This window comes from Heterocephalus glaber, unplaced genomic scaffold (genome assembly GCF_053883595.1).
Source record: "Heterocephalus glaber isolate CG9 unplaced genomic scaffold, H.glaber_assembly_v1.0 deba00001504, whole genome shotgun sequence".
Classification (NCBI taxonomy): domain Eukaryota; kingdom Metazoa; phylum Chordata; class Mammalia; order Rodentia; family Bathyergidae; genus Heterocephalus; species Heterocephalus glaber.
In genome coordinates this window covers 49,844,289-49,916,377 of record NW_028258324.1, presented here as the reverse complement: position 1 = coordinate 49,916,377, position 72,089 = coordinate 49,844,289, and the positions used below count along the sequence as shown (strand labels likewise).

Here is a 72,089-nt window from a genome sequence, read left to right as displayed (position 1 = left end):
AGTGTTGCTATTCAGTTTTCTAACTTAAAACAGCCTATGATAACTGGCAGCGAAAAAGGTCCTTGCAATAGACTGCCTCTGCTTGAGAACTTATGATGTAATTATTGCATGCTGCTAATATACCATCTAAACATTAAAGATACTCCTAAAAGATTTGATGGCAGACTATGATTAAGACATTACACTACAAAAAAACCTTATGCAGAAGGAAATCCTAAACTGATGTGCTTCTGCTTTAAATATTGTGAAAACATTACAGCTGAATGAATTTTCGCAGTGGCTAGGTCAAATGCAGTTACATCATAGCAATAGTATGTTTTGCGCAATTTAAGGCTTTGGCTGGTTCTTTAGTCAGCTTCTTCCTCTGATTCTTCTTCTTCAGCAGTTTCTAGCCAAGTCAGCCACTGATTCACCTGGAACAAAGCCTTGCCTTTTCCTGGAAACTCTTGGGTTATATCTTCTTTCCAAGCCAAGAAAGCTTCCTCTTCAATAATTTCCATGTCATAGAAGTGAACAAAAAAGCAGAATAACATGACTTTTGGGAAGTTGCTGTTATAACAGTGCACCTGCAGAGCATACAGGACACTGACCTGTAGATCAACATGATCATGAAGGAATTTCTGCATCACTGGCTTGAAAGAAAGCAGCAGTTGTTTTTCCTGCTCTAACTGTTCTTCGGAAGGAGCAGAGGAAGAATCCATTTCATCGCTGGGTGGGCTTACTTCACTAGAAATATACTGTAAGAAGCTAGTCATTAAGATGTTCACAAATCATTTATCTACATGAAGTTTGGGAGATATGTTATCTTTTATCCATTTATATATGGTTTGAGGAGATGGGTCCAACTTTATTCGCTTCAACAGTTCCTTCTCCAATTTGAGGAGTGGGAATAAGAAACTCAGTCCCTTTCCTTCCAAAATCTCCAACATACATACAATCCTTATTCTGATCAATTTCTGGAAGCATTTTCTGCATATTGACCTTGCTTTGTTGGAAAAGTTCTGTTAGCCATTCTTGATCTTGTAATTTAGCTAATTGCTGAAGACACAGTAAGAAGAGAGGAAAATGGGTACCACTTGCCAATGGTTGATCTAGTTCAGAAATGTTCACCAGCTCTGAAATGATTTTTCATTCAGTTATATTGCAAGTTCTACCTTTTACCTAGGGACTATGTCCTCTCTTTGGTCATATTGTAGAAGGAAGAAGGCATTGCTAAGAATTTATCTACATTATGACTTTAGATCTCTTTGTAAAAGTATGCTGATTTGATGAAGACATAATTCATTTTTGTGTCCGTCTGAGCATCTACAATTGACTTCCATTATCAGGCTAAACAGCTGCATACATGGGTCTAGGAAAAGATAAGCTCATGAGCACTTTTGTGCAATGTACCCCAAACAAATAGGGTTAAGTATTCACAGACATTGACTAAAACTAATGCAGCACTCTGAGAGAGGAGAACGCAGAAGAAAAATCACTTTCTAGTGGTTAGCCTGACCTTTATTTTCCTGAAAAATTCAACTTTCTTGAAAAATTCTCATATACTCATTCAGCAAAATAAAAACTTTTTGGCTATCTTCCTCTGAGGCACTTTATTGATTATCTGTGGCCACTCAAGCATACCTCTCGAATTCTCACCTTAAGTTCTAAATGGCTCATCCAAATATTTTCGTATGTTTGTATTCTCCCTGTACGAGACCAGTATGAGAAATATAATTTTGTCTATTTCATAATATTTCAGGCACCTGAGAAGTACTTCCATCTTTGGTGTGCCTGTCTCAGTTAGATAGCTGGCAACATTTGATGGTGTCCATTCAGTTGGTGCCTTCTCTGTCCTCTCTGTTGACTTCACTGTGCTGTGTTGTTAGGAGAATACAGCCCCAAGCACACCACTCTGCACACATGTCTATGACACATACATAGTCATCTACAGGGCTCCTAGTTTAATCTAGGAAATATCATTTACTCTTCAGCATTCAGGGTTGTGATTTAGGAGGCATAAAATAAACATAAAGCCTGTTTACGGCCTTCAATATATAGTCCATCATGTGTACCCATCTAAAAATAAATTATTTTGAGGAAATTTATTTTTCAAAGTACCAATGAGCACATTTTAAATTCACCATATGCTAGAATATGTTTGGAACTTCTAGGTCTCAAAGGAACAAGAGTTTTTCCACCTACTTGTATATAAGAAAGAGAGAATATTAGTGGCAATGAAATGGCTTGCTAGAGGAAAAAAGACCATATAACCAACAATTTTATTTGTCCCTCTTCAGTTTATTTACATAAGAGAGAAAGACAATACTAAAAAAAAAAAAACTGAAATAGCACTAAGGCCTTTGATTCATTGGTTTTTTTAGATGCTTGTTTTTGTAGATGCTGTGCCATTTCATTGTAATTAAGTGGGCTGCCTGTGACTGATCTTTTGATGGGCCGATTTTGAGATGAAAATTTTGGAGGAATCACATCAAATGCTAGAGTGTGCACACATTTAGTATAAAAGAATTGTAATTAAACTTCACTCATCCTCTTCTATGAAGAACATTGAATTAGAGTCAAAATTGGTTTCTGTTATGTTTCAGTCTAGCAGAGGCACTGGGGAAAGATCATTAAGATGCTAGAGTGAAATGAAATCTGTGGGCAAATGTTCTATTTATTATAAAGTGTGGGTGACTTCAAAGCTAGCCCTACCTAAGGTGATGCCAATGGCAGCCACCTGTAAGATGCAAATGCTATCTGCTATGATTCTAGTGGCATAACCTTGCCACCAGAGGAGGGGTTGTGAACATTTACCTAAGAAACTCATTCAGCATGCCCTATTTGTTCCATAGAAAATTCAATGGAGAATGAAGAATAAAAGGTGGCCCTGGATTTGAACTTAAGATTCATCTATCTTTCTCCTTTTTTTCTACTCCCAGTCAGATTGTTATCACTCCCTCCCCAAAATCCATACCAAAAACAACAACAACAACAAAAACACCTTCTCTTTGTGTCCTCTCTAAAACAGTTTCTTTGGGAACAGAAAGAAACCTGCCCCTCTGGGCTGTTACCAGGACTGTGTGTTGTCAGGCAGAACCAAAGGATGTCTTTGACTTTTTCCCTCTTCACACAGAGTTTTGCTTTGATCTTTCATGACTTCTATTCTTCTCCAAGGATTACTATGCTTATTTTAGTATAACATATTTTACCATGATGTATTCTATATACATCAATTATACCAGACTAGGAGCACAATGAAGAATTGATACAGTGCCCAATACCAATAATAAAACAGCATTTCTTGTCTTTTTTTTTTTTGTACCAAGGATTGAACTCGGGACCTTTTGCTTGTGAGGCAGGCACCGGAACCACTGAGCTAAATCCCTGGCCCAGCATTTCTTGTCTTTACGCACGCATGCACACACATACCCTACCTTGCCCCACAAACAAAAGTTGAGAGATCTCAGTTCTTATTTATTTATTCATTTATTTTTGTACTGGGGACCAAACTCAGAACCTTGCACTTGTGAAGCAGGCAGCAGAACCACTGAGCTAAATCCCCAGCCCCGTCTTGTTTATTTTTTATTTATTTATTTTTTAATAATGCAAATCTTTATTTTTAAGGAACTAAAATAAACTAGTAGTATCAATAAAACCAATTAGCATATATATTGAAATATTTTTAATGAAATTTATAATTTGAGGAAGTATTTGAGCTTCTCCTTACTTCCTGTTTGCTACAGGAATCACAAGCATAGCTGGCTGGATTGCCAAGAACCCTCTCCTGATATGCTGAACCGATGTCAACTGTTGCAAGCCCCTGTAACTAAAGTTCTCTTTGTTTCAAAAAAAGTTACTTGTACTTCTCTCTTCAGCCTATAAATTTCCCTTTACCTTTGCTTTCACAGATATGCATGTCTTCACTTCTCTGTGGTGCACCTGGCTCCCTGTATTAGAATCCTTCAGCTTATACCCAGATAAATTCATCATGGAGAGTATCTCTGGGTTATTTAGGCCGGTAATAGCTAATGCCTTGAGAGCTCATTTATATGCAGACTAACTCCAAGGTTATCTAGTTGACTGTTTTTCTGGAATCAGATGCTTCGTTCAAATTAGTTTGACACATAATTTTGGCAGATTAAAGTTTAAAAAATTGAGCAGATTTTCTGAAATAGGTATTACTGCCTATATTATTATTTATTTTTAACAGTACTGGGGATTGAACTCAAGGGCTTCACAGGGGGAGCTTTTTATTTTTTATTTTGAGACAGGTTTTCTCTAAGCTGCTAAGCTGCTCAGACTAAGCTTCAGCTTTTGATTCTCCTGCCTCAGCCTCCCAGGGTGATGGAATTACAGGAACAGGACACTACACCTGGCTAAGACACTAGTTTTTTCTATCTAAGGGATCCCTACCTTTTGTACATAGTCCCACTTTCTCAGTCATTATTACCTTTTGTTTTCTCACTCAAATGGTAATTTTCAACACACTATATAAAAGCACTGTGCAAAAGATTATGAATTAGTAACATTCACTTTTTTAAAAGAGGGTGTAATGCAATAAAGAACAACTTCACAAAAACTGAAACAATGTGATAAGGATTATGAAAGAGAAGTACCAGGAACAATACCATAGAAGAAGGACATTTCCCCAGATTGGCTAAGATAGAGGATACAGAGAAGGAGAAACATCTGTCATGGCCAAGTCCTATTTAAGGGCTAATAGGAGTTTGTTAGGCAAAAATGAGGAGAAGCAAGAGGAGCAGGAGGAAGAGGAGGAAGGTAAAGAAAGAGAAGCAACAAGTAGCTCTATTAAATAACTTGAATTTTAGAGACCCTAGTTCCTTTCCCCAAGAAAACTAGATAATAACCAGGGTACACCAACATCTAAACTTTTGGTGTGCATTTAAAATTATGCATGAGCATGTGTGTGTGTGCATATGACTAGTGTCCATTTTGATTGGCACTTTCTCTCCTCCTCATATAACTTTATTATGCTAAGAGGAAGATCACTGAGGAAGTATATGTGAACAGAAAAAGTAATTGAGAAAGATGCTGAAGGTATAAAGGAACAGAAGAGCAAGAAAACTGACGTGTTGAACTTCAACTGTGTCCAGCATGAAACTAAGTACTTAGGTACATATTCTTAATTTCATAGTCCCAAAAAGCCCAATCCATGAAAATATGTTATCATTTTTTCAAATGAGAAAACTCAGAAAAGTTAAATATTTTCCCACAGCAAAACAGCTAGTAAGTGGAGAATCCAGAATTTAAAGCTAGTTCTTTCTGAGTTCAAGTTCTAACTCTTTATAACTCTATATGGCAAATAACAAATATTCTGGGAGTAGTTGTCTTTAGTCTAGAATCACACTTGAACTTCTTTAATTCCTTCTGAAAATTACACTTAAACTTGAAGTCTGGTCCACAACCAGTCAAGGGATGAAGCAAGAGTAGAAATCTCTGAACTCCATCACCATGGAATGGGGGTGGGGTGGTACTGAGGCCTTCTCTTGCCAGCCAGCCATCTACACATAACATTCTTTTCCCCACTACAAAACAAGAAAAGCAGATGAAGAAAAAAGCAAATTCCAAGGCATAGAAAATCATGTGAGAAGGGCCAAGGATGTAACAGAGCAGCACAGCACCTGCCTGGCAAGAGTGAGGCTCTGAGTTTGATTCCTGGTACCAAAAAAAAAGGGACACAGAAAAATCATGTGAGAGACTAATGCCTAGGGTCACCTCTTATAATCAACACTATGCACTTAGAGATTACTGTGTGTTTAGCTCTAGAGAAATGTCATCTGATGAAGTAGAAAGGGTAGAGAGGACATCAAAGAGGAACGAGACCAAAGCACAGAGCTAAGAACAACTAGGTTATACCTGGGAAATTTTAGAGTTCAAATAAGTTGGAAAGCAGTTCATGGAACTGTAGGCATCAGCCTGTCTTCCAGACATCTCTCAATTCCCCATCCACTCCCACTTCTGTCACTACAGTAAGTGCCAGAACTCTCAGTAGCCTGTCCTTATTCTCTCTTCCTTTCATTTCTCACCGACATCTGAGTAATTTTTGTAATATAAATCTGTTAATTTTATCCTTCTGTTTACAAATATTTCAGTTTTTCAAAATATTTTCAGTACTGTAAAAAAGCTGAACACTCAGTCATCTAACATTCTCAAAATCCATTACCTTATACTTTCCCACACTGGATGGAAAATGTTAAACTAAGATTTAAGAAGTCCCATGAAGCACAAGAAGGAAAAATACAAAGAAAATCATACCAAGCCATACCAAAATGAAACTACCCAATTTTTATTTCTCGTAGTTCTATGTACTTTGGGTACCATAGGCACATTTACATTCTGATACAACTATTGGCTCTGAACTTCATTATTATAATGAAAATGGGTAGTTGTATTATTATTTAAAGCAATTCTTACATGATAGTGATAGAAATAAATTAATAATACCCAAAGAGACAGAATCTAACTAAGCACAAACTAAAGACAACCTCAATCCAACTTGTCCACCAATGACTGCCTAGATAACTAGGGAAAATGTGATGCATGGAAAGTTAGTATGGAAAAAAATTGGTGTTCTTAAGTGCTTGTATTTAAGCTCTTATTTTTTTAAAACTTTACAAAAATATTTAACCATTTCATATATTACTAGGACTTCCCCTGAACCTTATATGAAGTTAAAATGTGAGGATCCCTGATGGCTAGGTTTCAATGGTTTTATGTTAATCAGCCTTTGGGAGACAAAGTTCATCAGGAAAGAACAAAAAAAGAGATGATAAACTACAGCACCAGCTCATGCCAAATCAGAAATAACTACAGGACAAACACTGTTCCCTAAATGGCAAGAAATAAATATAACTGAAAATTTACATAAACAGGCTAAACTTTATTCTGGAAATGAAGAAAATTACGTTACTCTAAATTAGCAAAATTAAATTTCCATCATCGGTAAAACAGCTTGTTCAAATTTATGTGCGTTCTAATCAAATTTGAAAGTCATATCTTTGTTCAAAAAATCTAAATGTATAGGGTTGAAAAACTGGAGAAAAATTATCCACAGAAAGGATAATAATAAATTAGAGAGAGAGAGAGCAGTCAGGCATGGAAAGGAAGAGAAGGAGAGGGGGAAAGAAGGAAGGGAGGGAAGGAGAAAAGAGAAAAAAGAAAGAAAGAAATAGATAGAGAAAGAAGAGAGGGAAGGAAAGAAAAAAGAAAAGGAGCAAGGGAGGGAGGGAAACTTTCTAGACAATAAAGACACATAAAAAAATAGAAAATCTGTAAAATTCTAAAAGTTCTTTACTTTCCTTTATAATCCCTCCAATAAGTAAAGCTATTAAAGGAAATGCAATTACACATATGTCAAAGGATAATATTATTTCCCCATAATTGGATTTCTCAAATTTTTTACAAAATTGGTGAATTCAGTACTTATAAGTATCATGCATATTATCTGAAAGCCACAAATAAAACAAAAAACATATGTTACTATCTTTGCATTATGTTATAAATATACATAAAACTGCTCTCTTGCATCATTATTCACATATGGATATTTTAATAATAAGATACAATTTTATTTACTTTTTACTATCAAGAAAAGCTACTAATACTTTAGGCATGTGATTAGCAAATAAAATAAGCTCACAGTGACTGACTCATATTAATTGCAAAAGTCATCATTTAACCAACATTTAAAACTAGTTGTGAAAATAAAGACAAAAATATAACTGAAGAATGATTTAATGTCAGTGTTATACCATACATAACAGTGTATAACTTTAGTTGTCTTTGGTGGAAGTAAGAAAATATTTTGAAAAACTTAGTGGAGAAAACAGAATTGTAGAGCCAACTAACTTCATAATTATGAACTTTTGCCTTCATGTAGACATGGCTCTAAATTTTCTTATCTATATTAAAATGGATAAAACAAAGTATGTTTGTCTCACATCCTAACTTGTGTCAAAGAACTTAATTCACAGATGAAACTACTTGAAAAGATTTTTGTTCTGGAAGTTGTCATGATGTCACTAAATGACTGTTATCCTATCCAACACTTCACCCGTTCCCCCATCCTCAGTCATAAACACTCTAAAACCAATTTTTCATGTTTACTTTACAAAACATATTGTAGCTGGTGCGTGAAGGTATTTTGTCAGACAATAGTTTCCATGGTGATATATCCTTAGGTTAAGTAGTAAAATAAATTTAACTCATAATATACCAGAATTATAGAATAAGTTATCAAAAGCATATTCTGTGCGTGTTAGTCAACTTTGTGATTTTTGTGTCACTGTGATCAAAATACTCAGCACACACAATGCAAAGGAAGAAAGGTTTATGTTAGCTCACAGTTTCAAAGGTGCATGGTCAGATGGTTCCGCTGCTTTTAGAACTTTGGTAAAGCAGAAACATCACAGCAGAAGGGAGTGGCAGAGGAAAGCAGTTCATCTCATAGTGGCTAGGATACAGAGGGCAAGGGACAGAACCAGGAAAATTTAAACCCTTCAAAGGCATACTCCAAAGACCTGCTTCCTTCAGGTAGGCCCTACCTCCTAATATAGCCCACTCATCTACCAACACTTCCATGAGTTAGTCCAATCAGTCTGACAACTAAGACTAGCCATCACACCATGTTTAATAAGAATATGCTGGAAACCATAGTTAATCGATTTTTTAAGAAATATCAGGAATGCACTCTGTGTTTCCTAAAGCAGAATAGGACATTTCCCTTCTAACTCCAACTCTCCTGACCTGGTAATTAGAACAGAGAATCTTTGAACATGAAGCTGATGCAGTAACTATGAGAGTCAGAGTGGGTAAAGAAAATTGGGAAGAGACCGTGGCTAAGAACTGAGGGCCACTGGTATTACAGCATCTTGCAAATTCCTCAGTATCAATTTGCCAAGCATTTTTTTTTTGGTTGTTCTTGTAGTCCCAAGGATAGAACAGGCTACAAGGTTTCTGACAGTATTACCTTTGTTATCTAATGTGGATTTATTCCCTGTGGAGTCTGCTCAGAAACTGAGTAATTTAGTTTTTCATCTTTCTTTCTGTTTAACTTTTCCTCAAATATAGTAAACCCAAAAGGACTTTCAAAGGTGTTTGTTGTCTTAGAGTTTTATCTGCTTAAGTCGATTTTTATTGCAACTTATAATAAGGAAACTTTATGGTTTGAATACGATTTGTATATCCCAAAAGATCCTTTTCGATTGAAAGTTGTGTTAGGAGAGTGGCACTGTTGGGACATGGTGGGACTATTCGGAGGTGGGACCTAGGGAGAAATCCTTAGGTCATTGAAGATATCAGATAGTTTGCTTTCAACCCTTTGGTAGTTCTTCATATGACCTCTTGGGTTCTTCCAAAAGAGTTGTTAGAAAAGGTCCCACCCATAAGCCTGGGACACCCATCCTTTCCGTCAGTTCTTGTTCATTATATGGCTCCTAGCTGTGACACACATTATTCCTATTGCTATCTACCTCGCTGTGATACAGCCACATGCTATGGTTTAGGTCTGGGTTGTTCCCCAAGAGCTTCATGTGCTCACTAGCAGAGATTGTGGACAGTGGGGTCTGGCCAGCAGAGTTAGGTCACTGGGGGTGTGGCCTAGAAGGGTGTATCACTCCTCCCAGCTGCTTGCTTCTCTCTCTGCTTCCTGTCTGCCAAGGTATGAGCAGCCTTCCTCCACCCAGGCCCTTCTACCATGCCTTCCTGCCTTGGAGCAGGCCAGCTGTGGACTAAAAACATGAACCGAAAGAAACCTCTTCTTCCTTAAATTGTGAGTGCAGGGTATTTTGTCACAGTGACAAGGAAAGTGACTAAGACATCAAGCATTGAACACCAAGCACCATACCCTTGATCCTTGAAACTGTGATCTAAATGATTTTTGATTTTTATAAAGATAGCTGCCTTTATAAAGATATCTATTTCATTGTAGAACTGTGACACTAAACTATACAGAAAAGACATAAAATACCCTGTTATGAGCCTCTCAGATTTTTCCTTCTTATGTGGACTTTGTTTTATTCTTTCATTGTGTTGTGAGTTTGTCAGCATTGGCTATAAGTGATAGAGTAAGTACTTTTGACTTATAATTATAAATGTTTTAAAATAATTTTAAAAATACATTATAATAGGTTTAAAGTTAGTCTTATAATGGATACTCTTCCTTGCATTCTAATGTGCTTATATAAAGTGGGAAAGGAAATGATTGCCTAGTCTATCAATGCAAACATGACTCATATTTCTTGAGTTATGAAATGTAAAAACACTAAGAAATATCTCTGCAAAGAAATATTTTTAGTGGGGTTGGAGTCTGGCAATGTTGCCCATGCTGGCCTGAAATTCTTGGACTCAAGTGATCCTCCTGTAGCACTTCCAGAATAGCTGGGATTATAGGTACACCTGGCTAAAAGATGGAATTTTTATAGACAGAAAAGATTAAGAAAAACATTTTCTAACTGTCCAATAGATATGCCATGTTCCCTGTTTTCCTGTGCTTGGTCAGATACCTTGGGGTAGTCTAAGCGAAGGCACTAATTAGTATATGCTCGGTCTCAGCACTAGGGTAAAGATGAGAAAGAGATGGAGAAGTATGTCTTAGTCTTTTGTCATTTCATTCTAAAATCCTGCCTCTTAGAACCATATCTTAGATAATATCAGGAGTAAAAGGAAAAGCTTTGTCCATCAGTTTCAAAGTACAAGTAAAGAGTGAGATCAGTTTATAAAGTAAATTATAGACAAGGAGAACACTAGGAATGGAAACATAAAACAAAGTTAAAGAATTTTTCCTATTTTTTTATGAATATGGGAAGGATATAAAATTAGAACCTTCCTTTTTATTGCGTTCCATATTCGAGTTAACTTGTAGTCAGTGGGAATATAGTATAATGCACAGGCCAGCCAACTTTTTCTGCAAAAAAGCCAGACAATAAATATTTTAAGCTTTAGTGGCCATATGGACTGTGTTGCATCTACTCAACTCTGCTGTTGAAACAAGAAAGCAGTCTGAGATAATATGTAAGTGAATGGGTGTGATTGGTTACAATCAGACTTTACTTGCAAAAAACCAAACAAAAACAAAAAAGCAATGGGCCTGATTTAGCCTGAGGGCCTCTACTTTGCTGACTTCTGCTATAATAAATAAAGCATTGGATTTATTTTAGTTATCAACTAATATATTCTTTAATCTGAATAAATTTGCTTTACACTTCAAGATCTTGTTTCTTCCAAATATGTTTAAATAAGCTTTACAGTAATATAAATGTACATATATATACATTTATAGAATGCACATGATAAATTTACACTGTAGACATCAAGTAAATATTGCAGCTATTGTAACAGGAAACCCAGGACTCTCAGTGACATAAAAAAAATCAATGTTTATTTCTCACTCACGTGAACCCCAACATTGATGTTCCTGGTGGGTGGTTCTCTGAGGCAGTGCCATCTAAGCACGAGATGTGTTTCAAGGACCCCCAGATCCCACTGTTTGGCTCCACCATTACACATCAATGTCGTCCAGTCATCAGCCCTGAGGCACTGCTGACTCATGTGCCTCATGCTTCCACATCTCTTGCTGGAGATGCTACACCCTTTCATTGGTCACAGAGAATACCTGCATCCGAGAGAGAAAGCCTTGGAAACAAAGTCTCTAGAAGGACAGCTGACATCCAATAAAAGTTCACGCTATGGATGATGGAATCATCAGATTTTTAGTGGTCAGCTCACAGTACATGTCAGTTATAAATGCAAAATATTTTTAAATGTGTATTTATGTACCCTACAAAAATAGTCATTAAATGTCCAAAAATTTTAAATCCGGCCCCTGTGGAAAGTCAACTAGAGTATATATATATACACTTAGTTTTTAAGGAAGTGATAAGTAACATAAAAAACTTGACCAATTACTTAATTTTTCTATAGTAGACCAATAGTAAAGTTGATGTTCAAATGTAAGGGCTGAAACCATGGATTCCAAGTCTTGTTTATTCTGTTATAAAATCGTGTGTATAATGAATTGGAATTTCCACAAGCAGCTGGTGTTCACACCTACAAATGTATAAAAATAGCTGCTTCCTCCTCAAGTCCAAATGTAATTCTCGTTAGGCAAAAAACGTTTCAGTCTGTAGATGAGCCAAAGTGAAAGAATTAAGCATACTTAAGCAGATTTTCAAACATAGAAAGCAGTTGAAATCTTTCTCAGGGATTCAAAATTATAAGGAGATCATTAGGAGAAGATTTAAAACAGGATTGCTGCCTTGTCTTTGATGCTGTAAAACCGTATCTTTGATGTTTATGCTACCCCTTACCCTCAGTCACCACAATTAGTTTTAAGTACTATTAAAAACCAGGGGAAGCTTTTTATTCAATTTTTTACTCTTTCTGAGTACTGAACATACTTCTTTTGTAACAAAGTAAGTATGTAAGAGATCATCATCAGGGAAGACTATCAAATACAACAACTCTTTGAACAGAATGAATTTATTCAACATACATTGATTCAATGTTTCTGTGGAACAAGAATAATATTGGGATAGCATATGCAACAGCACTGAAATCAGTAACTATAATCCTTGCCCTCACAGAGCTTAGAGTATGGTTGGGAAGAGAAAATAACATGAGGTGACAATATACTACAATTTCAAACTTACTAAGCATATGGAAGAAATAGATAGGTTACACCACATAGGAAGATGATCCACTTACAAAGGATTATACAGGGCTGAACTAAAATGACATGTGCCCTGAGACATAAGGAAAAGAAAAAATAAGACCCAGTGTAATAGACTATCGGGAAAAGAAGGAAAACAGCAAGTGAAGCAGTTTTATCGCAGAAAAAAGCCAGCCATGCATGAAAAACAGAAAGGAAACCCTCTGTTCTCACCTGGTGACCCAATGGACAGAGGCCTTGGTAAATATTCACAAACTGGGCTGTGGAAGTTCTGCAGGCTCGAGCATTACCTTGGAATTTTACTCTAACCTGCACTGGAGAAGATATTTCCTTAAATTTCTGAGTTTCCTAAAACTGGGGAACAGAAATGCTGCTTTAGTGTCAAGTTTGTTTCACAAGCAAGAACTCAAAAACCAGTAACAATTATGAAATTATCTGCAGAAAACATTACAGAAAGTTTCCGGAACATTGCTGACATCCCAATGGGTCTTGTAATTGTTAACAAGCCCAGAGGGGACCAGGTTAAAGAGGCAATTACCCAAAATCTGTTCAAGTCCAACATCCAGCCTTTCTCCCAAGGCCTAGTTATTAAAATAATGAAGGAGATGGCAATCTTTTCAATTTGCTATGACCTTTGTGGAAAGAGTAAGGAATAAATAAATAACATATATACATATATATGATATGTTTGATTTATAAATGGGCAATTACTTTGTAGATCTTTACAATCAAGGAAAAACAAAGTGCTTTCAAAAACACCAAATCTGATAGTTTCATAAAGGTTTAAGTGATTACAACTTCATATATTAAATATTTGATTGGCTTGGTAATAAAAAGTAAATATACTTCTTCAAGATAATTTAAAATCATCAAGATTATTTTATATACAAAAAATAGATTTGGACTCTACTATAAGATCTTGCTATGAGTAAGTGTAATTATCACAGTAGAAATTTTAATTCTTTGTGATATAAAGCATAGCAAATCTTGTATTACATAAAATAAACAATTACTTCGGCCTTCTATTATCTTCAGGCACATTTATTTTTCTGAAGATATAGCAGGACCAGGTTATTTTCCAGTACTCTGTCTAGCTTTGTATTCATTTTATGAGACCATTCCTCTTTTTATTCATTTAGCAAACATTTATTAAGTTCTAGTTTTATACTCCTATGCTGCTTCATGTTGTTGATAAAGTGCAAATAAAATATAGTTACTACCCTTAAAGAGCTTAGAATCTAATGGTGAAGTCAGAAGCTTTACAAGATGTTTTATAACATTTTTATGTATCATATCTCTCCACTTGGTGCATTCTTCCATGCTTATCTGAAATGTAGCCATAGATACATGTGGATGGGGAAGATCCTTCTAATTGACCTGAAGTTTGCTAAACTAGCTGAGCCAGGAGCTCAGTCATCTTTTGGGGCTATTATTATTTGCTATTCCTTCCTGGAATAACATCTATTATATAAAACTGTGATAATCCCTACATTTTGTATCCCATTCCCATTTATATTGCAGAAATCATCTTCTTTTTCCATGATTTTATACCAAATATTTGGAGACTAGATATGGTTTTCAACTATCCATACATAGATATCTAAAATTAGAATTGACTATGATGGCTGATACATCACCCAGGGATCTTGAATTTAGCAGTAGATAAGACTTTATTTATCTCTTTGTTTGGATAATGAGGACATTTAATGTACACATGAACATTTGAGAGCATGGATTAGACATTGGGATATGAATAATGAATACAGATCAACCAAATGGTCATATAGTAATGGAAACATATTGTTTTCATACACCAAAAATCTTTCTCTATTTTATCTCTGTTGCTTTCCTTATTCTCTTTCTTGAGACAACTCTGTCCCTCTATGTATTGGAACACATCCTTCAGTTCTTACCCAACTAGGACATCAAATTTGCTTAATGCTTATGATTGAGTGAACATGTAAACTAACTGAAGGCTAACAAGAAGCCAGAAAAACAGGAGACAGCTGAACGAGATCTTGAAGGTATTGAATGACAATAACTGTCAACCTACAATTTTATATGTAGGGGAATATCTAAAGGATTCATTTAAGAATAAAATGAAATTGAATTAAAGCTAAATTAAATAAAGAAAAATGAGCAAAAGTTGTTTGAATTGTACAAATGCACACAAAATTGACTTAATGAAACAATAATAACTTTAATTAGTTTAAAGCTAATAAAGAAACATTGAACTAAACTATGGCAGCAATAATGTCAAAGACGGAAAGAAAACAGAAATGAAGCATTCTAGCGATATTAGACACAGATACAGGTGATTAATTTAGAGTGCATGAAGTTCCTACTACATGCACATTAAAGCTTGAAGGACAGACATTAAAAACTATAAACACAGTATCCTGTACAGTAAGTAAGTAGAATGAGAATAAAACAAACTTGAAGTAGTGAAAGATAAACAAACCACAGAGAAAATAAGATAAATAGAAAAGCCACAATATATCAAGATTTATATAACATTCAGAAACTGCAAAATCAGATTTTAAGAATGAAATTGCCTACAAGATATGCACGTATGCATGTAAAACATAATGGCACATCAACTGCAATTATAATGTCCAAAATTTTATGTAAGGAAATTACTTGTTAAAATTAAGGTAGTGCAGCTTTATAGATGTCAGACCAAGCAGACTTAGGTCAAAATCCTTTCTGAGAATAAAAATACTTACTCTGTAATTTTAAAAGTACCATTTCTTGGATAATCTATTATAATTACAAATAGGTATGTGATTTGTATTTCTCAAAACATTTAATTCAGGGGCCAGGGATTTCGCTCAGTAGTTCCACCACCTGCAGCGCAAGCACGAGGTCCTGAGTTCGATCCTGGTACAAAAAAAAAATTAATAAAAAACTGGACAGAATTTTACAAAATCAAATCCATAATCATGTGTGAAAATTTAATATACTTCTTTTTGGTAACTAAAAATGCCACAAATAAATAAATATATATATATGTATAATTTTAAAATGCAAGCAATCAATAAGCTGAGCTACCATAGCAAATTATTACAGGCTGGGTAAATTAAAAAGCAAAATTTATTTCTCACAGTATTGCAGACTGTAAAGCACAAGTCAGTGTGCCAGATCTTTCATTCTGAGGTCTTCTTTTGGCTGACAAAGTGTCACTGTTTTGCCATCTGCTCAATAACCTCTTTCTATGTTCACATGAGGGGATAGATCTCTCTTTTCCTCTTCTTACAAGTTCACTTGTCCCATTCAATTAGGGTCTCACATTTATGGCCTTATTTGGCCTAAATGATATCTTAAAGACACTGTCCCCAAATATAGTCACACTAGAGGTTAATCATTTGTCGGGGGAGGGTGGCAGGGACCTCATCCAGTTTGCAGCAATATATACAACCTGAAATCTAGCCAGTAAAGAATGCAGGTTATACACAAGGACACAAGACACAGTGATAAAGATTCTCCTATGCATTATACCACTGAACAAGGCAAATTATTTTTAATAGATCATTAGAATTCAAAGGGCATTGTGTTGTCAGAGATCAAATGTTTGAAGTAAATAATAAAATGGAGTTAAAATTTATGTATTTTTTTCTGTTGTGCTAGAGCTTAAACCTAGAAATTTGCACATGCTGTACCCCTGAACTACACCCTCAGATCCCAAAATTATGTAATTTTTGAAATAACATTACATTTTTTGGGTGTCAAAGAAAATTGGAAAATTTTGTACCTTAAAGATAATTAAAATACAGATATTCTGGACGTAATACAATACAGACATCTCCTATAAAGCTTTGAGTTATACAAAATCATCCACTAAAACAAAAGATGGGTCTGAAAGTCCAAAGTCTACTATCTACCAAATTAACTAAAGCACTAATAAAAATAAAAATAGTCTTAATAAAACAGTAGTACAGTTAAAAACCATGTTTATTCTGTAATAATTTCTATAGTAGATATAAAATTTTATTTTTTAAAATAAGTCAAACATGCCAGGCATTGTGGGTCATGCCTGTTGTCTCAGCTACACAGGGGAATGAGGCAGGAGGATTGCAAGGTGAAGGCCAGCTTGCTTAACTTACCAAGACTGTCTCAAAACATTTTTTTAAAGGATGGGATGTAGTTCAGTGGTAGAACACCCCTGGGTTCAATCTCCAGTCTCAATAAACAAATAAATAAATAAATAAATAAATATGAATAATTAGGCCAAACATAAGAAAAGTATATTAAAGAAGCATAGAGGGAGCTGAATTATAGCAAGGGTGAAATATATGAGAAAAATGTCAGACAAAAAGTAATTTCAAGAGAAAGCACATGACTAAGCCAAGCCAAGGAGAAGAATACAGAATAACAAGGTATCAGCGACTGTACTGTATTCACACAGAGCTGACAGCATTTATCAATATGCATTCACATTCTGTTCTAGTATACTTTGTTTTACTACTATTACATTTGTTGTGATAAAATATTAACATATTGGTTTTCAAAAATGTATGAAGCAAAGAAATGCATGCATTATGCTGTCATTATTCTCTTATTTATCAATCTGACATGAGCTAATTTCTGTTACAGAAATAGTGGCTGTAGTGGAAGATTCTTATCATATATAAAAATTTATTCCAAAAGGGAATTTTCTTAAACGTCTTTTATTAGAAAACATGCTGAAGTTGAACTTATATTTTCATAGGGTAAGCCCAATCAAGAGAAGGAAATTAAGAGAAGTTTGATGTCATTTCGTTATGAACAATTATTGGCTGTGATTGGAGAATTACTTAAAAATAGAAAGAGAACCCTAAAGCAGATCTATCGAAGTCCCAAGGAAGATTGTCCAAGGAAGGATAATCTTAAAAAGATGGCTCAAACTTTGCCAAAGCATTTGTGATTACACTCAATTAGATAATGAATAAGTCTGCTAGACTGCCAAGCCAGAATTGGTTCACAGTTGCCAGGCGGAATATCCTTCCAGAGTGCCAACAAATTAAAGCTGATGGGAAGGTTGGAGTTGGAGATTCACTGTGCATGTGAGGAGTTGAGCACTGTGTTTGCATGAGGAAAGTTAGAAATAAACCTCTGGGATGCAGGAAAACTGGTTTACATGTAGACACTGGGTGTTTGTAGAGAGGATGGGGGCTGGAGCAGTGCAGGTGAAGGGAGAGAGGCAATGGGAAAGTGAACAATACAGGTGAGGGATGGCGGGAGGCTGCTATAGGTGCTACTGAAACCCAAAACAGAAGTCTCCCTCTGTAGGACACAGCATTCTTCTCACATGCAGCTTGGGTAGAGTGGTTCTGAGTCAGATGCTAAGGTTGAATGTTGGGTAGCAGTACCACTAGAAAACTAACTCAATGGAGTCTCAAGCATGCTTGGGACTGAGGGAATGCCGTTGGGGTGGGCAGGGATCTTAGCCAGGCACTGGTCAGTGCTGTCTAGGAATTTGGGCTATGATGTTGCTACTCAGTGTCATAGTCTCAAAAATCATACAAAAGCCAAACTCTGGATAAAATTGATCTCCATCAACACCTAATATTAGATAATACTGTACAAGTCAAGCAGTGAATGAAATATACATTCTCCAGGATCCTGGTGAGACTGCCACTCAGATGCAGGAAGGGAAATTCCTTTCCCTGCTAGTGCTCTATAAAATCTTACTGGCAGACAACTGAGAAATATTTATAATCTGCATATTTTCTTTAAAAATATCATAAATTTAGAACTGAAAGGCACTAAATCAGTGATTAGCACAGCGTTCGTCTTGAGAAGCTAGAAAAATAAACAATGTACCCAAAGAACATTGAAGGAGAAAAATATTGAAGCAAGAAAGTAAATTCAAAGAAATGAAAAATACAATAAAAGAATCAATAAATTAAAAACACTGGCTCTTGGAAAAATAACTAAAAGAGACAATGCTGTGGCATAATTGATCAAGAGAGTGTGAATACTCTTCAAAACTTGAGATTGAGAAGGGGAATAGAAGTGGAATTACAGTAGAGACAAATAACATTATAAATAAAATGTCAATAGATTTGAAAACTTGGACAAAAGATTATTTTCTAGAAAAATATAACATACCACAGTAATTTAAGATGGAAGAGAACATTCTTAAACTATCTGTGATCATTTATAAAAGCCAAGAAATTTATTCAGTAAGTACAAATTTACCTTCCAAATGACACAAACACAGAGAAAAATACCAAAAGGACATACCTGAGTAGGTTATCAGCAATTGATACCATATTTTCAAAAATTGAGAGAAAAAAAAAGAAAAACAAATGAAGTACTTATGCACGGTTAACATAAATTTGAGTCAAAGTCAGAAAAGAACCTGATAAGAAACAATTGTAAGTTGATTTCATTTTGATATAGAGTAGAAGCTATATCTGAGAGGTCTGCTCCAAATTCACCACATGAGAGGAGCCTGCATCACAAGATTGCTTCTGCTTATGCATTATGAAATAGTGGGATCATATCAGCATTCAAGAGTCAATCTACTCTTATACACAACAATTCCTTTCTGCACTAAAATGATATATTTTTGTGTCACTACTGCATTGTATTTCTAATGCATTGGGGGAGATTTGTGGTAAGGCTATTAAAATATACACAAAACTCCTCCACAGATATATCTAAAAATGAAATCTGAAAGCTATTTAAAAATAAATTATAAACAGGTTGGGTATACCCTAGAAGTTAGGGATGATACAATATCAAAAGCTCTAGTAATGTAAAATAAACATTGATAGATTAAAAGACAAAACATAGTTTTGGTACATGCAAAAATGACCACATTCTACAAGATTAGTTTCAGTACAAGATTCAGAAAATTTAAAAATGTAATCAAACTATGAATAGGAGAGAATTTCCTTAACTCAAAAGCAGTGAACTGTAAAGATTTAATAGTTTGATTAATCTAATAATTTATTACTCTTTTGTAAATTTTTTTCCTTTATTGTAAAGCAGGAAAATTCTGTGTGCATTTCTTGAAAGTGTTGCTGAGTAGCTACTCACTGCACCCATTTTGAGAGGATGAGAAAAGATCGACACCTAGACTTGTTTTGCATGAAAATCACTAGACTCTTGTCATACTTTCTGTAAACTGCAACGAAATATTCATAAGAGATACTGTGTACCTAACAAAAATGTTGAATTTCTAGCATCATTGCCTTTAAAACTTAAAATCATCACATTGTCTGCCATTCATTATTGCTTTCATTTTTCAACAACTGAATATTCTTTTCAGATTCTGAAGGAAAGCTACAAGCAAAAACTATTACAGAAAAATTGCACTATTCCTAAAATAATGAAGAATCATAAAGTTAAATTATCATAATTAAGAAAAACTTAAGCAAGCATGCTAGATATAAAATTAATATACAAAACCCAATGGAATGTTCATACACCAATAACAGTAAATATGGTTGTTTAAGATTAGCAACAAGACCTTTGTTTTCAACTCTGGTAGAGTAACATAGTTTAGACAACATTTTTTTCAATACATTCCTCATGGGGCATTTATACATGTACATAACACATCTCCATTGTTTTTTCATTCCCTTCCCCATCTCTTCCTCCCCCTGTCTCCATCTCTTGATCCTCTTTCCATTCTTACACATAAAACTTTTGACAAGACAACTGGACAAAATACTTCAAATGTATGTTTTCAGACATTGAAAAATATGCAGTATCTTTGTAATGTGATCCCTCAAAAATAGAAATAAGTAAAATGACCCTACTAGTACTATGACTCTCCTGGAGGAAAAAATCTGGGTCATGGCAGAAGGAGGAGGATTACAATAGCAGGGAATGGTGGCCTCACTGGGTAAAATATTTTCATTCGGAGAATATGAGATAGAAGCTCCAAAATTGAGTTACGATAAGAAAGAAACTATGCAAAAAATATTCTAGGAAGCTCCATATGAGGCACATGAGTCTACTGGTAAATATTAAATTGTATATACATTAAAAATCGCATGAGGCTGAACAGACAATAAAAGGAGTTTGGTAAATGACATAATTCCCAGGAGAAGTTATACCACTGGTGACCAACTAGAGTGAAAATATTTGAAGATCACCAGAACAGTCAGTAGAGACCCTAGTGAGCTATACCTTTGCAAGAGAACTAAGTTATTCCTGGAGTAAACACTAAACAATAGCTATCATTGAAAGTTTAAAAATAAGCCTTTGAAAGACCAAGCAGATTCATGATAATTAAGCTTCTTTTTCCAGAAAAAAATCCAACAATCTTTAATGAAGATCACAAAATCCAAACATTCAGCAACATAAAATTATTATGTCCAACAGCTAATCAAAAATAGCCCAGGAAGCAAAACTTTAGGGCCTACAAGCAAAATAACCAGTCTCATAAATTCTTAGGAAACTAAGATTGGAAAGAGTTAAAATAATTAAGATCATAAAGTAATTTTATAAACGTGGTATCTGTGAAATACTGAAAGTGATAGCTAATTCATGTTGAAAAACTAAATGTTTCCCTCAAACTGCGAAAGAAGGTAAGGTTATTGGCTCTCACCATTTTATTGAACACTAAATGAAAAGGTATGCGTTTTGGAATAAAAGAGATGATTTTGTCTTTATTTGCAGATGGTGTGGTCATGTGTCTAATAAATTCTAATGAATCTTCTTAAAAACTATTCACAATTCAAAACTACTCACAATTGTAAGTGAGTTTAATAAACTTGCAGGATAAAACATCAACATACAAATATCTACCATGTTATATTCTAACACAAACAATTGAAATTTGAAATGTAGAAATATCATGCAAACCTTTTAAATATTTAGGATTATATTTAACAAGATATGTGCAGAAAATGCATTATAAATTAACAGCCTAAATAGAGAGATATAGCACATTTAATGGAGTGAAAGTCTCAATAATATTAATGTTATTCCAAACCCCAAGTTCTTTGAAAAATTCACAAGCTGATTCTAATATATAAAAAATGCAAATGGCATAGAATAGCCAATAAAATAAAAAATAAAAGCAAAATTGGAAACTTTACATAACCTGAATTTAAATTTTACTTTAATGGTATAATAATTGATATGTAAAATTGGCATTTTGATAAACATACAGAATTATAGCAAAGATTAGAAAGTCTAGAAATAAATCTACACATACATGGTTAACTTTTGACAAATGTATGAGAAAGATTCAGTGCAGAAAATAGTCACTTTATCAAGTGGACTAAAAAAGATTAAAATTTTATATGAAAATGAGGAACATTGATCCTTATCCCATTCCAAACCCAAAAATTGGCTTGAAATGGTTAATAGATGTTGTTCCAGAACAACCCAGCCCTACTGTAAAAAAAAAAATACCGTCTCCAGGTGTCTTGAGACCCAAAGAAAAAGAAGCAGACAGATATAGGAGTCTCAGAGAGTAAGTTATTATGGGACTTACTGACAAAACATGATTCTGGGCAGGAGCGAGAGGAGATGGATCTTTGTAGTTTAGTCAAAAAGGAGAGCAAATATAAGTTGGGATAGAAGTGAGTTCATCCTAGCAGAAATGTACCTGGTTTATTTTAAGCTAATTACCCAGAGTCAGGAACATTTGTGGAGCAAGGATCTAGCTGCAAAGCTGCACATACAACTCTAATAGTTTTGTCAATTTGTAGTTTGCCAGGAAAGTACTGCTTATCACTCAAGATGGCTGTAGCCATGTCACATTGAGTCCATACAGACATAAATATTAGATTTAAAACTAAAAATATTCCCCAAACTGATATAAAAACAAAACAACACTTTTTTTTTCCTATAACAAAGTTGGGAATAAAATATTTGTGACTTTGAGGTAGGCAAAACTATTTTAGGGAACAAAAAGCAAAAACTTAAAGTTAAAAATTTATTGAAGTTTAATAAAGTTAAAAACAGGCCAAAAAGCATTCAAGAAAATCCAAAGGTAGGCCATAGGCTTAGGAAAAAAAAATCTGTAATTTACATATCCATACAAAACGGTTTCATCCACAATGCATCAAGTTCTCTTAGAACTCAAAAATAGTTCTAAACAAACAACCCAATGTTTTAAAAGGTGAAAAAAGTTTTACAAGCATTCCACAAAACAATGTATATACAGAGCCAATGAAAATATGCTTAAGATCATTAGACACTGGAAAAATGCAAATTAAATACATAATTTGGTAAAACAATAAAAACTTTACAGATAGCTAAAATTGAGAAAAAAAAACCCTGATCTTAGTCATTTTCCTCTTTACTAGGACAAAATACACAACACTTTCAACTTAAAAGAGGCGACATTTATTATTTATTTATTTATTTATTTATTTATTTATTTATTTATTTTAGTTAACAGTTTCAGAGTTTTCCATCCAGGATTGGCAGGCTCAAATGGAAGAAACAGCATGATAGAAGGGCCTGCCATGGAGGAATACTGCTCATCCCATGGCATCCAGGAAGCAGAGAGAGAAGGGAGGAACTGATGAGGGAGATGCACCCTTCTAGGTCACTCCCCTAGTAACCTACCTCCAACCAGGCACCACCTCCCAACAGCAAATCAGCCACAAATTAATTCTTTCTTTCAGAATTGCTGGAAACTCCAAGTCCAAAGTCTTTTCTGAGACTTGAAACTCTTAGCTGAAAACCCTTGTAAAAATCAAAAGGAAAGTTAAACACTGCCAACATACAATGGCATAGGATAAACATTCCCATTCTGAGAGGGAGAAGTGGGATAAAAAGTAGTCAGATCAATGCCAGCTGGAAGTGCAGCAAGGCAAACATTAAATCCCATAAACTCTATGTCCAGCACCTGAAGCAAGTTTTGCAAAATATAAACTCTAAAGGATTTGGACAGCTCCACCTCTATGATATTGACAGTTGCAGCCCCTACAGCCTCTCTTTGGGGATGGCTTTTCTCACTGTCTGCAGCTTTCCTCAACAGATATTCCATGTACCTAGCTGCTGCAACTTCTAGGGTTCTCTACGGTACTTTCAGCTTCAGTTTCACAACTTTACCCACTGGCCTCTTGGGGGCTCACTGACTGATCTCTCAGCCTTCTCCTGAAATCTGGGTGGAAGCTTTCTGACCCCACAACTCACACATTCTGCCTTCTGTTAAGGCCAGCACCATATGGATGATGCCAAGGCTTACTGCCTGCTCCAGTAGTATCCAGGTCCCCTTGGATTATGGCTGCAGAGGTCTCTGAGTGTCTAGATGGCTGAGCACTATGAAAGGAATCCAGGGTAATCATTTCCCTGTTCAGCCTCTCTGTAATAGTGCACCCCTGGGGCTCTCTTCTCCAAGCAAACTCTTTTTAAGGAGTTCATTTTTAACACCAACCCTCTTGCTTTGACTCTGGAGATTGAACCCAGGGCCCTGTGCATGCTAAGCTAATGCTCTATCAATGAGCTATACCCACAATCCCTTCCTTTACTCTTTTACCACCTTGAGCTTTTGAAGCATGGTGCCTTGCTGATTTCTAAGATGTCCTCAAGGCATCTTTCATATTATCCTGATGTAAAGTAGTTGGTTTCTTTTTAATACTAGTCTTTTTAGCAACCAAGCTCTCCTGGACTCTAATTTTATAAGTGCTTCCTTTCTGGAAAAACTCCAAGCTTTCCAAATGGGCTTTTTGTTTCTGGTTCTGTTCCAAGCCTGTACACAGTCAAAAGTACCCATGCCACAACCTGAACATTGGACCACCTTAAGATTTCCTTTGCCAGATTAATTAGTTCATTGGCTTTAATGTCAGTTTTCTGCAAATCTCTGGACATGGGAAAAATGTAAACAAAATTTTCTGCCACAGCATAATGTACGTGGCCTTGAGTTCACCTTCCCATGAAGTTCTTGTTTCCAACTAAAACTTCCTAAGCCTGGTCATAACATCTGTATTTCTTTCAGTCTTCTGGTCTTCTGTGCTCTGATCAGGATTTTCCATCAAGGTGGGCTTACAGCACTCTAGGGCTTCTCTGGTTAGCATCTCCAACCTTTCTAAATTTCTCCTGCAAAGAAATTCCCTAGACTTCTAAATTACTTGCTCAGGTATAGTCACAGCAATGCAAAATCTGTCCTAGTCAACTTCCTCATCATTGGAACAAAATATTCAACCCCTAAAATTTAAATAAGAAGTTTAGTTTGGGTCACAGTTTCAGAACTTTTAGTCTATGGTTAGCAGGCTCAAATACAGAAGCAGCATGGTAGAAGGGCCTTCCATGGAGGAAAGTTCCTCCATGATGTCTGCCAGGAATCAGAAAGGGAAGGAAAGAGCCAGCAAGGGAGATAAATCCTTCCAAGTTCCAAGTTTCCCTGTCACCTCCCTTTAACCAGGCCCTACAGCTCAATGGTATGTCCGCCACGAATTGATCAGCAGATGAATCCACCCATGAGTATAGCCTCCCTGATCTAAAAATCACCTTCTAAAGTCCCATGTTTGAGTGTATGAAAGTTTTGTGGGGCACTGCAGACCCAAACCACAACAACTGACTACTCCACAAGTTGGTAAAGAAAGATGTAGCATGCATATTTTGTTCATGGGAATAAAAGGTGCTATAACCACTTGAGAAAAAATTTGGAAGTTTCTTATACTGAACATACACTTCACATGTCACATTGACTATTCTATTATTAGGTGTTATTTATCTAAGAGAAATGAAAACGTAATTAATCCAAAGATACATGCAAAGTGTTCACAGCAATTGTTTTGTTTTGTTTTGTTTTGTTTTGTTTTGTTTTAAGTGAAAGCCCAAACCTGGGAAAAATCAGTGTTTAGACCAGGATTATTTATAGTAAACCCATACAATCTAATATCACTTGAGAAGAACTAATATCAAATTACTGACATACACAAAATCATAACTGAACTTTAAGGACATTACACTATATAACATAAGCCAAGCATAAACAATATACACCATATAATATTAAAAATTTATTTTAAAAAATAGAAAAAAACAAACCTGACTTAGAGTGATGGAAGCCAGACTATAGACTGCCTGTATCCAGAAGTAATGATGGGTTGGGCTGGGAAAAGCACAAGAGAATACATTGGAGTAATAAAAATATTATTTATTTTGGCTGTGGTAGTGATTACATAAATGATACATTTTCCAAAATTCATGAAATTATTCACATGCAATAAACTTGGTATATATTGAAGACCCTTGCAGTGGGTCTTGATCTCTTACAGGCAGTACAACACAAGCTAACAAGAACAAAAGACAAGAAAGAACTTAGAAAGCTGGGTCTTGGCTGGTCCAAACTGCTCTGGGCAACAAAGATCAAGAAGCACCAAGAACATCTAGTGTTTATTCACTACAAGTTTGAGAAGAAGGGGAGCAGAGTATGCTTTGGGATATCTGGTGATAGTGGGTATCACAGGCACAGCTGTAAAAGGGAGGCATTAGCATAACTTGCTGAAGAGAAAAAATGGGTAATTCAGAGGAAAATAATTTAGTTGGGGTCAAGCTGACTTTGGCTGGAATTCAACAAGGCCCTGCCACTTCACAGGCCAGGAATTAGGTCTTGGTAGCAGCCATTAATGGAGAAGCTATAATCGCCCAACTCTGCTATCTGATATGCCCATTTGAGTCATGTAAAGCTTCAGTGAGACCCCTAAAATAACACAGCCAAATTATGATGAGGCAAGAAGATTGTGCCACTTATAGCCTACCAATAATGGGTGGGGATGTCTGCTACAGGAACACATTATGTTAATTCTACATCATTAAAATTGTCTTTAGAGAATTTGAATAGGTGTGAAAGTGTAGAACACCTAGCAATAAAATGAACTACACAATTAACTCACCTAGGAAAATCAGTTATCCACAATGAAAAAAAATTGTGCTCATCTTATATTGTATACAACATATATTCTTGTTGTATTAAAAACTAAAATGGAAAAGGTAAAAATTTAAACCTTTTATGAGACTGTCCTAATAATTCTGAGTTTTGAAGCATTTTACCCCATCATGTCACCTCTTCATGCAATCCCTCTAGCATAAGTTTCTCTCTGGTTGCTCAGGGTTCTCAAACACTAATGTGAACTCTGTGAAGGCATCTTGAGACACAGGCCCAGAACTCACACAGCTTCTTCTTTGGTACATTTTACTGCAAGTGACACAGCATGGATACACAAAATGTAGGGACTATACAGGGCAAAAACAAGTCATGGAATACTGGTGACTGCCAATGTAACATACTGTCACTCATGTTATGGCTTGGATCAAAAAATTCCCCCCAAAGGCCTCATCCACTCAGGCAAGACTTTTGGAAGGTGACTGAATCATGGGAGCAATATAGATGACTTGATATTGGGAGGTGAGGGCTGATCAGAAGAGGTGAGTCACTGTGGGCATGACCTAGAAAGAAATATCTTCCTCCCTGGCCCATCACTTTGATTTCTACTTCTTGATCAAACTGACTTGGGCAGCTTTCCTCTGCAAGACCATTCTACCATGCTGTTTCTGGGTTTAACCCTGTTGAACAAGGACTAAAAATTCTGAAATTGCCAAAATTAACTTCTCCTCATTTAAGTCATGGATCCCAGGTATTTTGTCCCAGCAACCAGGGAAGTAACAGTTATGTTTTATATTTGGATGCCCTTCCCCAAGCCTCATGTGCTCATAGATGGGGTTTTGAAAGGTGGTTGCATCACTAAGGCAATAAGCTGACTTGCTGTTAGGAAGTGGCACCTGATCATAAGAGGTAGGTGATTGGAATTGTGACCTGGTAGGGTGCATCTCCCTCCCCAGTTCCTCCCTTCCTTCCCCCTGGCTGCAAGGAGGTAAGCAGCTTTCTTTCACCATGCCTTCCTGCCTGCAGCTGGCTAAGTATGGACTAAAAATGTGAGCCAAAATAAACCTCCACATTCTAAAGTTGTGGATGTGGGGTATTTTGTCTCAGCAAAGGGAAAGTGACTAAGTGGAAGAAAAGCCTCAGATTGTAAAAGATTTTTTTCTAGAATGAACAAAGTTTTAATAGTCAGATTCTATGAAGAGCTCTTAAAAATCAACAAAAAAAGAAAAAGAATCCAATAAAAATATGCGTTCTGACAACTTACAAAAGAAATTCAACTTTCCTATTAGTTATAATAATTAAAATTAAAATTAATAATTAATATACTACATGCCATTGAGCCTGGTAAAAAGTAAAAAGTCTACTATGTGTTAGTGATGATTTAGAGTAACATAAATTATGACAAACTTCTGGTAGAAGTACAAATTGATAACAAGAAATTTTGGAGGACTAGTTGCTAAGATTTTATAAAACTTTAAAGCCACATAGTTACCAAAAAAAAATTTCTCAGTTATCGAGTACAATCCATAAAACTCTTGCAAACATGAACTAGCAAAGAAGTATAAAATTTTTTGTAATAGCTTTGTTTGAAACAACAAAAACTTGAAAACAATATAAATCTATCAATATGAGAATGGACAAATAAATTGTAGGGAAGTCATGCGATGTAATATAGAGTAATGAAAAAGAATGATCTTAAAACATTGATAGAAAAAAAGAGAAACAATATTGATAAAAGAAGTTGCCAGGTTAAAATATAGAATGTGATACTGAAACTTGCAAAATGATGCTTTACTTTTTTTAAGAATACACACAAATATGGTGAAACTGTGAATAATGTAGAAGATTAAAAAAACAAACAGGATAGCAGTTAGCTTGAGGCATGATCTTATGCAACGACATGCAGCTATATAGAAAAGCACTTCACGGGTGTTTGTAATGCATTCTTTATTAAGCTTCATAGCAGATACAAGAGAGAATAGTATGTTTGTATTTTTCTAAGTGTGAAGTATATCATTGTATAAATAAGTAGGCAAAATAAGCAAAACGCTGTTAAACTATCCAGCCAGATAGAGCGAAAATGTATTGAGCATCATGGCCTGTAGTGATTGTGTGCTCTTAGAGCATAGAAATACAGAGCTTAGAGGGATCAATAAAGTCTTTCAAGAATAAGTGAGGAATGTGTTGGTCACTATTCATGAGGTTTTACCTAGTCTTCCTAACCTGCCAGAGGCTCTTCTCTGATGAAGATAACCAAATAGCTTGTTAAAAGAGATATTATTCTTCTAGATTTCTAATTATAATAATTGCTTTCTTTTATCCATTATGAAATTAGCAAACTTAAGCCTTCTGTATTCCATCTTAGATCAACCTGTTTTACAGCAATATGCCTACTTACAAAATAATTATCTCAGGCTGGGAGATAATTATGGTAGAGCACTTACCTAGCATGTGTGAGGCCCTGGGTTATATCCCCCGCACAACAAAAAATGTGTCTCTTTATCAGACAAGACAATGTATGTGCTAGAACACTGATTATCTTCTCTCCAAAACTACAAAACAGAAAAACTTTCAAGCTAGAATATAAGGTTATTCCTCCCCAGCAGGGATTCCATGAATTAAATATGCATTCATTTCCTTCATTTTACTTAAGAATATTTAGAGCAGAGATGAGTCTGCCACAATAATGAAGAAATGTCTAAAAGCAAATGCAAACTATAACCAATAGAATTGCCTCCTTTTTGTGTAGCATTTTAAAAATGTGTATATTTTGTGTTTATATAAAAAAGTGTAAAAGAGATATGTAATTAAAAAGGAAATCTTAGCTGCACCAAGGTGATGATCTAATACATAAATCCTACCATCTATTCTCCCACATACACAGACGTCATATAGTTTTCACTATAAAGCAACAAATCAGATAGGCCACATATTAAAATAAGTTTGTGTATATTAGAAGGAAAAAAAGAAGAAACATGAACAATCTTCTTGGATCCAACCTACAGAATTGTGCATAACTGAATAATTTCAGAATTTTTATTTCATTCTTCCTAAAACTGCCTAGGAGATGAATGATCTAAAAACAATCTAAACAGTTAATTCCTACTCATTCTTCAAAACAAAGTGCAAGTACAATTTCTCTTGGAAAGCTTGCCCTGGTACCTCCTTTTTTTCACCAAGTGAGTTAGGCACTTCTCAGCAATTTCATTGTCACCAAGCATTCCACAGTTGTGATACTGACACTGGTTCTCTGGACCAACCTTCATGTGCCTGACTTCCCCTAGGGCAGGAGCACACGAGGTCAAGGGGTCAGATCTCTTTTACTGTCTTTGACTTAACTTTGTGCCTGGCACTTAGTATTCACTCAACAAGTGTTTGTTAACCAAACCTTTGTGGAATAGATATTCTAGGTCTACATCCTCGTATCAATCTAATAAAGACCTTACCCTAGTCTGGAAAAAAATGTTTCCAGGTATGTATGAGAAAAAATGATACCACTTTTCCAACAACATGCTAGTACTTTGTTTTCCATTCCTTGTCTTCCTGCTTCTCTAGCAGAGGAGCTCCCTGTGGCATAACAACATTCTCCTAATAGAAACAGCACTTACATTCTTACTTCCAGAACACTGTGCTTAAAACATACTCTAAATCAAGTTGCTAAAAGATGCCAATGATATAAGACTACTTAAATATATATCTTAGCAACAGAGAAACTACTTCATTCAACCTGCATTAAAATTTCACTTTGGATAATATTTGATATAATTTTCATAATATACCTGGATTCTTGTCACAGTATCTGAAGATATATTCAAGAACTTTCCATCTCAAAAAATAGAATAAGGGATACATTGAATTATGTATTGTACAAAAAGAAGTGACAGATGGTATTGTAGAGCATGTTGAAACACTGGTATTTATACAATAAGCATTAAATACATACATTTCTCTAGATAAATGAGGTTATTTGCAGGTATGACGCACCTAACCCTGAAATAATGGTTTATTTTAGGTTCGAGTGCATAACACAGGTTATTTTAAAGGCTGCATCTGTCAGAATGAAACTGATGTGATGCAGAAATTCAAAAGATATCTCAAAAAAAAATCCCTTCAGTACACCTAAAATGTGGAAATACAAAGAGAACATAAAACTAAAGCATGCATTTCCTTAGTGATGGAAGAGGGATAAAATGAAATTTGAACATTAAAGGTAATTGAGGAAAAAGAATTTGAAGTCATGGATGTAAACTACTTTTAAAATATCCCTTTGATAAAGAACTTCACCCAAGTACATGAAGACTAAATGACAATTATAAATTTACATTAATCCATGAAATCAATTAATTTACTTTAATCATTAGATATCAAAGTAAATCCTTTGAGGACAGAGATGATTAATTCTACATACAAATTGCCAGATAACTTCTTCTTTGGTGTTTTACTTTGAAAATCCATTTTTTAAAAAAGCTTATGTAGGTAAATCTTTTCATTATAAATTTTATTATTCAATCCTTCTCACTTCTGCTTGTATTTTTTCTCTTCATGAACAAACTCAATTCTTACATCTTTAAAAATAGTTTTTACTCAACACCTAGCAGTGAAAAGGATTACCAATGAATAATCTGTATTTTTCTTAAATTACCAAGATTTTATTTGAGAATTCATAGTTTATTCGCATTGACAAAAAACAGTACATTAGAAAGAAATATCATCTTTTTATCACATTCTGTAGAATTTATGGGTTTTAGAAACAGTCTTCTTCAAAGGAAGGCTCATTTTGAGATCTGGTCTGGTATTCGTCCACGGGCCTTTTCTACAGCTCTTCCTAAGCCGAAGTTCAGCTGGCCTTTCTTTTTCTCAAGTTTCACGTCAGTGGATTCAAACAACACCTACTACTGAAATATTTTTAAATATGTATTGAATATGTACTGACATTTTTCTTGTTATTTTTCCTAAATAATATAGTATAACAACTATCTATACAATATTTACATTGTACTAAGTTTTATGAGTAATCTAGAGACGATTTAAAGTATGTGGGAGAACATGCACAGGTTATCTGCCATTTTTGCCGAAAGTATTTGAGCACTCACCCATTTTGGTATCATGGGGGTTCTACAACCAATCTCTCACAACCAAAGAAACATAACTCTATAGAGTGGCAAAGTGATATTCATCAGCCACTCTGGTATATAAAAGTTACCTACCATTTTTAAAAATCAAAGTAAAATACTAAATTGAAAATAAATGTGCATATTTTTGTATTTGTGAAAATTTTGGTAACAGATTTACAAGTACCACTATTTTCTTGGAAATATTCATTTATGTTTTAGGAAATATGTTTTCAAGTGCATGGATGATGAATATCTTCAGGACAAAACAATTATATGAATATCAACTTATACATTGTCAAAGAAAACCAACAAAAACTATTTCATATTTTTTCTCCTGGTTATCCTACTTATATATATACATATCATACTCCCCCTGGAAACCACAAATCTAAAGTAAGAAAGGCATGGTAAAATAACAAACATGTAATAAAGTCTATTTATATTCAACTTCAAACAAAGATTATTAATGCACTGATCAAGCTTCCTCATTTAACATGTTTATAATCTTGCTGATGATTACCCACATAAATACCTGAAAAATCATAGCTAAATGCATGTTCAATTATTTCCCTCTTTCTACTATGTGCCATTTTCTTCTCTGAATAAACATGAAGCATTAACTTCACTGAGCAAAAATCTACACTGCCGAATCTTTTTCTCTCTATTTAAAAACCATTATGTGTTTTAAAAAGAGAAACAAAAAGCATGTTGTGTGAAAACAGTGCATGCTGAAGACCTGGAAAATTTTTATTAGAAGCCTACTAGAATAATGGACATGGTGCCAATTACACAACTGAAGTGATGATCACAAAACAATTGAATGTGGGAAGAATTATTTTGGAGGAGTTTTTCTATAGTAATATATACTGTAGCAGAACTAAGTGTCAGGAAGGTTACAAAACTCAAATCACAATTTTACATTAGATATTGTCCTCAGATATGACTGATTTGGATTATTCAATGATTTTAAAAATTGGATATTTTGCATTTTCATTGCTGTTCTAAAATCAGAATCCCATAGTATCTCCATTCTCTATTGCAGTGATTCTCAAGGTATAGTCCCTGTACCAGCAGCATAAGTTTTTCTAGGGAACTTGTTATAAATGAAGAGCCTTTGACTTTTTTCCAGATTTACCAGATCAGAAATACTGGGAGAGGGCTGCGAAATCCATATTTTAAGAAGAACTGCAGAAGTGTTGGATGAATGCTAAAGTTTTAGAACCATGAACTGATGTCAGTGAAAGACTTTTGTTTCCTCTCTTATGAAAAAAGGTATTGGATTTTATAAAATCTTTTAATTTTTCTGCATTTATTGATATGACTGTATGATTCTTCTTTAGTCTCATAATAAAATGAACTATATTGATACTGGGATTTATAATAAAATATATATAATCTCTATTTCCTGGCACAGAGTGTCCAAAACTTTTGGAACCTATACTATTCATTTGCTACTGAGATGACCAATAACCAGGGGCTCTTGGGTAGACTCAGAATAGGCACTGGTTGTGAAGGAACCAACCATGTGATTAAAGGGTTGAGACTGTCAACCTTACCCCCAGCCTGTGGAGAGGAGAGGGCCTGAAGTTTGAGTAGATCATCAGTGACCAATGATATAGTCAAGCATGCCTGTGTAATGGAACCTCCATAAAACCCCCTGAGGAATGTTTGGAAAGGTTCCAGAAGGCTGAACATGCAGAGGTGGGTCTGGAGAGTGCCATATCAAGAGAAGGCAGGGAAGTTTAACATCCCTTCCCAAATGCCTTGCTCTAGGCATCACTTTCATCTGGCTGCTCATCCATATATTTTATTATGTCATTTATTAATAAGCCAGTAATCATAAGTAAAGTATCTCCATGAGTTCTGTGAGCTTCTCCAGCAAATTAATTAAACCCAAAGAGGGGATCAGAGGAACCTCAATTTACAGCTAGCCAGTCAGAGGCACAGCTCACCAGCCTGGGACTTACTATTGGCATCTAACATCGAAACAGTGTTACGGGACCAAGCCCTTAACATGGGTGATCTGACACTAACTGTAGTTCAATAAGTATCAGAATCTCAATGAATTATAGGACACCCAGTAGGTGTTTTCTGGAGAATTGCGTGATGTGTGTGGAAAAACCTTCACACCTGGTAATAGAAGCCTTTTCATGCCATATTGAGTGACTCTGTAAAAGTAGGAAAAACATTGTTTTTTTACTATTATTCTTCCAGACTGCTTTATCATTCTCTGCTATTAAACTGATTTTTTACAGTATACTGTCATGGTTTGAATGTTCTTCAAAACTCCATACTTGGAAACATAATCTCCACATTCATATGTCAACAGAATTTGAGAATGAGATGTTAAAGAGGTAATTATCATTATGAAATATCCAAAATAATTATTAACTTTCTAAGAAAAGGAACAGAACTGAGGTAGCACACTTGGTTGTCTGCAATGTCCTCTGCCATATTATAATGCAGCAAGATGCAGGTATCGTGCTTTTGGATATCTCAGCCTCCAAATAAATAAATAAACTTATTTACTGAGCTAAATAAACTTATTTTCTTTATAAAATCACCTAGTCAATGCTTTTTGTTATAGTAACAGGAAATAGACTAGGACAGAAAAATCAGCACAGAAAACAAGGCAGTTGCTACACAGATACTGTACCTAGAAATGTGGAAATGACTTTGGAACTTAGAAAAGCATGGAACTCTTTCAAAGTGAATTCTTTAAAGAGTCTGTATCACCTGAATGGAGTGGTAAGGGTAATTCTGGTGAGGGCTCAGAAGAGAAAAATAAGCAGTGTGGATCTTCGAAATTTCTTAAGTAGTCATGATCAGAATGCCAGTAAAAATATTGGCAATAAAGGCTATTTTGATGGGTTCTAAGATAGATATATTTGGATACTGAAATAAGTGCCAATTCTCCTACAAAAAAACAAATAAATTGGTTGCACTCTGTCCATACCCTTGGGCTTTGTGGAAGACTGAACTTAAATGTGATTAACAAGGATATATAGAGAAAGGAATAAATATCTTAGGTAATAAAACACCCAAGAAGTTGCGAGGTTACTTTCAGTTGCATTACAGTGAGATAAAAGGGATTATTTAAAGACAGAATTTTAATTAAAAGGGAAGCAGAGGGAAGTAAAATTTTGGAAAAATCATAGCCTGGCCATATAAAGAGTAAAAAAGAGTGCAAGAATATATCCAAGCAACAATTTGCTAAAGAGATTAAGTCAGACAGAAGAGTACCATTCATCAGGAGTGTGGGAGAAAGCCTTTGAGAGCTGGAAGAGATGTTTGAGGCTGCCACTTCAATGACAGGCCCAAAAATTTACAACAGATTGAACTGGAGGGACAGGCAAAAGGCACCTTCCATAGGCTCACCCTACAGATCTGCACCAGGCAGGCCACTGATCCTCACATGGTTTCAAGTGTGAGTCAAGCAGCCACAGGTGGTACTGGACCCACTGCTCCAGAAGGGCCAAGTAGTAAAGTTTGACAGCATGCACATGGTATTCATCCTGTAGGAATGCAGAATGTAAGAGCTGCAGATGCAGGCTTTTCCCCTCATCCTACTTTGAAAGTAGATTATTTGTCTTGGCTTCACAGACTTACAGATGAAACTTTGGACTTTAGAAGTTGGTGCTGAAACAAGTTAACACTTTCAGGCCTATTGTGACAATATGAATCATGAGAGGCACAAGTAAAATATTATTATTTGACTGTGTCTTCCAGAAACCATGTGTTGGGAAATTTGTCACTCATGCAGCAGAATTGAGAAGTGTAAGAGGGATTAATGCCTGCCTCATGGAATTGACTTAGATATCCCAAGTGCATTTTGTCACAAAGTAAATCTATCCCTTCCACTTTTTCTCTTTCATGCATCTCCAGTTGGCCCTCTGCTTTTCCATGTTTTGATGCATCACCAGGCCCTAACCAGATGCCAGGAAGATGCTGTACCATACTTTTGAACTTCCTATTCTCCAGAATTTTGAGCCAAATAAACTTTTTTCATTTATAAATTACCCAGACTCAGGTATTCTATTATAGCAATTGAAAATAGAGTAAGACAAATCCTTTTCTGTCTTGTATGGTATTACTCAAATTTATTAAATCATTTTTTCTTACATAAGTTTAAAAGTTATAAATTATGGTATTTTTATTGCTACACTTGTAATTCAAGATATATTTTATCTTTTTAAAAAATATGGCAGCATAATATTTAAATACAATGGTAAATTGTAATGTACTGTTTATTCAACCATGCCCTAATTGTTACATTTTAGGCGTTTCTGTTTATACTTATTAGTAGTGTAAGGATGGGGTCTATAGACAAGACAATAAAATAGGAACCTCCTTAGGTCTTCTAGCTAATCCTCACTAGAAGGTGTTAAAAATAAACTTTACAGAGAGATTCCCCTGGGAAGCAAGTCAAAGACAGGGTAAAAAAGAGAGAGAAAAAACATACAGAAAGACATCAAATGGCCTCAGGACTTTCACCAAGAGAACAGAAAAAAGAGCTGATGGGCAGGACAAAGAGAAAAAACCAAGTTTACAAATGATAAGCTGCCACTATCTCCAAGAAAATATAGGAGAAACAGAAAGGTTGGCTAACTTTAAGGCAATAGCATGTGCTCACATTTATGCACTAACATATGCACTTAAACATATGTATTCACTCTAGAGTCACTATATTATCCACTCTGGGGTCATTATAGAGTAGAGTAGATATCCACACACCTCCTTACTAAGTCTAAGCTCACCAAAAATAAGGTGCCCCCTTGCCCACTGGCTGCCTATCCCAGAGATAAGGCCTTAAAATGTACGTCAAAGACAAGTAAAGAAACAGACTGCCCCCCGCCAAAAAAAAGCTGCACATAGACCACTGGAAGATATGACATTAGGTAAGGTGCCTGGAAGCCAACCCAGTTATAGCAAGTTCCAGGTGGAGGGAAAAGAGTCACTACCTCTCCCATTAAAAACAGCTGAGAACAAAGGGCCCAGGGGGCCTCCATCTTTCCAGACCCCTCTACCCTGATTCTTTCTTATTTGCGTAGCTATCTTCTCCTTTCTTCCTCTTTTTCCTCTTTACAAATAGCATGTCTCTCTTTCATTAAACTTTGTCCCTCTAATTTATTATTGAGTCTGAGTTACGATCCCTGTAGGCTGCTCAGGCATCAGAGCAGTGGTGCTTGTCCCCGAGTTGTAACAATAACAATAAAGTTTAATATAGTTCTTATTTCTACTGGTGGTTGGTTTTTATTTCACAAATCAAAAATGCTTTTTCTTAATTTTTAACAATGAGATCTTGCTAAGTTACTCAGGCAGAATTATTTAATAGTGTTTTTTTCACATTGGCTAAAAGAACTCCTTCAATAGCAAGCAAATTCACCATTTTCTACCATTCTACCACATTTATTGAAAAAAATTTTACATTTTCAAAACCTGGAGAAGTTACTACACAATTGTTTAGAGATATGTAACTTTAGAAAGAGATTTCACAATAACACACTTTGGTCTGGAGCATACTGTTTTGATTAAATAACTCCAATGTGGTGTTTAAACTTTTTGTAAGAAGGATAGGTGAAGAGACATTGCTGTTTCGTGAACAGAAAAAGGAATACTATGATTTTCGATACAGCTAAATATCCTTCCAGTAAACTTACTCATTCAGATAATAAGACCATTGACTATTGGTTAATTTCAACTCAGCAAGTAGCAATTAATACAAATGGCACAGAAATAATATCTATAAGGTAATTAATAATATATCATGTATAAGCTTCTCTTAAATTCCTAAATCATTATGATAATAGCAAATGTCACACTCATCATAGACAAAAAAAGCAATGAGTCATTGACAAGGGCTGAGAAGTCAGAGTTGGGAAGACCAGGCCTAACCTGGAAATTTAGAGAATATTGAGAATTATGTATATGGTAGCAGGAACTCACTATTATCACTAAATTTCAATGTTCTTCTTCTCTCTTCATGTATTAAAAACCCTCGCACCACAGTGGCCATCCAGAGTCTCTCACAGCTATCTCTGGCAATAGGGAGTGTGTATGGGTGATGTGCAGAACATCTGGGTCATGGTAAGAGCAGAAAGTCGCTTGCTCATTTGTCAGTTCCCAATTTCCTTGTTTGTGAACTGGAATGTGGGCATGTGGCGGGCTGTGAGCTTACTTCAGTCATAATCACAGGGACATTTCCCAAGGATGAGCAAAAGAAAAATTTAAGACAACCTTGACCAGCTGATTAACCACATGGAAAAGACAGCACTATCCCCATAAACCACTTACCACCTCAGGCTTTTGGGAGAGATAAAAAATTAAACCTACCAATCTTTTCTAAGCCAGCTATTTTGTACTGTTGAGGTAGCTGCTGTGGTTTGGATATAGTTTGAATGTATTGCCCAAGGTTTGTGTGATGGAAGGTAGTGGCATTAAGAGATGGTGGGACTGGTAAAAAGGAGCAGCCCAGTGGGAAGTCCTGTAGTTAACTGGGGGGATGTCCCTGAAAAGGATTAAGGGTTTTCTCCTGGGACTCAGGTTAGTTCTCCTGAGGGATTTGTTATAAAAGTTTGAGCCAGGCCTCACTCACCCTCTCTCTAGCTTCTGCCCTACCACATGAATTATTGTTCCCATTGTGCCCCACCATTGTGAAGCCATGGGCCATGAGGTCCTCACCATAGCACAGCCTGAGCTGGAGCCTTATCCTTGAATCAAAGTCTTTTTCGTCATAGTTCGTGTTCCTCAGGTATTCTATTGTTGTAATGGAGAATGGACTGACACAGTGATCAAATCAGTATGGTTTTCATTTAGTCAATTATTGGATGGGCCCAGAAGTTAGTGGAGAGATGAGGTGAAAAAGCCTGAAGTGGAAAAGAATATTAATAACTGGTAAGTGGAAGGCACTAAACCAGCTATCCAGGAAATTATCTTGAGATATTGCATGGAGAGATAAAGGTTGAAGAGAAAGAAATTGTTCTGAGGACAAAATAAAGAATGGAAGGCAGACAGAGTGAAAACTACCAGTAATATTTGAGTATAAAAGGTTTGAGTCAATAACCAGTCATAAGATATGTTGATTAGTGGGTCTGATTTTAAAACAGAGACACCAAATACTTTTAAACACTCATTATTTTACCCACAAAAGTCTTACATTTTTGAATAAAATCAATTTTAATTTCTGGTGTTAATTTTAATTAATTTTCTCATATAACAGCAAAAACAAAGCTGATTTTATATAATTTATAGAAATCTGCTCTTGAATTAAAAAATATGGAAGTTTCTTTAAAATGTTGTATAGTGCAACCTCATAGCAATGATCATGCAAGCTGAGACCTGAAGAAAACTTAACAATTGATCAGAAAAATTACAGTTGACTTTGGCTTTTAAAGTTTTCTTTTGTCAATAGTCGGACATGGTGACAACAGCCTGAAATCTCAGCAAGCAGGAGGCTGAGGCAGGATAGTGTGTTTGGAGCCAGCCTGAGCTACATACACAGTTCGAGGCCAGCCTGGACTATAGAGTAAATTGCTGTCTCAAAAAAAAAAAAAATTGTCAAATCATTAAGAACTGTCTTGTTCCTGTTATTTTTAAATGTATTAAGAAATTAAAAATTGTAAAACTAACATGCATTCAGCAAAGAGTACATTAAAAACATTAGAAACACTATTCTCTCTTTGTAAAACCTTATCCAGAGTAGCTTGAATTATGCTTGTTTTATTCTTGTTGTATAATTTATGATATGGAGCAAACATCACTTTGTGCCTTGGCAAACTATCTTATTGCTTCCTAACCTTGGATTAATTTCCAAAGTTTCATCCTTTGTACTTTCCATGTCTTGAAATATTTCTAAGAGTGATTTTGCCAGTGTCAATTTGCCTAGAAGAGCATCATCCTCCATCACAACCCATTTCGCCATTATGTCCCTAAATTCACACTTACTAAGTTATTGAGTGTCTGACACCTCTCAAATGGTAGCACTATCAATGTTTCCACCATCAGAAATTTCTTCTATAACTCCACTTACATTGTTCTAAAATTTCGACATTTCCATCTTTGTTCCTTTGCTGTACCTTCATCTTTGTTAACCAATTCCTTCTTTACATTACCCACTTTTATAAAATGTCATGTAATCTTATCAATTGGAAAAAGCACAACACAGCTACATACTTTGCTCTCTGAGGGAACTGAATAAAACTATGCGTTGACCAGACTTTGTAACTGATGCAGTTATTCATATGCCGTGAGGCATATGAGATTTGAAGACTGAAGAGCTAGCAGGAAAACTTATGCCTTAGGCAATTATTGATTGTTAATGTACAATGGTAACTAAAATTTTAATTATGCTTTAGGGGAGAGGTAAATCATGGTAACTGGAATTCATATACAGTAGAACCACACAAAGTGAGGCCTACCTTTGTTGGTTGTTGTGCTTCCACATATATGCACAGTATAGAATCCAAAAAAATACATAAAGGTGTGCAATAAAGAGAATGCTGTATCCTAGTCTCTCAACTATTCATGACTCAGATCCTTTCTCACAGTACACTTTCTAGACATAGTCTTCACACATACAAATGTAAACATGTATTTATAACATATATAAACATAATAATCTATACATAATAACATTCACATTGCTTTTCTACTGTTGTATAACTTTACTCTTGTTAAAGTATATTTACATTGTTGTGTAATACATCTCCAGACCCTTTTCACCATATGTCCATTAAATATCCCATGGTGTCACATTGTTTGAAACCTACCTTTCTATTACTTACCTTTGAGATCAATATATATGAGTATTTGTATGATTCTTATCTTCTTATGTAGTTGCATTGAAGTTTATATATTCCCTCGAAGAGACATATTAAAAATTTAGCCAAATTATTGGTGAATAGTATTCATGTTGTTTTCTTAATTAAAATTTAGATGATAAATATATATTATATCATATCTTATGTGTGCACGTATATCTTCAGTATAAAAGCAAAAAAAGGAATTCATGGGTCAATTGGCACATTTTAATGCAATAAATGCTATCCAACACCAGCAATATAAGAAATATTCCTGTTCTGTAGTCTGTCCAAAATACTTACAAACTTTTTTTATAATTTCCAATCTAATACGCAAAGATTATTTGCAAGTTTTAAAATTTTGTTTACCAAGGCTGAAATTGAGCCCATTTTTATATATTGAGGAAAAAATTTATACTTTAAAAAATATTGTGCATAACTTTTACCTATTTTTATGGATATATTACTGATTTACAAGAACTTTTTATGCATTAGGGAATATGTCTTTTTGAGATTTAAGTTGAAAATATTTCCCACCTATTTTAGTTTGCTGTTTGCATTTTGCAGGTTATTTTTGTTACACTGAAGTTATATTGTGAAATTATAAAAATATTTTTCTTTATTGTTCTGTTTGAGTCATAATTAATGAGAACTTTTTCACTCCAAGATAAGTTTTAACAATCCTCTTCTGTCTTATTCTTATCCTGCTAACTATTCTTTTATGATCTATAAAGTATTCACTTACAGAAATTTTATGTGGTTGTACAAATGAAGTTTAAATTCAAAGTATTTTTCTTATATAATCAAATAAATGCCATTTATTTATTTATTATTTGTTTTCATCATTAGTTTAAAGTGATTTCACTGGGTACTAAATTTCACAAAAATGTTTAGATTGCTACTGTATTCTCTATTCTGTTCAGTTTCTCTGTTTCAGTTTCTATTCATGAATAAGTACCTTATTATTTAATTCTAAGGCAATTGAAATGTTTATTTATACTAATCTTACATGTCCCGCCCTTTTAGTACTTTTCTGTGTTGGAATTATCATGCTTCTCTTTGCTGAATTATGAATTTTAGAATCAACTCACTCAGTTTGTAAAAAATTTGCTACTATTTTTAGTGATATTTTATTACATCTGTAAGCCAACTTAATAGAAGTGGCAATTCTCCTTTAAAGTGGTAGTAATATTTAATTTTTCTAAGAACCCAATATAAATCTCTTTTTGGTATCCCTCAGAGTTCTGTCAGTGTACATATGTATATAATGGTATATTGTATAAAATTATTTTTATTAATTTAAACCTAAACACATAATCATTGCATTTCTCTTGTGAGATTTTCAATTAGATTTTCCAATGGTTTTTAGTGCTACAATTGAATTTTATTGATTTCAGAATATTAAATTTTTACATAGCCATCTACTTGTCTTTTACTTGAAATAGCTTTCTTTTTTTTCTTTTGAATTTAAATGCACTTTATTTTTAGACAACCTACATGACATTTTTTTTCCCCCTAAAAAGCAATGCCTCCACTCCAAATAAATGACGGTCAAAATAAACGAAGCGTTCAAGATGACATCAGTCTCATTTGTCTAAAATCCTGGTGTTGTGTGGATGACAAGAAGCAGCCAGTTATGACAAGTGATAGATCCAAGGTAACCGCCAATCCATTAACATTTTTCCATTTCTAAACCATCCTTAAAGAAAATCATAAATGGGGTCACATCATCCTCACGGTAGTCCAGGAGAGCAACCATGCCATCTGCATTCATGTTTGCACCAATAAAGAACTGATAGTTTTTGAAATTAGCAAGGATGTTCTTGATTTGTTCTGCAGCCCCTATCATAAAAGGTTTTACTCTTTGTAGTCTTTGTTCTTCAAGTTTGCCTTTGATTAATTTCATATAATCTTTGATGTACTTCTTGTAGGCCTCTTTTGTGAAGCTGGTTTCCTGCAAGTGGTGGTTCATGACAATATCAACCCCAGTGACTACTGTGTTTCCGGTACCTTCGCCCTCCAGGCCTTCAGCGGAGGCATTTCCACCAATGAGCAAGTCATCAATGTTACCCTCTTTTCTACTGACCATCTTGCCGTCCACCTCCAGGCACAACCCCCCCGCGATCTCTCCTGGATCTTGTAAATGTCGGAGGACATCTCATCTTGGCTGATGAGGTCCCGATAGATAATTATGATACTGGCTGAAGGGAGAGGCGGCCACGCTAGCTTAGCAGGAGCCCGGATCTCAGAGTGAGCGGGGTGCATCCTGAGCTGCGCACTTGGGGAGGGGGGAGAGGCGAAGCTACTTGCAATAGCTTTCCAATTGTTTATTTTATGAGTTCTAGGTAAACACTCACATCACCTGTTAATAATGACTCATTTTTATACTGTACTTTTATACCTGCTGCTTTATTCTCTTGTCTAGTTGGATTGGTTACTTTCCATTACAATGCTAAATAATAATAATGAAAGATACCCATATCTTGTTCTTACAGAGAGTGCTAAAACATGATGCTTGTTTTATCACAACTCTGAAAATTCTATCTATTTTAATACTAATTTATTTTGGAAATATCCACTTAATACTATTTCATTATAATGTGGAGTTTTTTCTATTAATATTTTATTATATTGTAGAGATATGCAACAATTCTTATTTTAAATATCAAATATTACCCAATACCATTTTAGAAACTAAGGAGAGGTTTGTATTATTTTTCTCTTTTGATGTGTGAATTTTAAAGAGTTAATAGGATATTCTTTTCATACCATCTAGTCTTCAGGTCTATGGACTGCTGGGAACAGGAAAAATGTGTGTGAGTGTGTATGATTGACTCTGTAACTTCTTTATTTTTATCACATAAACTATTCTATTTGTATTTTGTAACTTTATTTGGTTTAATTTTGTGATTTTTGTGAATAATCCAAATGCATGTGAAAGACAGTGCTTTCAGGGTACAGATTTTATTTACCTTATCATGTTACTTAACTTCTGTATGGACAGTAACATGTGAAATAAAGCTTTGACTACTAATTTCTATTTCTTTATATATCTTAACAGGTTTTTTAAAATTGTTTTTCTTTCTTCATGAAAATGTTTTAAAAGTATTTTTCCTAGAAATCATTTTATTTGAAACACAGAATTAATCTAACTACTATATCTGGAATCTGTAACAAATACAACAAGTTTCAAGCCACAGAGAGTACAACTATTTAGTAGCTGGTGTTCTTTAAGGACCCATCATGAATGCATTGGGTTATTCACAAGGGAGAGTGATTCCAAAGGCCCGAAAAAAAAAAAAAAAACTCATTAACTTTCCAGTTTTAATTTTCAGATATTCAGGTAACTACTTTTGTAAGTTGCTCAACTTTCCTAGCCAACCTAGTTCTCTGCACTGACCTCCCTCCCACCTATAGAATCAAACTTAGTCAACAACAGTACTGGACAGTTTAAAAGAACAATAGCTGATTAGTACACAAATGGAAGGCACAGGCAGCTAATTATGAGTTCGTCCTAACCAACTTAGACTTAGACAAGAAGCTAAGAAATTGTTGCTTGATAATAACCTTATTCAGCGTTGATCACAAATTGATTAATTTCCTACACTGCTACATCTATTTATAATTAGCTTGGCCCAGAAATTCTGTCACTTGGCTTGCTTCTTATGATTGTATCACTGATGTTCTGTACTCTTATTTTTCTAGAATGAGACTTTGTATTTGATGCTAATCCTCCTTGATTTTTTGAAATGGGAAGTCATCACTTAGGTCAGCTTTCTCCACTCCCTATGATCACCACATTATATGGGATCTTTCTCATTTTATAGACAGATGGGCTGTTACCCTCCTTTTTTGTAATGTCATTGTTTCACCATAAATTAGCTTAGCAGTAGGAATGTGTGAGACAAAAAAATTATGTCTTTCCTAAAGACCAAGTGTATCAAATTATGGTTGCATTTAATTGTTTCTGTATGAAAAGATAAAATCCAGAATCTCTTATCTATTTATGCCATCAAGCATCTATCAGACTTTCAGGCAGGAATTTACAGTATTTCTTGTGAAGATTTCTTTGCATAAATATTTTCTTTCCTAATTCTGTGTCACATTTTCTCCTTTATTTCTTTTTTAAACCTTGTTTCTCAAACTGAAAATTCTCTTCTACCTTGGCACATTAAAAACATTTCAACAGATGTTGCTTGAATTGCTGTATGCTTTCTGTTTCTACACAAGAAAATTGGCTGAGAAAGTGAGACTCTGTTGATCTGCACTAATGCAGGCACCATCAATGCCTTCTCCTGAGAAGTACACCTTCCTGTCTGTCAGCCCCACTGTAAGCTAGCTGCTGTGAAGATATAAATTATTCCATTCCATGTTTCTTTTATACATATCCTCTATCTGGTCAAACTATACAATGCCTGTTCTGTTCCTTTTCAATGTAAATGTCTAAAAATATTGTCACTGGATTTGTAACACTGTATTCATATTTTTGTATTTTTCTTCTATATTGAGCCACATTTTGCCTACCTCTCTTTCCTGGCCATTTGACTTTTCTAATGAGAAAAAACATAATCCCTGAAAAAAAAATCCTGCTTCGACATGTTTCCATATCAAAATTTTGGAAAAACTTGATTATAATATTTATAATTCAGTTTGTACTTGGTATTTATATGATTATAGTAAAGGTTTTTCAATTTAAGATGGTGTGTAAAGAACAGCTAAATAACAGCATGAACAGAAATTCAATTTTGCAGATGTTCCATCAGCTTAAGTCACTAAACATCCTCATGATTCCATGAATTATTTTACATCACTCAAAACATTTATTCACCTTCCATTCCTTACCTAACATTCAGCTAGCACTTCAGGAATACATAACTGTAAGATTCTTCCTCTTCAAGTGTCAGTTCTAGGAGGTGAGACACAAATGAATATATGATGAGCAACCAGAGATTTGCATCTAATTTTTACATCTTTCATATAAAGAAGATTTGCATTAAAAGGAACCAAAAACTGTAATTTAGTTGCCTCCCCCATCCATCATTTACTAGTTTGGGAACAACTCACCCTTTACAGTACAAACAGGGAAAAAATTATAGAACACTGTTCTTCTTTGTTACATTTATGTAATACTTTTCACATGATCAATGCTGAACAAACATTGAATGGATGGAAAACTGATTGAATGGAAATCATTATGATGTAAATATCATTACTGCACTACTAATAAGAAGTTCTATAAAGATTTAGTTAATTGCCATTCACAAAAACTCTTTTAAATATATGAATTAAAGTTTTACTTTCCTCTTTATTTTGAGCCATTTGATTAAGTAGAGTGAAATATATTCCCTAATCTAAATATTTTATATTTAATCAGATGTTTCATAATCAAAATGATAGCCTAGTCCTAGGGCCAACTCAGAGATTTCAACTTAATATAAATTACTTTTAACCTAATCCCGAGAGCTCAACAAAAATTATTCTCAAATAGAAAGTAAAGAGATCTTTTGGAAGCTCTTAAACAACCATCAGTTTTTTCCTAGGTGTAGATGTATTAAAAACTTCAGCCCTTGGTGAATTCATCTATCCTAGCTAAAGCTAAGAATGTTGGGAGAAAAAAGGGAACAATCTTTGAACTTCGCAAATATGAGATGTAATCTATTTGTCTTATTAGAAGGGATTTTCTCACAATCTGCCTTAAATCATTGAGGAATTTATGATGCTCGTGATGATTACAAGACATAAAGCACAATCTTCTACAGCAAAATATAAATGAATCTTGAAGAGTAGACAAGATTCTAGCTACATTCTGGCTCAAATTGGGTCTGGATGGGGCTTGTTAGACTGCAAGAGAAAACTGTTGGGTTTCAGATCATTACACACATGAATAGGCACAATAGGCAGTCTTGATTCTAATAGAAACAAATTGTGGTGTCTTATTGCCATCGTGCCAGACTGGAGCTCTTGGACAAGAAGACACACACTTTCTCATTCAAAAAATATTTTAAAATCTAATAAAATATAGAACAGAGTCTGAGATATTTCCAGGCTATGACTGGTGGAATGATTGCCTTCAAGGATGATAATGTAAGATTCCAATGGGAGTCAGGTATTGGACTTCTTCCAATACCAGTCAAGTATTTTCTTCTTCCAAGAGCTTGTGGTAGTTTGATGCCTTCCCTTTTCATTGAAGTTTTGTATCAATATGATAAATATATTTTAATTTGAATTTTATCACTTAACATTTTAGTCAATGAATGAGTTATCTGACTCAATCAGAAGAATCAGGTAACTTCATGTGTAGAAAATTTGTTCTTGGTTACAGATTATACTTTCAACCCTGAAAACAGCCTTCAATTAAGAGACTTACAAATAGCGGTTAACATTATTGAAAAGAAAACTCAAAACACATGTGGCATCAACAGTTGCATCTTCAGATATTAGTTCATTCATGAATTCAGGGTATATTTACTTTAAAAATATACAAAAATCACCAGTTCTCAAAAACTTTATATTCTAGTTAGAGTAAATAAACAACAGGAAATTTAAAAATGTGTAAGTAAATAATATAGAACAATATAGTGTTAAAACATAGCAGTGTTGCTGAAAGATAAAAACAGAGCACTTTAAAAGGAATTATGAGTTTAGGGCAAAAGGTTGTAGTTCTAAATGGGAGATCAAAATAAGTCTTGAAAGAGTAATATTTAAATAAATATTTGCATAGGAGATGTTGCAAATATCTTCGTGAGAAAGTTCTAGGCAAAGACAAAAGCCAATGTAGAGGACAGAGGCCTAGCTGTAATGTTCCAGAACCACAAGGAAGCCATGTTGCTAGAAAAAAAGGAGGCAAAGTGGAGCACTTATACTGGAGAGCAATGAATTCATAGATGTAGTGGGAAACTAGGCTATGTGATGACTTGAAAGGACATTTGCTTTTCTTTAAAAGGGAGCTATTGTAAGGTTTTGAGGAAAAGAATGACTTGATCTAACTTTCCTTATAAAGGATATGGATACTTCCTACCTATAAAACCAGCTTAATAACCCACCTAATAGTACACACCAGTAATAACTAAATCTATATGGATAAATCACATTGTCTTCCTACTTGACCGCATCGCATTGTTAATCACATATGAACATTGCCCAGGACAGGAAGGATCCACAAGAAAAACTTAAAAAGGATAGGTAAGTAATAGGTATGCATTAAAGGGACTATTTCCACAGATGCAGGCAAGGTTAAATTAAACAATAGTGAGTCTTGAAAATTACCAAGTTAAAAATAGGAAGCTGTTACCACCCTGGGTCGAAAGGTACAGAGTAAATGGTGGTAATTAGAAGTAATTTTGAATCTATAAGGCACTAGATCTACAAAAGCCACATCTCTAAGAGAGAAATGGGGACAATCCGCAGCAACCTGAAGCAAAACTCTTACTTTCAAAAATGCAAATTTGTAGCAATGTGAATGATATGGAATAATGTGAGAATCATCAAATTTGACCCTTGCTTATACACAATTGCATCTGTGACAAATATGCAAACAGAGAAAACTGTATAGGTGAAATCCACAGGGTAGGAATAGACAGGACACAGATATTTATGTACCCAAACACCTACCAGTTACCTCAGTGCACTGTGTGTGTTATGAGCCACATTTGCTCACACTTGCTGTTACAACTTTCTTTCTGATTTCAGATACCCTTCTTTCTAACACTTTATAATACACTAACTCACAACCAACAATCTTTCCAATGACTGTAAGTATATTTTAGGTAACTTACAAGGTGAAGTACCACATCTGTTGTAATTTTATGCATATTTTCCCCCCACATTTTCATTAGTACAGATTAATGAGTTTCATTTTGGCAGATTGGTTGATGCACATAACATACTTCTTTACCATTTACATGTATAGTACTGTGCTACAGCTTCTATTAGGGTCCCATCTAAGTGTGTGTGTGTGACAACTTTTTGAATACTGTGCTCATGTTAGCATTTTCCCATGGCCTGTGGCATTAATTACATGATTTTTGCACACTGTCATGATTTTCCAGAACATATGTGCTGTTATAGAAAAAATGAAGGTACAAATCTAGATTTCAATCACATCCCTCCTTTCACTTCCAGTTGTTACTCTTTCTGTAATGACCAAAAACCATCAGGAAAACAAACCAAAGAATCCCAGTCCTATGGTCTGTAAAGTTCAGCTGCTTGAACATACTTCCAGGAGCAATAAGTGGAGGGTAAATCCAAAAAGGCAAATTGAAAGAGTGTAGCACAAGAAGTTTTTTTGAAAAAGTGTTCTCATTTGATTTTGAGTGCTTGCTACTCAAAATATGGTCCAGGAATCGGCAACTTCAGCATCTTCTGGGAGAGTGTCAGAAATGCAGAACGTTGGGCCTCTCCACAGAACTGAATCAGTCTGCATTTCAACAAAATCCCCCAAGTGATTCATATGCACATTAAAGTTTAAGAAGCACTGTTCTCAAGTCTCATGATATTGGCTTTCCTCCTAGTTGCTACGTCCTTGGCACCTGCCTTGCTATATCCTTTCCTAGTGTCACTCTATAAAAGTTTCAGACTTGGGGTCCATCACAACTAGCTTGTAATCTGAAGAAATTTCAGTGGTGAGTGAACTTTGGTATCAAGAAAATCATTTCCATTCTAGTAGTTAACTCCAAGAATATTACACAGAAGTGAAATAACATCTGTCCCCAAGAAATCAGGTCAGGACCATTACGGTCAAGTTTCACTAATTCATGTAGACTCATATACAAACTATTGTCATTAGCTTTCAAAAAATACATATATAAAAGGCAATATGAAGCCTATCATAATTATGAGTGGACAGATGTTAATAGATACAGAATTTTTAACTTTATAAAATAGCAAACCTTAAGTAATTTAGTTGGCCACACATTCTTCATTGATTAATTTCAATAAATTACTTTACCTTTAAACTTCCAAAACTTGCTACTTGAAAACAATTTAATCTTCACACTTTCTCCCCTTTATTAGCATCCCTAGAAGACTCTACTCCTCACCTGGTTCTTGAGGCCTCAATATTGTCCTTGACACATTTATCTTTCTTGAATTCACTTAAGAAAAAATTATGAAACCTGAACCATCTTTCTTTCTCAATACCTCATGTGTTTTTCTTTCCCAGTCTCTAATTTTCTGGGTGATATCTTTGGCATTGCTTATTTTAAAATACATTAATACCTAAGTAGATTTTTGAAATTTCTTATTTCATCAGTTAATTCAGCCCACACTTTCATAGATCATTTCCAGAGTAAGTTTCATGACTGTCCTCAGTATAAAATTTATAGTTCTTAATAATCTGGTCTCAATCTAGTATTCAAATTCTGTGTTGGAATCTGCAGAGTATCCCTAAAAGCTCCATCTCTAACCATAGTTGAATCCATAAGCATGTCTCTAAATGATTATATATTATGATTATATAAGCATTTTGGAGAACTCTCCAGCTTCTATCATGTGTCGATCTAAACCTGTTCTTTTCCATCTACTTTCCTTAACATCACTACCTTTTACTTTTGGTATGGTTGTCCCAGCTGGCCATTTGGATTATTCATTGGTTTTAGTGCCTGGTGTTATTTTTTCATATATCCTTTGATTCCATGCTTCATAGTCACCAGTCACATCTGCCTCTTTCAGATTTCAACCCTAAGAGATCTCAACTCAAGTTAGTACACCTAAACACAGTTTTTTTTCTTGCTTAAGAAATTGCTGTAGAACCTTATTTCTTTTTTATAATTTTTAAAATTTTTTTAGTACTTGTGTTCAGTAAAGAATGATTACATAGGGGCTGGGGATTTAGCTCAGTGGTTTCGCCTCCTGCTGCGCAAGCGCAAGGACCTGAGTTCAATCCCCACTACCGGAAAAAAAAAAAAAGAAAGAAAGATTACATTCATTTTGGAGAGTTGGTACATGTACGTGATGCATCTTAATTCTTTTTACTTCCCCTTCCCCTCCTCTTCATACCCCATCCCTCCATCTCCATGACCCTTTCCCATTTTCAAAACATTTACACTTGTAATTCTCTATTTCTCCAACAAAGCTAATTTCTTGGGCAGAGTTTGTCCTATTTCACCATCCATGAATTGAGTATTCTCTCCTTTCTCTCTGAATCTATAAGTTATCTCCATTCACTAAGAACTAGCTGAATTCCACTTTCTCAGTAAGAGTTTGAATTTCACACTAATTCAGACCCCAGTTATACTGCCTTTCTTCGCTTCCATATACTTTTCAGTTTTTGCATCGGTGTTTATTTTCAGTGAAGACTCTTATGGTTTTAGGACATAGGGTGAACTTTTCTTGAATTATTTACATCAGTGTATGTCTTACTTTCCTAAAAAGGCCAAGAACAAAATCTAATTTCCTTTATATCCCTTAAAAGTTTTGCTTGTGCTAAATAAAATATGTTGATTGAGGCCCTAACAATTCCTCCTATTTGTTAAATGAGAAAACATTTTTTTCTTAATGAAGGTATATACAAATACTACAAAAACTGTTAATCTGCTGGACAGATTAACAATGTTTCTAAAAGTTACCTTTAAATATTAAATTTGTCTACTGACCATTAAGTTTTAATTGCACAGCAATTTCCTTTTCCAATGTCCATTCTCAGTTACGTTGTCTTCATAATACTATTTAACTTTAACCATTAAACAACAGGTTAATACAACCCCATAATTTGACATCAGAAAAGTTATTAAGGATGCCTTTTAGAGCAATGCTTTCTATCTTAATTTAAAAGTGCCCATTGCTGTCTACTTTAGTGAGTTGTTCATAACTTCATTTCATTATTTCATTCAAATGTACAAGTAGATGTGTTGTGTGTGTTTGTGTTGTGGTAAATTTTAATATAAAAAAGTCACAGGATAGTTTCCAACATTTTGGCTATGTGAAAAGTTGGGCTTTTGCACAGAACTTAAAATTTCATAAACTTAAAATGGGCACATCAGTTAATGTGAATGTTGCAAAGGATTGCTGTGCTCCCAAGCACTTACAGTCTAGAAGGTTTTTGCCTTAATATTTTATGTAAAGAAACTTTAAAAATTACTAAAATATATACTTTTTCTACATAGCCAGTTAAGCCAATACAAAAAAGTTTACTATCTTTAATAATGAAAGAGGGAGAGAGAGAGAGAGAGAGAGAGGCAGAGACGGAGACAGAGAGGACCTGGGTATCATTTTTTCAATTTCTGTTTCAAAAAAGATATAAAAATAGGTGGTATTCAATCCTGGTGAAGGGCCAAGAATGTAGTTCAACGATGCCATGCCTTCCTGGCAAGCACAAGGTCCTGAGTTTGATTCCTGGTACTGCAAAAAAAAAAAAAACTCTGTCTCAATCCTGATGAGACAAATTTACCCCCACTAATACTGGTTAAACTGACAAAGACTCTCTTCTTGACCAAATTTTACTCAGGCTGCTCTACGTCCTCTGGTGGTCAGGCCTGGATCTGTCCCTGCTCCTTCTTCTACTACCACTTGCCAGACCTGAATAGCTCAGTTTCAGTAAGAATACTGCAGAGAGAATCCCCTCTCCCTTGATATGTATGATATGTGCCCTCAGTAAGAATCCTCTTAGGTCAGTTTAGCGAAAATTCTCCTCCATGGCTCCTCTTAGTAATTTTGATCCAGTAACCTCCCTCCATCCCCCAGGCCTGCCCTGTGGCTATAAATCCCCACTTGCTCTTGTTTAGAAGTTGAGCCTGATCACTCCCTGTTATTGGGAAGTCTGAACAGCTGTCTGAACAATAATGAATAGAATTTTCTTCATCATGTTAGCAAATGTTAAAATAAATTCTCCAACAGTTGTGGAGTCATAATTAAGGATCAGGCTTATCACTGATCCACCAGACCTCTCACCCAGGATCCAAGTGGGCCCTTTGAAGGCATTGTCTTCACTTCCAGCTAACTGATCAGAAACCCATTGTTGGGCCTCACACTTGCCAGTTTTCCCGGTGACAGTCAGTGGAAACACTGTGAGGATGATTCTGAGATTTGTATATATTATCTGAAGTTGATTTATAGACCCCAGCTTACAGGAATTCTTGCACAGAAATCTTGCCTTCTGTTTCATATAAGAATTCACTACCAGGATCCTGGGCTGGAACTGTTTTACCTGACTCTGTGTGAGTTTTTTCTATCAGAACCTGAGTGGAAATCCCATTCAAAGAGAAGACCAGCTTAGAGTGTTGGGCTTCTCTGTTTAAGCCCCTGGGCTCTGCATGAGACAAAGGCTGTGTTAGAATTCCCAGACTTATTTCCAAAGTACTACTAGTTAAGGACATGGGATTTTCAGAGTCAATTGAAACCTTCTCCTCTTTCTGGAACCCCTGCTAACTATATGTTCCACCATTATGTTGCTAGCTCCTTCCATTCTTGTTGCTATGACTTTATTAAGGATAATTTGGAACTTCAATTGTATCTTTGGGAAACTTAAGATCGCTTCTAAGACCTCTCCTCTCCCAATTCTTCTGCACCTCTTTCCTCCTTTCCTACTTTTGATTTTTCCTTTCCATTCGCTGGAACCCTTCAGTTCCTTATTGTCTCCATCCCTCTATTCACCTCTGCCAAACTTTCCCCTTCCTACTCCACCCCCTAAATTCCCTACAGTTGCTAGAACTTGAGTTGTCTACACCCGTGAGATGTTCCAAGGGACTCAGATAAAGCCTAAAAGCAATCCCTTCAGACTGAGAAGAGGAGAAAAAGGCTTGTAGGAAACAGGCTCGACACTTTATCCACTCAGACAGAACTTGGATATATCCAAATAGTTGTTTGATATCCCTCAGTCTCTTGCCTAAAATTTAATCCGTAGATTCCTTAAGATTAAAGATCAAAACAATTGGAAAATCCTAAAAGTCACCTCCCAAATATTGGCAAAAAGTGTGACTCCTCTAATTGAGTAAACAGCTTGTTTCATTTGCCAGGAAAAAATTCAGGTAACCAATAGTGGGAATGAATGAGTCAATTTGTATTACTGTATTTACCTGCTTTAATGTCCTATTTTCTAGATTTTAGTTATCTATAACTCATAACAAATTAATAGACTGCAATTTTATAAATAGAAATAGAACATTCATTTGTTTCTCCCTTCCTGACCCTTCTAGAATTTAGAAACTCTTATTGAACCTATGTAAAAAAGTGTATTCTTATTTTCACAGCAATATACTCATTTACCTAATTTCAATAAAAATCTGTCCTTCATGTAACAGAGCATAATTGGAAAAATTGGTATATAACTAAGACTGGAATACCATATTTGAAAATGATGAATAGAATCAGATATGACCACATAATTTTAAAAACCAAAAGTTGATTTTATGGTTTTATGGAGTCAAATACTTAGAAAAACCTCTTAAAAAACCAGCTTGGGGATACATAAAATGTGGTTTTTTAATAAAATGGAGTACTACTCAGCCATAAAAAATGAGAAATTAGAGACATTTATAGCTAAGTGGATGCACATTGAGGCAGTACTCTTAAGTGAAATAAATAGGACACACATGAATAAATACTGAATAGTTTCTCTGGTGTGAGAAACTGAAAGTGTAAATAAGGACTAAATGTATAATAGGTAATGTGAAATAGGAAGAAAAGGGGCAAAGGGGAAGGAAGTGGGAGGGCTAGGGGAAAGGAAAGAAGGGAATGGGATTAATATGAGAAAATGGAAAAATAGGAACAAAATCTTTGTAAATAGGGAGGAATGGAGGGGTTGAAGGGAGGGCTGGGCAAGGGTGAAAAATAAGAACCAAGAGAGACTACGTAAAGGTGCAAATTTCCAATGATGAATGTCATTATATTGTATACCTAAAATGTACCAATGATTAGAATGAATAATCGATAATGCAAAATAGGAAGAAAAAGTCCAAAGGGGTAGGGGTAGTGGGAGGGGCAGGGGAAAGGAAAGAAGGGAAAGGAAAAATGCTGAGAAATGGAAAAAATGGAAATAAAGTCTTTGTAAATAGGGAACGGTGGAGGGCGTGAAGGGAGGGCTAGGAATGGGGAAAAAATAAGAACCAAGATACATTATGTAAAGATACAATCCCCAGTGAGAAATGTAGTTGTGTTGTATACCTACAATGTACCAATAAAAGAATCTAATAAAAAAAGAAACAAAAACCAGCTTGGTACCTGACTTACGGAGTTCTCAGCCTCACAGACAATTAAGGAACATTACTTCCTGTAAAGCCCAGGACTACTGAGACAAACTGGGGACCTAGGGGAGAGAGAAAATGACTCAGATATTTCAGTATTGCTATAAAGTCTGGTAGCAAATTATTGGTTTGGATTTCTAGCTTCAAGGGGCTTTTAAAAGTAAAATCTGAGATTCCTTGTGAAAACTGCTAGCAAAGCAAACTAAAAGAGCTCCTGTTATCAATTACCATTTATGTAAATAATTAGACCAAATCTAATGAGATTGGACTTGATTGGTTCACAAAAATAAAAAGAAAATGAAGTGACTATATAGAGAAAATTTGTTTCAATGGAAAACTACAGCATATCTTTGTGGATTAGTAAAATTCTACTTATATTCATTGTCTTTGAGGATTTCATTACCTATCTGTAAACTGTACTTATTTCTATCTTGTACATTTTGTCAATTCTTAACAAATTCTCAATTCTTCTAGTTTCATACAGCATCCAGCTTCTCTAAACTAGTGTTTGCATTTGTTCACTCTCCTGATTTAGAGTCACTGGGAGCTAACTTGGTTGACAAGATTCTTTAAGGGATTTTATATTATCTTGTATCTTAAAACCCAGGAGTTGAAGCTGAAACAATGGACACTCTTTGTGCCTAGAGTCTCTGACTGCAGTACTTCAGCCAATATTGAGATACTGTCTTGGCCGACTACTCTACTAATGTCTCAGCAGACAGTAAAGCTGTTATTTAAGGAAACAAAAGGTAGCTGGAGGTAGCTGTACTTACATTGTTGCAAAGAAAGAGCAAGTTCTCTTCTTTCCCTGAGCAAGAGAAATGACTGATAAAGGATCTTGTATTAGTTCTTGGGAAAACAGAATCGGTAGGATATATACTTAGATATGCAAGAGAATATTTATTAGTGAATTGTTTCATGAAATTATGGAGGCAAAAATGTTCCATGATATGCTATCTGCAAACTGGAGAACCAGGGAAGCTGGTAGTGATCTGGATTCTGTCAAAACCTGAAGGCTTGAGAACAAAGGGAGCTGATGGTATAACTTCTAGTCTGAGACCAGAGACCTAAGGGGAAGGATTGCTGATAACCAAGGCAGAAGACAGCTGTCCAGCGTCTAAAACAAAGAGAGAGAATTCATCCTTGTTTTGCTGTTTTGTTCTATTTAGGCCTCCAGTTAATTAAATGGTGCTTGCCAATGTTGGTAATGTTTATTTTGTACATTGATTTAAATACAAATCTTCCTCCACAGATATTCCCAGATGTAATGTTTTACTGGACTTCCCTTAGTCCAATTATTGACACAAAATTAACCACTGTCTCTCTCTTCTCCACTAAACTTTAGTTTATCTTTTGTTCTCTAAGCCTTCTTCTTGAGCAGGCCCCAACTTTGGTCTCTGTGCTTAACAGACCTGAATCGCCACATTTAGCAAGAAGTTAGCTCAGTCAGTTTACCTTAGCCAGTTTACAGAGAATCCCTCACTCTTGATATCTGATCACAACTGGGCAAGGATCCTGTTAGATCAGTTATATTAGACTGGAATCTTTACAGAAGCAGAATCAACTCATTTATTCATATATACACACAATATTTAAGGACACTGAGGAATCCAAGATGTATGGTTGGAAACTGTCAGTTAGCTTCCTGTTGAAGTAAGAAATTCCTGAGGTGATCATTTATAAAGAGAAACAGTTACTCTTGGCTCACAATCCTAGAGACTTCAGGCCATGATGGGTTGGCCTCATTGCTTTGGGTCTGCGGCAGCACACCATGGGAGGAGTACCTGACAGAGCAAAGCTGTTCACTTCATGGCTAGGATGTGAAAGAGAAAAAGAAGAGGCTAGAGTCCTACTATCCCTACCAAGGTCACATCCACAATAACCAGGGGACCTCTCACTAAGGTCACCTCCTAAAGTTTCCATCCTCTCCCAACAGAAGAGCATGGCTTTAACACATACACCCCAGATCCAAACTATGCCAGAAACCCAGATGTAATTCCAGATGTAATGATGTAATTCCACTCTGTGTCTGAATGGCTGGGAGCCAATGGTATTAGACACAGTCCAAATACAAATCCAAAGGTAGGGTAAGATGAATATTGCAGCTTGAGGAGAGTCAATTTGAAAGTATTCTTTCTTTCTCAAGCTTTTTATTCCATTCAAGCCTACAATGGATTGCTTAAAGTCTACCTCTTCGAGAGATAATCTGCTTTACAGATTCTACTGATTCAAATGTTAATCTCATCCAGAAATCCCTCACAAACACACCCAGAAAAGATATTTAACCAAATATCTGGTCACCCCATGGCCCATTCAAATCAGCACATAAAATTAACCAATATCATCAGTCTAGCAAGAATTCCTTCTACCATTGTGTCTTCGAATAATTTTCCATTCACTAATTCCTTTTCCCAACCTGCTCCTTGGTTGTAAATCTTAATTGGAATTGGGCTTGACCTCTTATCCTCTAATGTAAAAGTTGTGACACATATAGCAATATTTCTAGGTAAAGTTTTCTTTGCCATTTAAAAATGCGTCAGAAGGTTTTTTTTTTAATTTAGTAACTGCGAATTTTTTTTTTTTTCTTTTTTTTTTTGGTACCGGGGATCAAACTCGGGACATTGTGCTTGTGAGAGCAACTGAGAAATTTAACATTAGCAGTTATACCCGAAAAAACACAAATTAGAACAAAGCATATTTTTGTTAAATAAGCAAGTTTTTAAAGCATCATAATATCTAACACAATAAGACAAGTACTCACATAAACCTTTGTTTACATATTTTGAATCTGATTTATAAAAAATCCATAACATTTAAACTAATGCTTTAACTTCTAAGAATCCATGTTTAAAAATAATGTGACCAAATTAGAGATATATTTGGACTTGCACCATGAAAGAAAAATGGTTAAATAAATAATGTACATCTTTAAAATGAAATAGTAAAGTCATTTAAAAATACATTTTAAAATAATATGTGACCAGGTGCAGTAGCACACACTTGTAATCCCAGCTACTCTGGAGGCTGAGGCAGGAGGATTGTGAGTTCAAGACTAGCCTGGGAAAATTAACAAGACCCTGTGTTAAAATAAGAAAAAAAAATAAAGGGCTGAGCACATAACTCAGTGGTAGAGTATTTCTGGTTCAATCCCCAGCAGAAAAATGAGAGGGGGGAGGAGAAGAAGAAGGAAAGAGAGGAAATATCAATTTAATAGCAAGTGAAAAACAGAGAAACAAAATATGAGATTCAGTGTAATCTAAATTATTAGATATGTATATGCTTATATATATTTGCATATGTATATAGAAAAATATTCCTTTTGCTCCAATAAATTATGTTTTATTTCACATTTTTATTCACATTTTATTTCACATTATTTCATTCTATGATCATCTATTTTAATGAAGAAAAAAGCATTGACAATAGCTATAAAATGTTTTGTGAATGATTTTGTTTAATTAAGAAACTCACATAGTGTTTATTATGGGCCATACACTTTTCAATTTTCAAGTATTAACTCTTAATCCTCATTCACATTGCTATAAACTAGGTATTATGTTTATACCTACTTCACTTCGCATTGGGGAAATGCGGCAGAGTTAGACTGTGGCTAAACCGGTGTTTAAGCTCAAGCTGCTCAGCTCCAGTGGAGGCTTTTAATCATTGTGTACTATCACTTCTCTTGTGAAGGTAAAAAAAAAAACATTATGGGATATTTTTAAGTTTAAAACATCCCTGTTTTTCATCTAACACTACAAACCACCCCACCTCAGAATTTGTAAGCTTGACTCTCATTAGAGACCAATAAACTTGCTTTTATAAACTTAGTGAATCATGTACTTTTTGTACTTCTCATCGATCCTTTCAGTGAATTTTTATGTAATTTTAAGTGTTATTTTTTCAACCAAGTATCCTTTATATAAATTTGGGCCCATTTTAGTAAAGGTTCACCCTTTGGATTTCATTTTACTTTTAGTAAAGTGATATATGTATAATGTCCTAAAAGGCAATTTCTTACAAACATTTTAAATGAATGTAAGCCTTTTAGCAATCCTTTAATTTCCATCTTTTAGGGGCAACTATTTTCAAATCATTTTAACTAATTCCTCCAATATTTACCACATTTTGAGATAACAATTAAATTATTGTTCATTTTTAAAGTTTAGGCATTATCTCTGGATATATTATGACAAATAAGGAGTCTTTGCACTTATAGGTAGTCTTAGGGACTGGCAGCCTCTCTCTGAGGTAATGTAGATCTTGACCATCTTACTAAAGGAACCACTATAATTAGCATCTGTAGTGTTTTCACTTTTCTATGTTGTTTCTGCAAGGAAAATATATTAATCCCTTGTGGGAGGAGAGTATATGGGTAGATAAGGAGGATGTATGCCCAGGTGGCCACTGAGGGAATGGAAGTTGGATGGTTTCAATTTTTTAAGTAAATTTTTATTGAATTCTTTTATTTTCAGTAGAGCATCAAAATTCTTATCTAATCTAATATCAAAATCTCCAGCCTCTCCTTTACAACCTACTCACAGCATAAATCTCTGGTCCTTTGCCCAAAAAGGGTATATAATCATCTAGTTATATTAGGAACTTAAGTGTCTTTATAAATGGAAGAAGTAAAATTCCATCACATTTGAAATAAAATCCAAACTTCTCATTTCAAGATAGGTTTCTTATTCAATCTATAGCTGGCCAGAATTATTATAGCTTTTATTATTTTTTTTTGCCTCCTTTTCTTCCTTAGTTACCCTTCCTTTTAGGGTGTAAATTTGTGGTGAGATTACAAACCATTAATCTCAGTACCTAAAACAATATTTGGCACCTAGTTGCCACTCAATAAAAATGTTTTGGATGATTCTTGGTGAAAGCTCAGAAACTAAATTCCCGGTTCCATTACAATGATTTCAGATAACCTTTGTCCTCAGGAGGTAGAATCAGTACATTTAATGGATGATAGTAAGGTCTTTAGAAGTAAGTTTTCTAGCTATAATTCAGATGCATGATTTTTTTGTCACAGGATTCCCTGATCTGTCACAAGAATCGTGATCGTACCATCAGCCTCTCTAGGTTGTGGGAGGTTTAAGTGGCAGCCATTTAAAATGTATCCCACAAACGTCAATGTCCTTCCCTAACCCACTTTACAAGGAAAAAATTAACTTTACTGATCCTGTGTGAAGTATCCGTGTTCTCCATCATTTTCTTCCTGTATATGTCCTGCCTTCTTTCATCTGCTCGGTTCCTGGACTTCAAAAGTTTCTATAGCTTAGATTTATATTTTGGATTTCAGCACTGCAAAATTGGAAGGAAAAGTTAAGGCTCAGAAAGGTGATAACTTTGCTGGTAGAAACATGATGGGAGTAAAAGAGGTGTTCTTCAGTAGGCTGGACTGGGGGTGCAGGATGAAACAAACTGACTCAAAGGGAAGTCTGTAATAGAGGGATAGGGAAGGGAAGAAGTAGAAAAATGGGGTAGAAGTGATGAGTGAGAGAAAGAGTTCTCTAAGCCAATACTGAATTTAGTTTGTATTTATTAGATGCTTACAATGAGCCAGTCCAATAAATCTCACTTATTCATGAAATAGCCAATGAGATCAGTACCTTAGAGACACCAGGTTTTAGAGAATAGGAGACAAGTTGGAATTTTTACAAGCTTTCTGTGAAGCATGGCTCCTCTTCTTATATCCTTCTGGAGAAATAAATGATGAGATTCTTATTTGGACTCTGTGCCTGTGTAGGAAAAAATTATTCTGCGATTGACCCACTGGTGTCACAGTTTCAAAAAATGACATGTAAAATCAATTTTCCATAGATTTCTCATCCCTTCATAACAGGTATAAATACAGCAGCCCTTCTCTTTTCTATTGACTATTTGAAATTCATTTAATCTATAAAAAGGAAAGGCCTAGTTTTAAAAACCATTAAAAATAAAAACATCCATAAGACTTTATCAATTCTGAGGATTAAGCCTGACATTTTCTCTTTGGGTGTCAATATAAAATTAAACACACAAAAAAAGGTAGATACTTAGGGACTGGGGATTTAGCTTAGTGGTTCTGCCACCTGCCTTTCAAGGACAAGGTCCCGAGTTCAATCCCCAGTACCAAACACAAAACAAAACAAAACAAAGGTAGATACTTCTTTCTCAGTGTTAAACCTAGAGAAAGACCTCATATTTTAAGAAGGAAAAAATAACATTTCAAATTTTATTCAAATTATACATTTTTAAAAATCTACTATAGGAATTAAATTAGTATGCATTTAATTTTCATTATATTCTTTGATCTAGAGGAAGATGAAATTGTATTAATTGTAATTATTATCTGTTTGGTATATTGTACCTCGATAATAGTATGGATGAGTAGGTTTGCAAATCTGTAAGCAAATACATTTATACTTCTTTTAGTGAACCAAAAGAAAATATTCTACCAAATATGCAGTCCTTGTATATTTGTCTAGTAAGAGATTCTTCTGTTCCTTTAATACCACATGTTGTCTTGTTTACAAGCTTTATTTTCTTTCTCTAATTAAAGAAACAAAAAGCCCTAGGAATTTTCAGGGTACACTTATACTTCAAGTTCTTATTTTATCTTATTATGTTTGGCTTCTAAGTGTGTTTAATTTTCATTTTCATTGCAAAGGCAAACTTCTATTTCCTTTGATTTTTAAAATCATGTTTCTGAATAATTTTAACTCATATAAGAAGAATATAACTTTTTATTGTATCATTTTGAGGTTATTGAATTTCTTTCAACCAGTTATCTTTTCAAAATAATAATAAAAACAAAAGCACAAATTTGCATAACACAGCTTCAAATCAATTCTACACATTTTGTTGCATTTTCTCATTTTAAAGCTTTAGGAGGTACAGAAGCTGATATTATGTTCCACATTTTATAGATAATGAAACTGAGGTACTGAGTTCAAAGTACTTGCCCAAGGGCAGATAGCTAATAAATGATAAAATAGAGTTGCAACCTAAGATTTCTCTTCTCTGGTCCACAAAATAATAAATCTTGAGTGTTTTTCCAAGCCTTAAATTTCTATTCTAAATGAGCTTTTACTACAAGGTGGATCAAACAGTTATCTCTTGTTATTAAGAGTAACAGTATATTCTAATAATGATCCAAACTCGAGAGATAGGGTAGCCTTAACTTTATTGTTCGTAAATAGAAAGCAATGATAAAATTTAAGTCATTCAGTTGTGAGAAAGAGATGAAGTAAAGTAGTTGCTATGGTTTATATCTAGATGTTTTCCCAAAGCCTTATGCGCTCACAAGTGGGCTTTGGGGAGGTGAGTGGATCACAGAGTGGTGATACTTATCAGTGAGTTAGTCCACTGATGAGTTCATAGCCAAATGTGATTTGGGAAGTGATCACTGCTGGAGGAGGTGAGTCACTGAGGGCATGGCCTGGAAGGTGTATCTCCTCACCTCCTCCCTTGACCTCTCTGTTCATTTCCCACAGCTATGTCATGAGCTGTTTTTCTTCTCTGCCATGTCCCTCTATCATTCTGTCCTACCTTGGAGCCAGCTGACTATGGACAGAAACCTCTACAAATGGTGAGCCAAAATAAACCTCTCCTCTTTTAAGTTGTGGATCTTGGGTATTGTGTCTCAGTGATGAAAGTAACTAAGGCAGTGGTCCGCCACATGGACCAACTGGTGTTAAAATCCTGGTTCTCTCATACTGCCCGTGCAAGGTACTTTGCCTTCCTAAAGTCATAAAATAAGACTAATCTAGCTCACAGATTCCTGAGAGAATTAACTGAGATAATACGTCCAAAGATGTAGTATAGTTCAAGCATCAGATAAGTAGTAACTCCCGGTGCTGCTATTGTGTGACTATCAGCCCTTTTCAACATCACCACTTGTTTCATTTTTGCTCTGTTTGCTATTATATGCCGTGGTTCAGAGTTTCACTTCATTCCATGCACTTCACTGATCAACATGTTTGTTTTGGGTATGGCTGTCTAGATAGATAGAAAACTTCATTTGACCCACCTTTTCCCCAGCTTTCTGACGGATAGTGCAGTAACTTGAATGTCCTTTCCAAAATTCAGTTGCAACTGTCACTGTAATGGTACTAAAAGGGGAGATGGTTAAGGGGTGATTGACTATTGGGGCTCTTCCTTCATGAATAGATTAATGCTGTTATTGCTGGAGTGAGTCAGTTATATTAGGAGTTTCCCCCCCATCTTCCTTTTCACTTTCCCTCCTCTCTCTCTCTCATCTCTGTCTTTCTCTGTCTATCTCTGTCTCTCCCTACCTTTCTTTATTCTCCTTTACCCTTCACCATATGATGCCTCCTGCCTACCATGTTACAACATAGCAAAAAGTTTCTCACCAGATGTTATAGACAGTTGATTTTGGACTTCCCAGCCTTCATAAGCATGAGCCACAAAAACTTCTTCTGTTCATAATTTACACACTCAGAGGTATTCTGTTACAGAAGCAGAAAACATAAGATAGTTATGGTGAGATTTTGTTTCCAGAGGCCTTAATAAAAGCTAATCCTAGTCATTAGGTTCCTACAGCAGTCAGTTTGTACCTCTGTAATAGCACTTACATATAGTGAGTTTCTGTTTCCACTGGTCACCTTGATGTCAGAAGAGAGGAAGCTGAGTGACACTCTGGATCCAACCAGTAATCTCCCAAAGAACAGGGATATGCCCAGAATTTTAGGACCTTGAGCCCAGTCTCACATATCTGAGAATGGAGAGTCAGTTACCAGAGGAAGTTTATTACATAGTTGCTCAGTCTACTCTCTAAAATAGGGTTGGTTGCCTCTTGCAAGCAATATTAAGTGAAGTAGAAGAGTCCAAGACCTTTTTCTAAGTGTGTCAGAGACTAATAGAACTTGAACTGATGAATACAAAAATGTACAGTGTATGAAAGAAAGGTGAGACTGGAGAAATTATCTGAGCTAAAGTTCAGGTAATTTTAAATTAGACTTTTAATGCACCTGTGAAAAGCACTTATGAGAAATGATGTAAAGGAGAGACTGGCTCTGTGTTCTACTCATTCTGGTTTTCCTGCTGCTATTCATGGAATGAAAACCCTTTTTATACCCATATCTGGCCCAACTGCAGCTGCCTTCTAGCTCATCCCAGGAAGGTTTTCACAGTAAGTCTTTTCCTGCCAGTACATTTACAAGATTCTTCCTATTTGGTGGAGGCTATGTGTCTTCCTCTGTGTGTCAATGAGAACAGAACATGACTTCTTCTGCCTGCTGCACTCAGACCAGGGAAGTCCTTTCACTGAGGTAAAATTCTCATGGTTGGTGAAAAGTTTTGCTTGTGCATTCTACTATTGTTTTCTTTTTCACTTCTTTACTCCGAGTTACAGACTTTCGTCTTGTCAATGATTTCCTCTGCTCTCATATTTATGTGGCTTACTTCAGTCAATCTGCATAGGAACAATTCATTCTTTTAATAAAGGAACATTTGCTGAAGGTTTTCTTTCACTTTTTCTTTAGCATGGAGATGAAGTTGTATTGGCAGAACACAACAGCCAGTGATCATCCAAAACAAAACTACATGCTTGGCACATGAGCTACACATCACTGAAACAGATGTCACCATGCTCAAATTTCATGGGTCTCAGGAGTAATTCTTTAGCACCTCTGATATATTTCTCTCGATAAATTGCTCTGGGGACTGCCTCTTTATGGCTCCAGTTCCCAGAGGGAAAAGCTATTGTTACTTAAGACCTTCTCTGTCCCACTTGTTAACCAGAAAACCTGCTATAGAAGGTCAGGTTTAAGATTTCAACCCTATAGCGACTACTGCTCTCACCTTCCCAAAAGACACAATGGAACCTTGCCCCATAAATCACCCTCTCTGACAGGCACTGAGTCTGCTCAGTGACTCATACTCTTCTGTTCTCTTGCTTTGTAGCATTTGCTGCTTCTCTTTATATCAAATTTGATATTGGAAGGTACTGTCAGCATGGGAGAAAAAAGGCTACAGTATCCTTGGGAAACTGCAAAGGAGAAACAGGTTTGATGCAAGGATCTGACATGTATTGAAATGTGACATCAAGAAAAGTGTGCAAAAAGGCCAACGTTTTCATTCAGAACAATCAAAAGAACACAAACTACGTAATTTTAACTTTTAGTCCATGTTGAATATATTTAATTATCCTAATGATTTCAGAGTTGTGAAGCCCCTAATGCTGGCTGAGAGGAACAGTGTTGTAGGCATAGAGATTGAAGAATCATCACCAATGGGCATTCAAAATGAGCAGCTTAGACCATTGTAATTTTTCTAAAAGTATTTTGAGTACTTTTTGTTATCTAATATATTATGTCATAGCACAGAAAATCATAAAACCTATCAGTCTATTCACTAATTATCATACATATGTAATATCTATACATGTAAAATCTAATAATCTCTAACTCTTAAGTGGTACCAGAGGGGAAATCTCAACAGCAAAAAAATAGCGCAAGGTACAGAGTTCAATTCCCAGTACCTCAAAAAAAATTTTTTTAATCACTATTATTTTTTACAGATACCTTCTAATTCTCTCTGACATTCAACTTTCTCTTACATATCATATATATCTATATAATATCTATATATCCTGTTTCAGTCTCTAGTACTAAAAATGAGTTACAGTATGTAGTTTGAAGACTTTAATTTAAAAATTATAATATTTTCTCCTATTGTCTACAATTTTTAAGTAACAAACAGCAGTATTTTTTAATTAATACTCTTCCCTTATTTTCTCTTCCTCTTTTGTCACTTTCTCTTCCCATGATTTTCCTTACTACCCACTTCACCTCAAAAAGGAATGTTTTATCAACTACAAACATCCTATGAATCAAAACATTTCCCAGCTTCACTATCTCTAAACTAGAAATGTATACTTCACTTTAGAAACTAATGGTATAAGAAAAAAAAAAAGATGCTCTTTTAACTAAAGCTACAATTAACTGAAATCCAGGGGAAAAAGTGCCTTACATAGTTTGCTAACAACCTATTTTCATAAATAAAGGAAAGAAATCACTTTCATGTCTAAATAATCTTGTAACAGAAAACTAATGCTAGTTGAACACTACTAAGTATTTAGTTTACTGAGTGATTGTTTTATGTCAACCATTGAGCTAAAGAAAATACATTACTTGTTTAATCTTCATTCTAAGGTTATGAAAGCAGTGTTAGTAGTTTACTGTCATTTCTAAGATAAGAAATTTGGAATTTCAGATAGCTAAATAACGTGTACAATGTCAGAAAACTAGAAAAAATGTAGAATTGAAACACAGATCAGACTCATTTTAAAGCACATAGTTTAAACCCCATGCTCTAATACCTCAAGAATCTTTAAAGAGATTTCAAAATATATTTTGAGACAGAGATAAAAATAAAATTCTTGATCAAATCAAATGATAATCTTCTTTTTGCCAAACCCTAATTTACAGGTGGAGAATATATATTCCTTTTCTTCTCAAACATAGAGTTCCACAAAGATAATAAGAAAAAAATTGTTTAGTTTGTTTGGATATATTTTAAAGCAAATTTCTAACATATTCTTTAATTGTTAAATAATTCTGTAAATATATCTACAACATACAGCTATTATATTGTATGATAATATGATCATTTCTATAGAAATTAATGATGATCCTTTGATACTAGATAACCAGTCCATATTCAAATCTTCTTTAAAATTAGGAGCTGTTCGACACGAAGCCACATGAGATTTACATAATATAAAGAAATATTTAAAATTTTATATTAAATATTTAACCACTAAACATTTAAGTATTTAAATTCTTTAGATCAAGTTAATAAATTTTTTGGTAAATTATATTTTTCAATGATTTTGACAAGTGTGCCTTTATATATAAAAATTTGAAAAATATTTTTTCAACTACAGCTTTTATGCAATTGAAAGTTTAAAAATAATATCAAAGATAACAAATATGTTCCTTGGTTAGCCAGTAATGTTTGAATTTCTTATAAAAATACTCACAATTCCTTCTTATCCTATGCTAACACATCAAGTTTGTTTTCCTTGATCTCATTACAAGAGAAACACTGATTTTTATTGTTATGGTTATAATTTAACATAATTTGTGATCTATTGGTGAGACTGATTTAAATAATTAAGAATAATGCAATTACTTTCAAAAATATAGAAAATTTGAATATATTTCATGATTGTTATTTAAAATTATTTTCATGTCTTGCAAAAAAATTTTTTAATTTTATAGGTACGTTTTAGGTATACAATATAATGACATTCATCATTGGAAATTTGGACCTGTACATAATCTCTCATGGTTCTTATTTTTTCCCCATTCCCCTGCCCTCCTTTCAACCCCTCCATCCCTCCCTATTTATGAAGACTTTGCATTTTTTTCACTTTCTCATATTAATTCCATTCCCTTCTTTCCTTTCCCCTACTGCTCCCACTTCTCCTTTGCCCATTTTCTTCCTATTTCACATTATCTATTATACCTTTTAGTCCTTATTTACACTTTCAATTTCTCACACTAGAGAAACTATTCGGTATTTACACGTGTGTCCTATTTATTTCACTTAAGAGTATCACCTCAATGTGCATCTATTTAGCTATAAATGTTTCTAATTTCTCACTTTTATGGCTCAGTACTACTCCTTTTTTTTTTTTGCTGCCAAAGCAATTATTGACCAAACCTTTTTCTTAAATTAATTATATTAGTGCATTTAAGATATACAATATAATGACATTCATCATTAGAAATTTGCACCTTTACATAATCCCCGTTGGTTCTTATTTTTTCCCCATTCCCCTGCCCTGCCTATCTACAAAGACTTTGTTTCCATTTTTCTTTTTCTCATATTAATTCCATTCCCTTCTTTCCTTTCTGGTACCCCTCCCACTTGCCCTTCCCCTTTGCCCCTTATCTTCCTATTTCACATTATCTATTATACATTTTAGTCCTTATTTAAGAAACTTTCAGTTTCTCACACTAGAGAAACTATTTAGTATTTACAAATGTGTGTCATATTTATTTCACTTAAGAGTATGGCCTCAATGTGCATCCATTTAGCTATAAAGATCTCTAATTTCTCATATTTTATGGCTGAGTAGTACTCCATTTTATTTTGAAAAACCACATTTTCTTTATCCACTCTTTATCACACTCTTTATCTTTATTTCTTTATCACAGTTGATGGGCAACTGGGCTGCTTCCAAGATTTAGCTATTACAAATTGTGCAGCTATGAACATGGGTGCACATATATCATTGTGGTATGATTATGTTAATTCTTTGGAGAAGATATGCAGCAGGGAAATAGCTGGGTCAAATGGGACTTCCAGTCCTAGTTCTTTGAGGTATCTCCATAATGATTTCCACAGTGGTTGCACCAGTCTACAATCCCACCAGCAGTGGAGCAGTGTTCCTCTTTCCCCACAACCCTGCCAGCATTTGTTATTGGTTGATTTCTTAACAGCAGCCATTCTTTCTGGGTTGAGGTGGAATCTCAGCACTGTTTTCATTTGCATCTCTTCATTGACCAGTGATGTTGAATATTTTTTCATATGTTTATTTGCTATTTTTACTTCTTGTCTGAGAAGCATCTGTTCATTTCAGATGTCAATTTTTGGATTGGGTCTTTAAATTTGAGAGGTCTGATTTTTTTTTAAGTTCTTTACAGATTCTAGATAGTAGACCTTTGTCTGAGGAACAGCAAGTGAAAATTTTTTCCCACATTGCATGTTGTCTCTTCACACCATTGGTGGTCTCTCTTGCTGTGTAGAACCTTTTTAGTAAGAAGAGATCCAACTTGTTGATTGTTTATGCTAGTTCACAGGCAAATGAGCTTTTGTACATAAAATATTTTCCTACACCAATGTCTTCATGAGTTCTTCCTAACCTCTGTTCTAGCTGGTTCAACATTTCTGTTTTCATATTTAGATCTTTAATCCATTTTGATTTTAGTTTAGTGCATGGTGAAAGACATAAGTCTAGTTTTAATCTTTGGCAAGTTGAAACCCAATTTTTCCAGCACCATTTATTAAAGAGCCTATATGTCCTCCAGTGAAGGTGTTTGGCTCCTTTGTCAAAGATGAGGTGGCTGAGTGTGTCTGGAGTTGTTTCTGCATCTTCTAATCTGTTCCACTGGTCCTCAGGTCTGTTTCTTTTCCAGTACCATGCTGTTTTTATCACAGTAGCTTCGTAGTATAGTTTCAAGTTGGGGATTATGATACCCCCTGCCATGTCTCTTTGGCATAGAATTATTTTTGCTATTCTAGGTTTCTTCTTGTTCCAAATGAATTTTTGGATTTTTTTCTCAAGGTCCATGAAGTATGCTGCTGGGATTTCAATTGGGATTGCATTGAATCTATATAGCAGTTTTGGAAGTATGGCCATTTTCACTATGTTAATTCTTCCCACTCAGGAGCAAGGGATGTCTTTCCATTTTCTGATATCATCTTCAATCTCTCTTTTCAGAGTGCTCTAGTTTTCAGAGAAGAGGTCTTTGATTTCTTTTGTTAGGTTGATTCCTAGGTATTTCAGTTTTTGGATGCTATTGTGAAAGGAATTGATTGCATTTTTTCTCTTTCAGTGAGTCTGTTGTTCATGTAGCAGAAAGCTCTTGATTTTTGTGTGTTGACTTTGTAACCAGCTACTTTACTGAATTTGGTTATTAAGTCTAGAAGACTTTTGTGGAGTTCTTAGGGTCTTCTATATGGAGTATCATGTCATCTGCAAATAATGACAATTTGACTTCTTCATTTTCTATTTTTATTCCTTTTATTTACTTCTCTTGTCTGATTGCTGTGGCTAATGTTTCCAAAACGATATTGAACAGGAGTGGTGTTAGAGGACATCCTTGTCTTGTTCCCGATTTTAGTGTGAAGGATTTCAGTTTTTGACCATTTAGTATGAAACTGGTTGGTGGTTTTTCATAGATGGCTTTTATCAGTTTGAGGTAGAGACCATCTATTCCAATTTTTTGTAGGGTTTTTATCATAAATGCATGTTGAGTTTTGTCAAATGCTTTTTCTGCATCTATTGAGATGATCATATGGTATTTGTCCTTGGCTCTATTGAGATAGTGTACTACATTGATTGATTGGCATATGTTGAACCATCCCAGCATCCCTGGAATAAATCCCACTTGGTCAGGATGTATGATCTTCTTTTTCTTTTTTTTTTTGGTACTGGGGATTGAACTACTTGGGTCCTTGTGCTTGCATAGCTGGCGGCAAAACCACTGAGCTAAATCTCTGGCCTGTGTATGATCTTCTTGATGATCTTCTGCATTCTCTTTGCCATTATCTTATTGAGTATTTTTGCATTTATGTTCATTAGTGAGATTGACCTGTAGTTCTCTTTTTTGGTTGGGTCCTTCTCTGCTTTGGGGATCAAGGTGATGCTTGCTTCCAGGAATGAATTTGGGAATATTGCTTCCCTTTCAATATCATTAAAGAGTTTAAACCATAGTGGCAGTAGTTCCTCTCTAAATGTATTGTAGAATTCAGCAATGAAGCCATCAGGACCCAGGCTTTTCTTAGTTGGTAAGTTTTTAATTATGTTTTCAATTTCATTGATTGATATTGCATCATTTAGAATTTTTAGGTCTTCTTCATTCAATTTTGGTAATTCATATGTATCTAGGAATCTGTCCATTTCTTCTATGTTTCCATCTTATTGGAGTTTAGGTTCTCAAAGTAGGTATTGATAATCTTCTGGATTCTGCTATGTCCATTTTAATTTCACCCTTTTTATTACTAATTGCATGGATTTGGGCCTTTTCTTTCCTTTTTTTGATAAAGTTGGCTAAGGGTTTGTCAATTTGTTTATTCTTTCGAAGAACCAACTCTTGGCTTCATTGATTTTTTGAATCGTTCTTTTAGTCTACATTGCACTGATTTTTGTTCTGATCTTTATAATTTCCTCCCTTGTATGAGCTTTGGAGTTGTCCTGCTCTTCTTTTTCTAGAAGCTTGAGGTTCAACATCAGGTTGTTTTGTAGGGGGCCCTGCCCCCCCGCTGGAACTCTTGAGTACCTTCTACGGACATGCCCAGGCTTGCTGCAGGCCTTTGACGGACATGCCCGGGCTTGTTGCAGATCTACCCGGCAACAAGGAAGCAGCCCCAGTACACTCCTCTTGCTCCTCCCCTCTAGCCCTACAGTATATATGTTGTAGCAGCTTCCGCAATAAACGAGACTTGATCAGAAACCTGTCTTGTCTCCATCTCTCGTGTCCCCTGTCCCCTCTCATCCTCGCTCCCCCTCTAGGGTCTTCGTTGACTTACCCACGGGCCGGGACAAGTGGCGCCCAACGTGGGGCCCGAGAACAGGGGATCCAGTGAAGAACGCTGCTCAGGGGCCCTAAGATTAAGATTGAGGAACAAAGAGCACACTCGACACAGGAGAGGCTTACAATTGACATAGACCTGCTGTCTTTTCGCACCTCGGTAAGTTGAACAGCGATTATGGGACAGGGCATTAGTCAGCACGAATTGTTCGTGCAAGGTCTCAAGGAGACATTACAGGCACGAGGGGTAAAGGTTACAGTCAAACAATTGCTGAAATTTTTTGATTATATTAAGGATCTCTGTCCCTGGTTCCCTGCCGAGGGAACCATTGACGAAAAGAGATGGAAAAGGGTAGGGGAAGCTCTTCAGGATTATTATGCCATTTGCGGACCTGGAAAGGTCCCGATTGCGGCGTTCTCTTATTGGAATTTGATCAATGATATCATCTCTCAAAAGACGAGGGACCCAGTGGTAGCTCAAGCTATACAGGTTGGAAAGATAGCCCTCCGCACTGGTGAAAATCCAATGCCTCCAGGCGGCTCTGACGCAGTCTCCCGAGACGCCAACATGGCACCGGGACCCAGGCCCGTCAAGGCCACAACTTCCTCGCCAGACGAGGAAGAGGACTTGATGTCCTTTGATAGTGACGATGATCCCGCCCCCGACGGACATAACGCTCCCTCGGACCAATCCCAAATGGTCACAATCCCTGCCAAGCCCTATAAGGCAAAGCCTCGCCGGACCCCCACTTCCTCTCCCTCCGTCACTGCCTCTAAGGCAGCCCCACCCTCGTGGGAGGTTCCACCCCTATATCCCTCCCTTCAAGCCTATCGCTGCCCGCCTCCGCCCCCAGAGCTGCCCCAAAAGGACTCCAGGACTGACGAGTCTGCAGGGGAAGCACTGCGGGGTGGCTCTGGGTGCCCCCCTCCTTATATCCCTTCAGGCCCCAACACTCCCGCTCTGGCCTATCCTGTTGTTGATCCCCAAAAGGAACTCCGGGACAAAATAGACTTTCTAAAAGAACAGATAAGGTTAGAAAAGGAACATCAAGAACTTATCACCCAGCTTGAAGGCTTAAGAACAGGCAAGGCCCATGAAAATGTCCCTAGAGAAGACACCCTTAAGCCACGACCCCCCATTAAAGGGGCAACCCCCAGGGTGCCATCTGGATCAAGGGTACCCCTAGAACTTGAACCTGTGGAAGCCTTCCCTGTAACTGAGACTGCTGACGCACAGGGTCAGGCATGGAGACACCATAGCGGCTTTGATTTCAAG

At 35.4% G+C, this 72,089-nt stretch overlaps 2 protein-coding genes and 1 pseudogene across 2 annotated transcripts in view; 1 reads left to right on the top strand and 2 right to left on the bottom strand.

Annotated features, from left to right (window-relative positions):
- Positions 1-203: 203 nt before the first annotated feature.
- LOC101705054 (eukaryotic translation initiation factor 4 gamma 2 pseudogene) lies at positions 204-1,063 on the bottom strand (annotated as a pseudogene).
- Positions 1,064-41,900: 40,837 nt separating this feature from the next.
- On the bottom strand, positions 41,901-42,481 carry LOC101704712 (translationally-controlled tumor protein-like). The gene has a single exon (XM_087185971.1). It carries the CDS (start codon positions 42,458-42,460, stop codon positions 42,044-42,046), a length of 417 nt encoding a protein of 138 aa, XP_087042097.1. The 5' UTR covers positions 42,461-42,481; the 3' UTR covers positions 41,901-42,043.
- A 28,900-nt stretch (positions 42,482-71,381) lies between these two features.
- The window catches only part of LOC147825336 (uncharacterized), a 7,520-nt gene continuing 6,812 nt past the window's right edge, over positions 71,382-72,089 (top strand). The window contains exon 1 of the mRNA XM_087185982.1: positions 71,382-71,612. Coding sequence (XP_087042108.1) covers positions 71,382-71,612 — 231 coding nt within the window. The remainder of the gene's footprint in view (positions 71,613-72,089) is intronic.

Bases quoted from the DNA above. Each gene is read 5' to 3' on its own strand.
- LOC101704712 (XM_087185971.1), bottom strand. From the start codon at position 42,460: ATGGTCAGTAGAAAAGAGGGTAACATTGATGACTTGCTCATTGGTGGA.